The 68,870-nt window shown below is 37.2% G+C and overlaps 11 protein-coding genes and 1 non-coding gene across 21 annotated transcripts in view; 5 read left to right on the plus strand and 7 right to left on the minus strand.

Annotated features, from left to right (window-relative positions):
• Nucleotides 1-3,268: 3,268 nt before the first annotated feature.
• Nucleotides 3,269-5,737, minus strand: LOC121745654. The gene is made up of 2 exons (XM_042139637.1): nt 4,225-5,737; nt 3,269-4,101 (listed from the first exon to the last, which is right to left on the minus strand). The coding sequence occupies exons 1-2, from the start codon at nt 5,735-5,737 to the stop codon at nt 3,269-3,271; spliced, it is 2,346 nt and encodes a 781-aa protein (XP_041995571.1).
• LOC121746304 lies at nt 5,079-5,185 on the plus strand. The gene has a single exon (XR_006039003.1). It is a non-coding gene; the product is annotated as a small nucleolar RNA R71 (small nucleolar RNA).
• Nucleotides 5,738-13,408: 7,671 nt separating the features above from the next.
• On the plus strand, nt 13,409-17,104 carry LOC121744677. Of its 2 annotated transcripts, none has more exons than XM_042138265.1 (2): nt 13,409-13,563; nt 15,019-17,104. In XM_042138265.1, exon 2 carries the CDS (start codon nt 15,043-15,045, stop codon nt 16,966-16,968), a length of 1,926 nt encoding a protein of 641 aa, XP_041994199.1. In that variant the 5' UTR covers nt 13,409-13,563; nt 15,019-15,042; the 3' UTR covers nt 16,969-17,104. The 2 variants fall into 2 exon arrangements, with proteins under 2 accessions (XP_041994199.1, XP_041994196.1); XM_042138262.1 differs by having other exon boundaries at nt 13,410-13,563; nt 15,011-17,104.
• Nucleotides 17,105-17,381: 277 nt separating this feature from the next.
• On the minus strand, nt 17,382-19,253 carry LOC121744678 (probable E3 ubiquitin-protein ligase RHC1A). Of its 2 annotated transcripts, none has more exons than XM_042138267.1 (2): nt 19,187-19,253; nt 17,382-18,680 (listed from the first exon to the last, which is right to left on the minus strand). In XM_042138267.1, the coding sequence occupies exon 2, from the start codon at nt 18,609-18,611 to the stop codon at nt 17,661-17,663; it is 951 nt and encodes a 316-aa protein (XP_041994201.1). In that variant the 5' UTR covers nt 18,612-18,680; nt 19,187-19,253; the 3' UTR covers nt 17,382-17,660. The 2 variants fall into 2 exon arrangements, with proteins under 2 accessions (XP_041994201.1, XP_041994200.1); XM_042138266.1 differs by having other exon boundaries at nt 19,180-19,252.
• A 1,501-nt stretch (nt 19,254-20,754) lies between these two features.
• On the plus strand, nt 20,755-22,863 carry LOC121743699 (elongation factor 1-beta 2-like). The gene is made up of 6 exons (XM_042137033.1): nt 20,755-20,943; nt 21,052-21,171; nt 21,348-21,414; nt 21,934-22,048; nt 22,285-22,398; nt 22,532-22,863. The coding sequence occupies exons 1-6, from the start codon at nt 20,858-20,860 to the stop codon at nt 22,693-22,695; spliced, it is 666 nt and encodes a 221-aa protein (XP_041992967.1). The 5' UTR covers nt 20,755-20,857; the 3' UTR covers nt 22,696-22,863.
• A 162-nt stretch (nt 22,864-23,025) lies between these two features.
• LOC121743697 (ABSCISIC ACID-INSENSITIVE 5-like protein 6) lies at nt 23,026-27,735 on the minus strand. 6 transcript variants are annotated; one of them, XM_042137031.1, is made up of 5 exons: nt 27,539-27,733; nt 27,340-27,449; nt 26,444-27,251; nt 26,273-26,344; nt 23,026-23,317 (listed from the first exon to the last, which is right to left on the minus strand). In XM_042137031.1, exons 3-5 carry the CDS (start codon nt 27,116-27,118, stop codon nt 23,246-23,248), a joined length of 819 nt encoding a protein of 272 aa, XP_041992965.1. In that variant the 5' UTR covers nt 27,119-27,251; nt 27,340-27,449; nt 27,539-27,733; the 3' UTR covers nt 23,026-23,245. The 6 variants fall into 6 exon arrangements, with proteins under 6 accessions (XP_041992965.1, XP_041992966.1, XP_041992963.1 ...); XM_042137032.1 differs by adding an exon at nt 24,144-24,252 and having other exon boundaries at nt 26,444-27,735; XM_042137029.1 differs by lacking the exon at nt 27,340-27,449.
• A 3,005-nt stretch (nt 27,736-30,740) lies between these two features.
• On the plus strand, nt 30,741-32,051 carry LOC121744109 (zinc finger protein ZAT1-like). Its single transcript, XM_042137548.1, has one exon. It carries the CDS (start codon nt 30,910-30,912, stop codon nt 31,825-31,827), a length of 918 nt encoding a protein of 305 aa, XP_041993482.1. The 5' UTR covers nt 30,741-30,909; the 3' UTR covers nt 31,828-32,051.
• A 3,175-nt stretch (nt 32,052-35,226) lies between these two features.
• Nucleotides 35,227-41,186, minus strand: LOC121746156 (la-related protein 1A-like). Its single transcript, XM_042140064.1, has 12 exons — nt 40,890-41,186; nt 39,663-40,200; nt 39,337-39,505; nt 38,911-39,004; nt 38,589-38,660; nt 37,940-38,490; nt 36,762-37,030; nt 36,490-36,631; nt 36,309-36,372; nt 35,945-36,090; nt 35,751-35,855; nt 35,227-35,676 (listed from the first exon to the last, which is right to left on the minus strand). The coding sequence occupies exons 1-7, from the start codon at nt 41,142-41,144 to the stop codon at nt 37,024-37,026; spliced, it is 1,686 nt and encodes a 561-aa protein (XP_041995998.1). The 5' UTR covers nt 41,145-41,186; the 3' UTR covers nt 35,227-35,676; nt 35,751-35,855; nt 35,945-36,090; nt 36,309-36,372; nt 36,490-36,631; nt 36,762-37,023.
• Nucleotides 41,187-54,093: 12,907 nt separating this feature from the next.
• LOC121744036 lies at nt 54,094-55,379 on the minus strand. The gene is made up of 2 exons (XM_042137478.1): nt 55,009-55,379; nt 54,094-54,793 (listed from the first exon to the last, which is right to left on the minus strand). The coding sequence occupies exons 1-2, from the start codon at nt 55,210-55,212 to the stop codon at nt 54,260-54,262; spliced, it is 738 nt and encodes a 245-aa protein (XP_041993412.1). The 5' UTR covers nt 55,213-55,379; the 3' UTR covers nt 54,094-54,259.
• A 2,544-nt stretch (nt 55,380-57,923) lies between these two features.
• Nucleotides 57,924-59,058, minus strand: LOC121743835 (GATA transcription factor 15-like). The gene is made up of 3 exons (XM_042137205.1): nt 58,772-59,058; nt 58,571-58,678; nt 57,924-58,487 (listed from the first exon to the last, which is right to left on the minus strand). Exons 1-3 carry the CDS (start codon nt 58,790-58,792, stop codon nt 58,230-58,232), a joined length of 387 nt encoding a protein of 128 aa, XP_041993139.1. The 5' UTR covers nt 58,793-59,058; the 3' UTR covers nt 57,924-58,229.
• A 2,110-nt stretch (nt 59,059-61,168) lies between these two features.
• Nucleotides 61,169-65,065, minus strand: LOC121744317 (importin subunit alpha-like). Its single transcript, XM_042137816.1, has 11 exons — nt 64,634-65,065; nt 64,228-64,324; nt 64,040-64,131; nt 63,816-63,947; nt 63,498-63,683; nt 63,247-63,410; nt 63,042-63,120; nt 62,608-62,736; nt 62,264-62,391; nt 61,801-62,178; nt 61,169-61,599 (listed from the first exon to the last, which is right to left on the minus strand). Exons 1-10 carry the CDS (start codon nt 64,841-64,843, stop codon nt 61,803-61,805), a joined length of 1,593 nt encoding a protein of 530 aa, XP_041993750.1. The 5' UTR covers nt 64,844-65,065; the 3' UTR covers nt 61,169-61,599; nt 61,801-61,802.
• Nucleotides 65,066-68,318: 3,253 nt separating this feature from the next.
• The window catches only part of LOC121744318 (heparan-alpha-glucosaminide N-acetyltransferase-like), a 3,885-nt gene continuing 3,333 nt past the window's right edge, over nt 68,319-68,870 (plus strand). The window contains exons 1-2 of one of the 3 annotated variants that reach the window (XM_042137820.1): nt 68,319-68,639; nt 68,752-68,870. The exon at nt 68,752-68,870 is cut by the window's right edge and continues 19 nt beyond it. In XM_042137820.1, coding sequence (XP_041993754.1) covers nt 68,457-68,639; nt 68,752-68,870 — 302 coding nt within the window. In that variant the 5' untranslated portion in view covers nt 68,319-68,456. The remainder of the gene's footprint in view (nt 68,640-68,751) is intronic. The other 2 variants (XM_042137818.1, XM_042137819.1) reach the window with 2 other exon arrangements.

The following is a 68,870-nucleotide window of genomic DNA, read 5'->3' on the forward strand; positions in this document are numbered from 1 at the left end:
CTTGTATGGCGAAGTTCCAATCGGGGTCTTATAAGCCGTTCGATATGCCCACAAAGCATCATTTAACTTTTGAGCCCAATCCTTTCGAGACGGCTTCACCACTTTCTCAAGCACCCGTTTTATCTCACGATTGGAGACTTCAACTTGACCACTAGTTTGGGGATGATAGGGGGTAGCAACCTTGTGTTGGACACCATATTTTCCTAGGAGGTTTTCAAACAACTTGTTGCAAAAATGAGTTCCTCCATCACTGATAATAGCTCGAGGTGTCCCAAAGCGGTTAAAGATGTGATTCTTGATAAACTTCAACACTACTTTGGCATCATTGGTTGCCGAGGCCACTGCCTCTACCCATTTGGACACATAATCAACAACTACGAGAATGTACTGTTGCCCATTAGACTTGAGAAACGGTCCCATGAAGTCTATTCCCCAAACATCAAAGAGTTCTACCTCGTGAATGTTATTCATCGGCATTTCATTTCTCCACGAGATATTGCCGGTTCTTTGGCAACTGTCACATCTCTCTACATAGGCTTTTGCATCCTTGAAGATCGATGGCCAATAGAATCCGGACTGAAGCACCTTAAATGCGGTTCGACGTGCTCCAAAGTGACCGCCATATACAGAATCATGACAAGCAGACAAAATCTGAAGGTGCTCATGCTCTCCAACACACCTTCAAATCACTCCATCACTACAAATACGGAAGAGAAATGGATCTTCCCAAACATATGTGCGGGTGTCACTCAAAAACTTCTTCTTTTGGTTAGAAGACAACCCTTCTGGTATAATACCCGTGACAAGGTAGTTCGCCAGATTAGCAAACCACGGCACATATGTTTCCCGAGCTTCCACTTGCAACACTTGCTCGTCGAGAAATTTTTCGTTGATCATTTTCTTTCTCTCATCTTCCGTCTCTTCCAATCTCTCTAGTCTAGAGAGGTGATCAGCTACCAAATTCTCGGTCCCCTTTTTGTCTTTAATCTCCACATCAAACTCCTGTAATAAGAGGATCCATCTCACCAATCGAGGCTTTGCATCTTTCTTATTCATCAAATACTTGATAGCTGAATGGTCCGTGAACACTACCACCTTCGTGCCAAGTAAGTATGCACGAAACTTCTCAAAGGCATACACTACTGCTAGCATTTCCTTCTCCGTCGTGGTGTAATTCAATTGAGCTTCATTGAGTACTTTACTAGCATAGTAGACGGCATGTAGGACCTTATCTCTCCTTTGGCCTAAAACGGCCCCCACAGCATAGTCCGAAGCATCACACATCAATTCAAACGGCTTTGACCAATCGGGTGTGATAATAATAGGAGCTTCGACTAGCTTCTTCTTCAACAATTCAAATGCCTCAAGGCATTTCCCATCAAAGACGAACTTGGCATCCTTTTCAAGCAAGTTACAAAGTGGCTTTGCAATCTTTGAAAAGTCTTTTATAAAACGTCGGTAGAATCCCGCATGTCCCAGGAAACTACGGATGCCCTTCACATTCGTTAGGGGAGGTAACTTCGAGATCGCATCAATCTTAGCCTTATCCATCTCCAATCCCAACTCCGACACCTTGTGTCCCAACACTATGCCTTCTTTGACCATGAATTGACACTTTTCCCAATTTAGCACGAGATTAGATTCTTCACATCTTTGTAGGACCCGTCTCAAGTTTTCTAAGCAAAGGTCAAATGAAGATCCAAAGACGGAGAAATCATCCATGAAGATCTCCATGATGTCTTCATTCATATCGGAAAAGATTGCCATCATGCAACGTTGGAATGTAGCCGGTGCATTACACAAACCAAAAGGCATCCGGCGGAAGGCATACGTACCAATAGGACATGTGAATGTCGTCTTTTCCTGATCTTCTGGGGCAATTGCAATCTGATTGTACCCCGAATATCCATCTAGAAAACAGTAATGGGAATAACCCGCAATCCTATCGAGCAACTGATCTAGAAATGGCAACGGAAAATGGTCTTTTCTTGTCGCCGTGTTCAACTTCCTATAGTCCATGCAAACTCTCCATGAGTTCACCAATCGAGTTGCCAAAACTTCATTCTTCTCATTAACGGTCACAGTTATTCCCCCTTTCTTCGGTACACACTGCACCGGACTAACCCACTCACTATCGGATATGGGATAGATCATCCCATATTTCAACAACTTCTTCACCTCTTTTTCAACCACTTCTTGCATGAGTGGGTTCAATCTTCTTTGTCTTTCTCTTACCGGTTTAGCTCCATCTTCCATCAAAATTTTATGCATACAAATTGCGGGGCTAATCCCTTTGATGTCAGCAATGGACCATCCTAGAGCTTTCTTGTGTGACTTCAGTAGCTCTATCAACTTCAATTCTTCTTCATCATTCAACATCGCCGATATCACAACCGGTAAAGATTCACCCTCACCAAGGAATGCGTATTTCAGATTTGTCAGGAGTGGCTTCAATTCTAGCTTTGGTGGTACTTCGATTGAAGGTTTCACATCTGCCGTGAAAGTATCCACCACACATTCATTCTCGAGACTTGGTTGATCAACTTGAGAATCTTCTATTTCATCAAAATCTACTTTAAGTGTCGAACCATAGTCTCTCTCCAAACTTCCTTTATCATACACGCTTCCTTCTATTCTTGCCGAGCAACACATCTTGTCAAAAATGCACTTATCGAGGACGTCGACTCTAAAGCACGCTTTTGCATCATTATTAGGGCTGGCAAATCGTGCGGATTGGGTCGTTATCGGGTCAACCTGATAATGACCCAACCCAATAAGGCATAACCTGAACCCGACCTTTTAAGGAAACTGTAAATCCGAACACGAACCCGACCTGCTACCTTCAAATCCGAACACGACCCGCACCCGACACGAACCTGTTATCGACACGATATAATATGGGTTGACACGATACGATAACAACCCGAACCTGATATTACACGATTAAAACCTAATATTACACGATTAAACCTTAATTTTAACCTAATTTACACAATTAAAATTCGTTTTATACTATTTAAACCTAATTTATAAGAAAATAAAAAATTAAAGTAATATATATTTTTTAAAATAATAATAAAAATAATAATATTATTTCTTAATGGGTTACACGTATCCGACCCGCATCCGACCCGAACCCAACCCGAAATTATCGGGTTCTTAATGGGTCAACCCGATAAGGACATGGATCCAATAAGACTTGACCACAACCCAATAATTTCGTGCGGATTCGTGTCAGATTATCGTGTCGTGTCGAAAATTGTCAGCCCTAATCATTATGGTGTTTCATTGCTTTCTCCACATTAATGGTCACTTGCTCACCATTAATTCTAAACGTGACAGAGTTGTCTTTAGCTCCTAACAACACATCTCCCGTGGCAAGAAACGGTCTACCAAACAGAATAGGTACCTCTTTGTCCTCGGGCATGTCCAAGACTATGAAGTCGACGGGGATGATGAACTTGTCTACCTTGACCAAGACATCCTCTACTATTCCAGTGGGCTTCACAATGGAGTGATCAGCCAATTGTAGAGCAATGTCGATGGGTTCCATCCTCTTCTCTAATCCAATGGCACGTGCCGTTTTCAACGCCATCAGTGAGATCCCCGATCCCTGATCCAACAGACATTTGGTGAAGATTGTGTTACCGATCTCACAAGGAATCACACAACTTCCCGGATCCCTCTTCTTCATTGGCATCATTCCCGAAATCAGTTGTGAGCAATTCATGCTCAAAGCCACTATCCCCTCATCTTGCAATTTCTCCTTGTTTGCCATCATATCCTTGAAAAACTTGGAGAACTTGGGGAAATTAGTGAAGAGGTCCACCAATGATACATCCACATTCACTTTCCGGATCACGTTCATCATCCACTCAAAGCTTTTCTCTTTGGGGACCCTCTTCTTCCTCTTGGTTGGATATGGTGGAGGAGGAATATGATCGGGGAAGTTGAACTTGCTTTTCGGATCTAGTGCTGGACTTGTCAACATCTTTTTCTTTGACTCCATTTCCACTATCTTCTTACCCCTCTCTTCTGCTGAACACTTTCCACTTGCATCGGATTCTTCACCATGTTCCTTGCTGCCGGATGCAGCCTGTTCTTGACCATGTTGGGCCCCCTGCACCAACGCGGGACTTCCCTTACATGCCTCGTCCGCCCCTGCGTGCGAGGAATGCAAGCCTAACATCTCATCCGCCCCTGCGTGTGAGATGCCGGAAGTACCTTGGTCGTCCATTAATGGTGTTGAATCCAACTCTCTACCACTTCTCAAAGTCACAACTTTGCACTGTTCATTACCTCTCGGATTGGGTACAGTATTACTTGGGATGGTGTTAGGAATCCTCGTGTGTGATGCCGTGGCAAGCTGTCCAATCTGAGTCTCGAGATTCCTCATTGTAGCCTCCATCTGTCCAAACTTTTCCACTGTTTTTTCCTTGAAATTCTCATTCTCCTTTTGACTCTTATTCATAAAAGAGAGAATCTGTCCCAACTGATCTTCGACTGATGGCTTCTTCTCATAACCCGGGGGTTGAGTATTGTTCCTCCATTGATTACCCGAGTTGTTGCTAGGGCCAGCTTGATTCCATCCTGTTTGTTGAGGCCTCCAATTTTGCTGATTGTTGTATTGGTTGCCTTGATTGAACCCTTGGCGATTGTTGCCAATATAGTTCACATCCTCCACGGGTGGTCCTTGAAGACTTGGGCATTGATCAGTATGATGCCCGCCTTGGCACAATCCACATCTCATCACAGTCACAGCTTGGGGTTGAGGAGTCAATTGAAGAGACTTAACTGCCTTTGTCATTGACGACATTTGAGTGCTAATGTCTGCCAGTTGAGCCTCAATTGCGGTCACTCTTTCCGCATCCTTTGTAGCACCAAACGTATCTCCTGCTCTATCAGCTCCTCGCCTTGGATTGTGCCAATTCCTTTGATTGTTGGCCAACCTTTGAAACAAGGCCCTCACCTCATCGTGAGTTAGATCATCTAGGTTCCCATTCGAACCTGCAGTCACCAATCCCGTGCCTTCACTGTTGAGTCCCTTGTAGAATTTCAAAAGGTCATGCCCCGGAGCTAGTCCATGACTTGGGCATTTCCTTATCAAATCTGTGAATCTCTTCCATGCCTCCGCGAAGGACTCATCATACTTCTGTCGGAATGAGGTGATCTCCTCTCTCAACTTCTCAATCTTCATTGGAGAGTTGTATTCCACAAGAAACAACGACTTCAACTCTTGGAATGTTGCTATGTTGTAGCCCGGTAATGAATCATACCACGCTCTTGCCTTCTCCCTCAATGAGAATGGAAATAAGGCCCTCTTAATCCGATGATGCTCCACATTTGGAGGTCTATGAGAATTTGTCAGCTCGTAGAAGGCATTCAAATGGCTCACCGGATCTTCATCATCCCGTCCATGAAAAAGATTTCCTCCATTCACCAAACTGATGTAGTGAGGTGGAATGTTGACGTTGTCATTTGCGTAGGCACACTCCCCTGGGTACTCAATTCCCGATCTCAGAGTGTCGCCAAACCTCACCACAGGTGGTGGAATATCATTGTTCTCAGCCATTGATTCACCATCTGAATCCTGATCCCTTTCTTCACCAAAGAGTCGATTACTCCTAAATGGACTTGAATAGTCCGGGAAGATCTCAAACTCTGACCCTCTAACCTTACTTCTTCTTTGATAACAGAGTAGTCCAAACGGTGGTGTACCCTGTGACCGTGTGTGCATTCACTTTTTTTTTTTTTTTTTTTATTTTTTAAACCTGCGCAACAGAAAATACACCAAGCACAAACACACTATATTTCCTATTACCGAAAGCTAGACCTCTCGACAACTTCGGGGTAAGTACTATAAAACGTGTGTGCTTTAGTGAAAAACTAAACTACCTAAACTAAAAGATAGAAAGAAGTAACCTAGAAAATATACTCCTTCGTCTTCAAGTCCAGACGTGGTAGATGGCTAACACCTCCAGGAACACGAAATGAGTACCTACAAAAATAAAAGAAAGATCAAACAAAAATAAAACAAAACACAAACTAGAAGTTAAACAATCTATTGCCTTCCCCGGCAACGGCGCCAAAACTTGATGTGTAATTTTAGGTTTATTACAATAAGATAATATAGCACTCAAGTTCAATTAATTAACCCAAATATTACCACTTCGCTGCAAGATTACAGCTTCGTTTGTAGTAATTTAAGGTGTCGATCCACAGGGAAGGAAAGATTACTTAACTCTAAAACAAAGAAAACACATACTAAAGAGGATTTTAATTTGAAGATTTTAATTTCTAGATTATGCAAAAACAAATAGACAAACTAAAACAAGTAAGACGAATGAAGAGAAGAACATGTTACTCCAAACACTCATGGATAAAACGGTGATTTATTCTAATATCAAACTCTATCTTATGAATCACGGGACTATGAAATCAATTCTCGATGCTAGCACTGAACATGCTTGACAAACAATAGTTTAAGAATAGTTGAACACATATTCTATAAACTAATTTTCATTAATCTAAGGATCCTACGGAAGCGCGAGACTCAAAGATCAACTACTATAAGCTCAAGAAATCCATTATCAAATTATCATTTGAACAAATCTAATCGATAATTCATTACCACAATGATCCATTTTATTCAAAGTTAAAGAGACATTTGAATAAGAATAAGTACCTACTACAAATGATGCACCAAAAATAATAGATTTAAACAATAAAATTGTGATAACGACGATCATAAGATAAGGAAGAACATAGAATAAATCACACCAACAATTTATCCGTTTACATGTTTGGAGTAACACAAGATTTTTAGCCAAGCATAATTAAGCTAGGAAGTATGAATAAGAGATTTGAAACCATATAGAATATGATGATGAATTGCTTGAATAATCTCCCAAGCATCAATCGTCACTTATTTTTTTCCAATTGATTTCTTCCCAAGTCAAACTTCTCTCTCAATCTTTCTCTCTCCAATTTTCAATTTTTTTCAATCACCTCCAGTGTCCCATCAGTCTCCCCCTTTTTGCAGCCTTCTCCTTGGGAAAAGAAAACCGCCGCACAAAACTGCAATATTGCAGTTAAAAGAAACAAACGCCCGACCGGGCGAAATTAGAGACAAGAATCGCCCGACCGGGCGAACTTTCTGGACTCTCCTCATGCTTTCTGATCTCTGCATGCTTTACCAAGTTCACCCGGCGAACTTCCAGCTTCCAAACCTCCTAAACTTCAATACAAATACCACTTGATGAGTTATAATTAACATAAAAGTGTGTAGTTTAGGGAGAAAATTATAAGAAATATGCTACGCATCATATAGTATAATGCAGAGTGTAGTTTCTGTAATGCATTATATGTGATATGCAATGAACATTTATCTTGACCCGTTTAATTTAACTTATGCCGTGTTTTGATGTTTGGCGCACGTGTCTTGTTTTCTCTAGGGGTTTAACAAGCCTAGGGGCTAGGGTGTAGTATGTTCTAAGTCTAATTAACGTTGTCCAAATACACGAGCTGCAGTAATTCATCTGGGATTGCACATTCATAGCGCGTAGCTTTATATTGAAACATGATTGCCAGTTTTTGAATGTAGGGTTTATGGTTCATTCATTCCCCTATGGTTGCCCAATTATGGGGGCTAGGTGTGTAGTATACTGTGAGAAACACAACCTCTACGAAGGACCGCGAGTATGAGGCATTCCTTTACGATTTAATTTTCGGTATGGCTAGGTTAGTAGTTTAAACCGCTACAAGTAATGCGTCAAATGTTATTAGATAGTGGATGGTATTGATTATATAATGCATGATATGCGAACGGCAATGTATAGGTTTTATGAGCGGGTTTGTTTGTATATGTTATAGAATTTCATGAATAGGTCAGTCGTTAAGAGTTTAGGGTTCATTCACTCCCCTAGGGTTGCCCAATTCCGGGGGCTAGGGTGTAGTATAGTGTAAGCAACACAACCTCTACGAAAGGCCGCGAGTATTAGTCTGTCAGATTTTGGCGTGGCTAAGGTAGTAGTTTAAGCCGACACACATAATGCACCAATTATTTATAGATAATGCATGTTATTGAATATATAATGCATGATATGTTAACTGCAATGTATTGCTCTTTTAGTCGTTTAGTCTGGTTTTGATTATTTGGGGTTTAGGGTTCATTCATTCCCCTAGGGTTGCACAATTTCGGGGGCTAGGGTGTAGTATATTGTAAGCAACACAACCTCTACGAAAGACCTCGAGTATTAGTCCGTCCTTAAGGGTTTACATATTGTAAGCAACACATAATGCACCAACTGTTTATAGATAATGCATGGTATTGAATATATAATGCATGATAAGTTAACTGCCATGTATTGATCTTCTTAGCCGTTTTGTCTGGTTTTGATTATATGGCGTCGCTGTTGTTTTTTATATAAGCAAACAAAGGATGCGGAAGGTGGACAATGTTACAACATGGTATTATGTTGTATGTAATAGCGATACAACATAATGTCTAAAAACTAATACATGATGTACTAATAAATAATGCATAGAAAAAGCCAAATAATGTACAGATTCAATCAAGTAATGAACATACAAATAATGCATTTACTCTTTGCACCATGTAGAACAACAGTCACATAATGGCTACACCATGATAAATAATGCATCGAAATATCAACATTATGTACAGATTCAATCTAATAATGAACATACAATTATTGTATTGACCCATTGACCCATGTAAAACAACAGGTTTATAATGCCTAACACATGATAAATAATGCATAAAAAGGTAAATAATTTACAAAAAGGTAAATCCTGCCCCGTTTCATTTAAGTTGTGCCGTGTTTCGATGTTTGGCGCACGTTTCTTGTTTTCCCTAAGGGTTTAACAAGCACAGGGGCTAGGGTGTAGTATGTTTTAAGTCTTAAAAACGTTGTCCAAATACATGAGCTGCGGTAATTCATCTTGGGTTGCACATGCATAGCGCGTAGGTATTTTTTAAAACAGACATATATAAAGAACATTTTAGTGTAGTATAATGCGTAGTTTAGTTTCTGACATACATTATTTGTAATATGAAATGAATATTTATCCTGACCCGTTTAATTTAAGTTGTGTCGTGTTTTGATGTTTGGCGCACATTTCTTGTTTTCCCTAAGGGTTTAACAAGCCTAGGGGCTAGGGTCTAGTATGTACGACAGCAACCACGTGATGCATAAAATATGATAAATAATGCATTCAAATAGTCAAATAATGTACAGAATCACTCAAGTAATGAACATACAAATATTGCATTCATTCTTAGAATCATGTACAACAGCAGTCTAATGATGCATAAATCAAGATAAATAATGCATAGAAATAGCTAAATAGTGTACAACGGTCAGAAATTTCAATCCCTAGAGATGGACGACGTTACAACCTCGTATTATGTTGTATGCAATAGGGAAGGCAAGAAGAAGTCGAACGAGGATGACCAATTGAATGCACGAGTTTCACTTATTCATCTAGGGTTCAGATATCATCTCGGCTAGGAAGTAGTTTTTACCTATACACATAATGTACATATAATGCACCATTCACACATGTACACAAGCAGTCAATTAATGCATAATACTTGGTAAATAATGTATAATACTTGATAAATAGTGTACAGAAGCAATCAAATAATGCACAAAGGAAAAAGACTTTCACCCATTCACATATGTACGCAAGCAGTCAAATAATGCATAATATTTGATACATAATTTATACTATTAGTTAAATAATGTACAAATTCAATCAGATATGCACAAAGGAATATTATGCAAGCAGATTTGGGAATTCTGGTTTTCACTCATGCACCTATGTACACAAGCAGTCACATAATGCCTATTACTTGATAAATAATGTAACGTACTAGATATATTATGTACAACTTCAATCAAATAATGCACATAGGAATATTGCATTCACTCATTCACTCACGTCCCTCAGCAAGCAGTCAAATAATACCTAATAACTGATAAATAATGTATACTACTACATAAACAATGGACAGATTCAATCCAATAATGCGCACAGGAATATTGCATTCATCCAATCACCCATGTACACAAGCAGTCAAATAATGCCTAATACATGATGAATAATGTATACTACTAGATAAATAATGCACATATTCAATCAAATAATGCGCACATGAATATTGCATTCACCCAATCACTCATATACACAAGCAGTCAAATAATGGACAATACATGATAAATAATGTGTAATCATTAATTAATAATGTACCCAAACAATCAAATAATGCACACAAGAATTTTACATTCACCCTTCCACCCATTTAAAAAATTTGTCGACGAATGCGCCAACGAAGACTACTTGATGTAGATCCTAGCCAATGCCATAAGCGAAGGCTCAATGATACCTCCCCTAAGCCTCAATACCAAATGCAGAGTCGGCTCTACAGAATTATTCATCACTCCGCTAATCAGAATACAGAGCGTAACAACATAACTAAATCTAGAAATGGAGAGAGAGAATTACCTTTCTGTATGTTGTAATCAGCAATTGTTAGGCCATCTTCAAGCTGCTTTTCGGCGAAAATCAATTGCTTCTGATCCGGTGGGATTCCTATACATAATTTCAAAAGGAAATCGCATCAATTTACCATCAACAATTCATCACACCCCATTTTCTTCAAATTAACATCGAACACCATAGAAACCTTTTGCAACCCTACCTTGTCGACGCCTTCAACAATTTGTTCGCGCGCTACCGGAGTGAGAGTTGGAGAGTGAAACCGACGAAAACGATCACTTTCTGGAGATACCCGACGAAAAACAGTGGCGGCTAGGGTTTGAAGAGTGGTGGAAAATGGGAAGACGAATTGCAGAGACGTAGAGAGAGGGATAGACGTTTGGAGTGAGAGAGAGAGTGAGTAGATGGAAGGTTGTATCAAAATCTCGCTGAAAATTCGCTCATTCCGTTTTGGGCTGTTTTCAATTTGGTTGTTTTACTAGTTTACCCTTATAATGCACACAATCCACCATATAATGCACAAAATCAACCATATAATGCAACACGGGATTAAAAAATGGGATTTCATCCTGTCCCTCCATCCACCAAATCCAACGACCCACGTTAAGAAGGAACTTAAATCTAAGGGAGGAAAAGAAGATTAACACTACCCTATATATATATATATATATATATGACTTATTCAATATTAAGTAGGAGTAAAAATGAACAGCATGAGTGACATTAGATTTTATGATCGGAATCAATCTAAAGAACTTTGCCTTAGAAAATTGTAAAATTCAGTACATAACCATTGTATATTTAAGAATATGAAAACTGAATAACATATTGGATTCACCATTATAAGAGTGAAGTACATAAAATGTCCCTGACGTTTTCAATTGTTTCACTCCATACCCCTGACTTTTAAAAATATCGCCATAAGTCTATGACCTTTAACATAGTCACATATCAAATATTTGTAGCCATTTTTCGGACTAAAAGACCCTTTTGCCTTGAAGGGCATTTCAGTCATCTTGGCCTCTGTTGCAGGCCTACTCTGCAGGGAGGCTGCACTTTTGCAGAAATTAGGCCTGCACTTTTGTCGACTCAAATTTGATGTTTCTCAGTGTTGTGCCTGTGCATCTATATTGTAAGTGTTTGAAATTGATTTCTCTTTCTCCTTTTCTCACTTTAATTCAACAATGGACTGGAAGCTTAAATAGGCGGCAGCGGTAGAATTGGCGGTGCATCGTGATGGATTTGTCCTTGAATTTCCCCGGCGTGCTATTATTTTGATTATGCTAATTGGGAACAACTTGACGAATACAACTTGGGAACAATTGTTAGGGAGTGCTATTATTTAATGTACATTCAAATACAGCTTATTATTTTGATTTATGTGCAACAACTTATGATACTTTGGTCACAGATTATGCCAACTTATGCTCGATTATGTGTTCCACCAGCACCCGTCACTTATCCTCTACAGTTATACGGTTTAACTCTTGCCGGATTAACTGGATATCGAACCGGCCTTGAGATGCCAAAACCACAACAACCATGAAGATCTTGACCTGAATTCATGTCTTCCCAAATGAAGTTACTCTAGCAATAGATTTATCAGTCCTTTGCTTGTTAGTTTGTGTTGACTTAAAATCTCATGTGTTTTAGAAATGATTATCTTCACTCAAGAAGAGTAAAAAAATTCTAACTTCATACGCTATTATGAGTGACAAACTACCAAAGTGAAACTACTGTTAGTCTTCCTCGGCTCTGAGAACAACAATGTCAAGGTTTCTTGTAATTTCCGAACTCATACGTGTTGCATCTCTAGCATAAAAAGTTAGTTATTGAAATTAATTTTTAAAAATACATAAGAATTAAATTTCAATTTGCAATTTTATTTAGTCAAAGTTATATAGAGAAAATAAATAAATGATCTTTAATTTTATTTATTACATGGTTATGAATTAATTGAAGTGATTAATGCCTTGTATTTTGTGGCCCACACTATGAGGTTAAGCACAAAGGAGATCTCATATTGAAAAAATAGGTGAGATGTATGTAAGGTTCCAGATGAATCAAATAATTTTGCTTAATTCTATTTGAACTTTATGATGCGAATTAAATACAAAATACTGTACTGATTTAGTATATATTCCATTTGACATTTCTAAATATTTGATTGGAAATTCACACGTAATAGATATATGTTTAATAAAAACTAAGAATAATTTACAATCCTTAAATCATGAAGAATTTATGGTATTGGATTCAATATTTTCATTTTGAAAAGAGGTTTGTAGACAATTGTAGTCTAATTTTTTTGTTACCTACGTTTCGACTTGTTAAGTGATGAAAAACGAAAAAACAAAACTATATATATGGGAAGAATACAAAGCACTTAGTAAAATCACAAATGGAGTATGGTATGTATTTGTTAAATCACAAATGGAGGCCGCTTACGCACAGCTATCAAATCAGGTCAGCTGTCAAATCGCGTCAGCCATCAAATCGCGTCAGCAGCATGCAGGCCGGCACTGCAGAAGTCCGTGTGATATGCCCATAATGCCCTTTTAGGCTGAAGGACCTTTTAGTCCGAAAAAACATGATATGTGATTATGTTAAACACCAGAGACTTATGACGATATTTTTAAACGTCAATGGCCTATAGTGAAACAAATGGAAACGTCAGGGATGATTTATGTAGTTAACTCCTATTATAAATACGCTGTGCAAATTTTTTTCCTATTTAATGCCCAATTAATGACAAAAATGCATCACTGCTAATTTGTCAAATAAAACTAATTTCCCTTTGACTTGATAGAAATGTGACTAATCACATATCACTGTCGATTCAGTTTGTTTCCAGCCTCGCATTATCCCCCATCCGCCTCTCTCCACGTATATATATAGGTATGTGACGCTATTCAATTCACATTTTTTCTCTCTCTACAACGTTGCGATTTCTCCGACACTAAAATCCAATCCTCCTTCCTCACCAACTGACGCCGCGGCGCTCGATATCTCCATCGATCGCATCGATCCGTTATTAAGGTGAGGCTTTGCCGCGTTGCGTGTTTTTTTTTTCGATTTTGATTAGGGTTGCGGCGTGATTTTGATTTTTTTATTTAGATTTTGGAATGTATTCGCATTGGCGTTCGATTAGATGAATTTGATGGCGGCGCGTTTGGTCTTCTCTCATTGCTTGTGTATGTGGGGGCTTGTTTTGTGAATTCTGGCTTCTTTATTGGTTTTTGATAGATTGATCTACGGACTGCATTTGTCATTTCGAATGGTTGTATGAATCTGGTTTTGTAAATTCGTGATTGAATTTCTTTTTCTCAGTGATTTTTCGGAGTTCTATTTTGTTTATAGGATTGTTGAGGGTAGATGTGTCGTTTCCCTAATTTTATTTGGGAAATGGAACTTGGTTTTTAAAGGTGGTTTTTCCTTGAGGAAACCTGGTGTTATTTGGATGTGTGTCTGTAGGGTTGTGTTTCCTTCATTAGCCATTCTACGATTAGCCTTGCGAATGTTTGGAATTTTAACATCAATTAGGCATTATTTTGTATTGATTGCACGAAGATGATTGATTGTCTATGCATTGCTTTTGTTGGATCTGGGAGAATATGTAGTTATTTTCTCTAGATTTGAAACATGAATGTGGGGAGTTTTGCTGTATGTCCACCAAATTTTCGATATTGTTATGAATTATGATGAATGAGGAAAATAAGCATAAATGCTTGGGGCTCAGACTCAAGAGTGGTTGATGTGAGGATAGTTATTGAGGCTGGGAAATAATAACTGTCGATGACTTAATATGTTGAAAATAATGTTGAGTTGTCGACCCAATGGCTTACATGGATTATTTAATTACTAGTATATGACAATCAGTAAGGAAATTACTGCAGGGTTCTAACTATTAGACTTGTGTATGTCTTGCAAATATAATACAAAAAGACATCAGAGTGGTTGATGTTGAGGGTAGTTATTGATGTTGGGAAATAATAACTGTGGAGATGACTATATACGTTTAAAATAATGTTGACACAATGGCTTTCATGAATTATTGAGTTAATATATCACAATCACTAAGGAAGTTACTGCAGGGATCTGACTATTGGACTAGTATATCTTGCAAATATATACTAAAAAAAGACATAGAACTGAATAAGGGAACAATAATTTTTTCCTTCTTATAACCAGTGTTCAGAATCGGAAATATGAATACTTGCAGGATAATCTCAATATCAGATGCATTGGCTTTTTCGCCAATTGATTGGCATCTCGGTCAAAGCTGTTCATTTGTGTAGAAGGTTGCTAGCGTTTGGTCCATTGCACCTTGGATTGGATATATTATGTGACAATAGGAAAACATCAATTATTTTCTCATATTCTAACCAAGTCACTTGCCAAGAAGACAATGAATGGCAGTATTCATGCACATGTTTGGCTTAGCCTGTGACTTTTCGCTGCTGGCTAATGCTTCTTTATTCTTTAGTTTTGCAGAAATTAGAGCTTAAAGTTGCAGACATGTCTCCAGCATCCAAGGCTAAGTCTAAAGATAAGAAGACTGGCAAAGAAGCTCCAAAGAATTCTCTAAAGCCTTTGAGTCATGTTAATGCCAGTAGTGGGACCACAGCAAGTGGATACAATCCTGTTTCAAGAACATTTCATACATTTGAATCTGCACCAGTGCCTACGGCCAGTCCACTTCATGTTAATGGTCGTTTCCGGAATATAGATGATACGGATGATCATAATGGATGTTCATCAGGGACGGGCATTGAGTATGACTCTATTTCCAATAATGGTAGTTGGTCTGGCGACTCTGAAGACCATAAAGAAAAGTCATCACAGCCGCTTACTCGTCAGGATATAATACCTGGTGCTGACAATGACAAAAGAGAGAAAATACGTCAGAAGAATGAGAGGAAACATCAGCGTCAAAAGGAGAGGCGAGCGCAGGAGTTGCATGAACGGTGCTGCAGCTATCTCATGTCGAGGAAGCTGGAAGCTCTGGCGCAGAAGCTTGTTGCTATGGGTTTCTCCCAAGAGCGAGCGGCAATGGCTCTTATTATGAATGAAGGCAGGTTAGAGGAATCAGTATCCTGGCTTTTTGAAGGAGGTGAAGAAGACAAGAACTCGGAAAACAATCTTGATGGTGGTGGTAATTTGAAAATTGACATATCAGAGGAGCTTGCTCGCATTACATATTTGGAAATTACATATAAGGCTTCCAAACAAGAGGTGGAAAGAGCTGTAGTATCCTGTCAGGGTGATCTTGAAAGGTCTGAAGAGACATTAAAGGCACAAAAGGAAGAGACTCCTGCTGTCTTGTCTAAGCCTGATGAAAATGGCGATCCTCTTACTGTTACAAATAGCAAGCTGGCAGCAATTAGTCAGAATCCATTAAGAATACAACCAAAGTCTACTTCAGTAACCACTGTACAGCAGAGAAGGGATGACAAAGATTTCAACTACATCAAACTTCCAGCAACAGTAGAGTCTGTAGTGGATCCTGTGACCAAAAGCATGCAGGTGGTAAAGAAAATACCACCTAAAACTGACTGGGTTAAACAACAGCAGACTGTGCCTGTAGAGAAAAGGTGGGTAAGTGCAGGATCAGATTCTTCTGCATCATTTTCTTTAGCATCACGGTCTCTGCCATCACCAACTCCAGCCAAGACGGATGTTCGCTATGTTGGTGTTGGAAATGAATTGAAGAAGTTGCAGCTAGGATCAGTCAAAGAACCGGTCATCGTCATGCAGCGACCTCAATCCATTAATGCAAAGCAGGTTCCTAGCACAAGTATTAGCTCGTCTCCTCCTGGAGAGAGGGCTATGAGTTGGCATCCTAGTTCTGTTGAAACAGTGAAGCCACATGGGTTTACGCCATCTGTTGCTGTGTCTAATGGTTTTAGCTCAGATCAGTCGTACAGCCCACCTCAATATCAGTCGTCACAGCAGCAATTTATGTCCAGTAGTGGCCCAATTGATTCATCAGGAACTAAAAAATCAAACAGTTACTGGGGTCAAGGCGGATCACCAGCACTTGCTGCACCTTCCTCCCTTGGTCTCTTCTCCTGCATTGGTGCCAGTGGCTCATCTGGGACTTCATCTCAGGTGGACTGGAGCACCGGCAGCTCAATGTTGCAATTTGATTACACCAACGTTGACTGGAGTTTGGATCGTGGGTCACTGTTCCCAAGACCAAACCGCCCGTGGACTGGGGCTAACTACATTCCAACTAACTCTAGCCTGTATGATTCATTTACATATGGTGCGGGTTTGAAGTCTACTATGAGGCCTGGTCTGTCCAATGGGAATGCTGCAGCGATAGATGGACTAAATCCCAACGACCTAATGGCTGGTGGTTCACGGGAATGGACTTCACCATTAGAAGAGAAAGACCTTTTCAGTCTACCCAGACAAGTTGTTTCCTCTCCTACACTGTAAGAGAATGGTGGTGGGTTTTACGAATAAAGAAAAGGGTGTTGATGTTGGTGTTTGTTCTTTTATGCTTTTGGATTTGTATTTCATATGAATTGACATCATATCTTAATGGGAAAAGCATTACAGTTTCTTTGATTCACTTATTTTGCCAAAATATGTTGAAATCCACCATCCAGCCAAAACTCACTACAGATATCAATCTTATATTTCCGGATAATACAATTCTTGAATTTATCTTGTTAAAATCCGTCTTATTTGCTGCAAATGTATAACGAATTATGTAGAGAGAAATGATTGTAGGTGCGACAGCAGAGGATGGCAACGATGATTCAGTGAGGTCGGAGGTTGCTGATGACCCACCAAACGGTAGCTATGCACAAGAACTTGTCATACATCATCAAGTGGAAGCACACAACTAACACGGAACGACAAACTGTAACATCGAACTCAAAAAAATCAAGAGAGATACTAAAATGTATGGAGGCACAAGTTTGTAAGGACATGTGGGGTTGATCTTTTCATATGTGGGGTAATTTTAGCATACATGTAGGGAAATCGTTTTAACTCCAAAAGGGATTTACTAACAACCAGAAACTGTAACACAGACTTTTTTGAGGCAGACAACAACAAACACGACTGAGACACGAATAAAAAGAGGGAACATTGGAGAAGAATACGCAGCTGCAGAAGTAAAATCAATAGTCAAAAGGCCAGCGCGTTCTGCTATGCTCCTCATTTGGAGCTGCTGCACTGTTTCCTTCAGTTCCTGAATGGCGTCGAGTGTTCTGATTCGATGAGTTTGAAGGCCACAGAAATGAAAATGGATTCCACCTCCCTTGACTCTGAGAGTTACTACTGTCCCTTCTGCTGCTGTTGCCACTTGCATTCACTGCTCTCTGATTCAAGTTAGAACAAGAATTTGCAGAATCTAGTGAAGGCAGCTCAACACGACAGACAGGGCACGAATTATGTTCAACTAGCCAAGGCACAATACAATCTGAATGGTAAATATGATCACATGGCATCTGCCTAGCTCTTGTGCCCAATTCAAACTTATCTTGACACACAGGGCAGTGAGCATCTGTGTTGAGATGCCTTTGCAAAATCTTGATGGTTGGCATAGCATCAATCGCGGAACGTGGTGCTGGAGGAGGACCCCGCCTGTCATTCACACTCAGCTGCTCTATCAATTCCTGCAGCCCATGCCCCATAAAGAAATCACCAGAATCGGCTCGTCTTTGCCCCATAAAGATATCACCAGAGTCGGCTCTTCTTTGCCCCACTCCATGTCCATCACTAAAAAAGAAATCAAATGGATCAACGGCAACTGGAGTTTGGCCATGGTATATCAATAATTGGCCAGGAGGCCTGGGGCCAACGCCCACACTCGTTCGTCCTCTGACATCAAAGTTCGGGTCCCTTCCTATCATCCTGCGCCTCATTAGGGCAGCAAAAGCATCCATAATACCGAATCTTGGATCTTGCATAAACCCGAGTCCAGAACCATCACCGGAGTGAGTGCTCATAACTTCGGCCAGCTCTTGTATAAAGCCTCCATCACAGTACGGGCAGACCAAGTTATGGCCTGGAGGTCGTACAGGCTGAGTGCACTGGTGGCACCAATGAGTGTTTCCACCACTTGACATTCTATCTTGGCTATTATTAAGATCTTAAACAAGAAGCATAAGCCACAATCTCCAACCTCAGAACGTTTCCTGCATCCAGACATCTATCTATGATTAACCATAACTCAACTATGATTAGCAAATTCAAAATTTGAACAAATAACAAATATGAGATCTGCCAATGAAGCCTGGACCATATTCCAATCAATTATGCAGGGTTCAAGTCGATTAGCTTATCATAAAAATTTACATGGTTTAGATTTGCTCCACAGAATTCAATCCTCTAAAGATAGAGAATAGAAAGGGGAACCCAGAGTATACGTATAACAGTAAAACTACTAACAAAAAAATTGGAAAAATCTAGGCAACGAAAAATCATGTTGATCATAAAACAATAAGTTCCTGAGAAAGTATACACAATCGCTTAACTGAACAATTTGTTTGGGGCGGAAAAATCCAACAAGCAAGCAAGCAAGCCAAGACAAAGTTGTATAAACTGAAAGCGATCAATCAAGTTTAAAATAGAAGAAATCTGGGGGTGGTTGAAATTAGGAAGCCAAACTATTGGAGCATGAGTAGTTAAACTTACCACTTACCAGGGTCCAGGGGAGAGAGAGAGAGAGAGAGTGTTTGCGACAATTTCGCCCAATTAAGGATTTGGCGATGGAATCACAAAAGACTTGTTGTGTTGGAGTTGTATATATAAAGAATGGATCTATTCTGACCCGACCCGAACCACCCGCGCTTCTTCGGGCTAAGTTTGAAAATGCAAATTGATTTCTAGAATTGCGGCTTATTCTCATAGCATCTCCAATGGCGGACGTCCGGTCGGACATCCGCGACGGGCGACCGGGACGTCCACCATTGTGGCGTGGCAACTCGGATACGGACGTCCCGTAAGGACGTCGGATGTCCTCGGACGTGCGGGCGACGGGCGGGCGGACGTCCGCCATTGTGTCGTGGGTCGGACGTCCGGGTCGGACGTCCGGTATTTATTATTTTTTTTAATAAAGTTGTTAATTTTTCTCGTTCGTATGCGTGTTGAAATTTTATTTTCGTAAACGTAGATTGCTTTATTTGTGAATTTGTGATTTTTTTTATTGCGGGAAGTCCTAGTGGGAAGGGCGGATTGTGCAGGGGAAGTCCTAGTGACGTGGCAGTGCGATGGGAAGTCCTAGTAACGTGGCAGGAGGTGTTTTTGCGAAGTCCTAGTGGATGTCCGAGTGGGACATCCGTGCATTGGAAATGCTCTCAATTTCTCATCTTCATTATCCTACAATATAATGAGTTTTATAGTTATTCTACTACAGTTAGAAGGGAGTAAAAATTTATAAGCAACTCCTATAACAAAATCACATTCATGGTTTAGATTCAATAACCTATTGTGAATAATCCCTGACATTACACTCCAAGTCTCTGACATAAAACTCATCTATGAAAGAAAACAACTTGAGAACACAACTTGATAAACTATCAAATACTTGCACAATTTATCAAATAACAATTTAAATAAACTAGTACAAGCTTATATAAAGATGTGATAAGATGCAAGGTATAAAATGAAAACAACTTGACAAATTAAATTTTTTTTTGTTCTTTTTACTTATACACTGTTGTCAGTTAAATTATTTGAGGAAGAAGCTTGAAGGGCTGGATAAATAAAACAAAGGCAAATAAATACTACTACCCCATAAAAGGACTTAAGAAAATAGTTTGTACAAACATGACCTAACATATGTACTAAGTGTGTGTACATGTGTGTGTGGTGGAGAGAGCGAAGGTGATGCTACATGCATATATACATTGAACTAAACGATCTAAAATGAACTCTGTATTATCTATCAATGTTCTAAAATAAACTAAAAATGAAGAGTTCGACAGTTCATCGCTTGACATCAGTTAGACATTGATTATAATCCTATCTATACATACATATTTAATGATTATATTATGAAGATGCTAAACTATAGAGGTGTCCTATTGATATATTTCTTCTTCTTATATACATGCATGAGTATAAATGATACGAGAATTAATGAATGATTGATAAAGTAGGATAAAAGAAAAGAAGTGTAGTTAAAGTAGGGTTTTTATAAATGAAAATGCGTTTTTATTTATGGAAATGAGGGACTATATAAAATGATCCATATCTATCTAGGGTTTTTATAACCGCTTATAAAATCTCGCCCCTCCAATCTCTGTCCCTCTCTTCACTCTCTTTCTACTTGCGCCTAGGTTATCTTTGCATCTCTCTCTTCCTCTCTCCAATGGCTGTTACCTTCGCAGATCTGCACACAGAAGCCGGCCTAAAGGCCCTCGACGCCTTCCTCTCTGGAAAATCATACATCTCTGGGTAACTAACACGCTTCTTCACTTTCTCTTTTTTTTGTACAATTTAACACTGTTCAATTTAATCCCAGTGATTCTAACGATTTGTGAATTGTTTGATTGGCGATTTCAGGAGTCAATTGACTAAGGACGATGTGAAAGTTTATGCTTCCGTTTCGGGGAAGCCTAGTGCTGATCTCTACCCTAATGCTTCCAAGTGGTACGAAGCTGTTTCCGCAAAGCTAGCATCGAGGTATTTTTTTTGTGACTTCACAAATTAATCAAATTTGCTTTCGTGCCTGTGTTTGCTTATTGATTGAATTTCGTGATGCCGATAGTTTACTTTTTATATCCTGTATTTGTGTATATTAATTATGTTTATGATTATTGTTGTACTTGATTGCTGACTTGCAATTTGTTATGGTGTAGCTTTCCTGGAAAAGCTGTTGGAGTAAGTATCGGAGGTCTAGCTGCAGTGTCAGCTGTTGAAGCGAAGGTAGCTGATTTACCTTTGTGTTTCGTATACCGACCTGCATGAAAAATGTGCTAATTGTTTTCATGGCATTTAATGTACGGGGTCAATTGATGAGGCAAAACATGGTAACAACACACATTTTAGGCTGATAGAGGATTTATCTCCTAACAAACGGTTGGGCAAAGTATGCTCATTTTGCAATCCTGAAATCAATGCAGTGAGAAGTTGTTTGTATTATAGGATGTTTTGGGATTGTTACTTACGGCCATGGATGAACTATAGTTCTATATTGATATTTTTCCTATTCCCAAGACATTGTAGGTAGTCCTGATAATTGGAATTGGTATTGTGAACAGAACATGGTTTACCATTTTAGGGCCTGCTTATGTTTTATAAATTATAAATAGCCCTGGCTCAATATACTAGAGGCTTTTAATTGATTGGATGATTCATTCTTAGGCCTAATGGCTTTGTACTGTTTATTTTTGTGGTGTGTATTGGAGTAGATAATAACTGATATGTAAAATCCATTTCATGTAGGAGGATGCTGCCGATGATGATGATGATCTTGATTTATTTGGTGATGAGACTGAGGAGGAAAAGAAGGCTGCCGAAGCAAGAGAAGCAGCCAAGGCGCCTGCTAAGAAGAAAGAAAGTGAGTCTATGGCATCTTAATCTCAGAGTGTTTGGTTTTTAAGTCATTATCTACGTATATGCCTGCCATTATCATTTAAAAAATTGATGCAGCCTTTTACAACATACGACTAAAAGTTATCTCAAGATCATAATGTATAGATTAATTGATTACATATGATTGTATCCATATGTTAGAATATTTCTACACTATCTTCATTGTGATTCTAAGTTGTCCTGGTTGTCTTCATCTTGCAGGTGGCAAGTCATCTGTTCTCATGGATATTAAGCCATGGGATGATGAGACCGACATGAAGAAGCTTGAAGAGAGTGTTCGAAGCGTTGAGTTGCCAGGACTCTTATGGGGAGCATGTATGATTTCTCTTCTGTTTTCGGCATCCTTCTCTTCTTACATACTACTTTTATGTATTATTATTACATTGCACTAGCTATCATTTATGCATTTGGTGCTTTACTTAACTCAGTCTATAACTTCTCCATGCAGCCAAATTGGTTGCAGTTGGTTATGGGATTAAGAAGCTCCAAATCATGCTTACTATTGTTGATGATCTTGTCTCCGTTGACACTATGATAGAGGAGGTACTCACCGTGGAACCTCACAACGAATACATCCAAAGTTGCGACATTGTTGCCTTCAACAAGATTTAAAGTTGCGATGTCTGAGCCTTGTCAGGCTATAATTTTGTTATTCACTAGAACTTTTGCATGTTTTGGTTTATACCACCTTTATTGTTACTAAGGTAAGAGGAATGGATGTTTAAGACACCGTTTGCGGAATTGATTTGGTGGTGTTTGATGAAATTTGCTGTTTTATAACCTTTGGCGGCGTTTGATGAAAGTTACTGTTTTTACTAGTACTTAACTTGAACACTACTGATGTTAAATACAGTAGTTTTTTCTGTTACTAAAATTTTCAATAAGAATGGTGGTTATGAGTTAACAAATGTTGATAGGTTTTAGGTAAAGCATTAAACTGCATTTTTGACTTTTAACCACTTTCATTGGCAGAATATAAATCAACTAAACATTTAACTATTTAAGTGTTGCTTCATTTCTTTCTAATAACAAGCATCTAGGTCTTCACCTCCTACAAGGGTAACACTTTTACACACTGGAGTAACAAAGTAGGGATGAAATGCAGGCGAATTCTACCCTATATTGTATGGGCTCCACTCAAAAACTTCGTTCCCATAGAGTATTAGAACGAAGAAGTTCTTCGCAGCTGAAACCTTAGTGTGCAGGGCTCACATGTGGTTATCTGTTCGAATTCCTGCAACGCAACATCAACAAAACAAAACTAAGTGCGCCAATGTAGGCATCGATCTATAAGATAAACAATGAAAGAGAAAGGCCAAAGTAACATCAAGTAGACATAGTGTTTAAATTTAGTCACTGCGGTAAAGGAATATGGAACAAAAGCACCAAGCAAGTTTTTAACATAAAGATATGTTTGAGGTTGCTTTATTGGCAAATCTAGTGCAAGACTTCAAATTTCATAGCAAATACACATCAAGTAGCATGAGAAATTTACACAAATAAAGTGCAAGGAATTCGAAATCTTGAAATAGTTTTTCAATTATTCATAGTGGAAGCGTATCGATAAAGAACAAAAATAAAGATATTCAAGCTGCAGAATATAGCCAAATAGCTGCTAGTGTGGTGTTAAAAGCATGAATCGTGATGGCTTAACTTGAAAGAACATAGCTGATGAGTTATGCACGGAGGAGGAACAGAGATATTGGAGCATCCACGAAAAAGTTAGAGTTGAAGAACAAGAAGCTTTTAGCTCATTTTGCATGATTTAAAACAAGCTGCTGGCAGAGAACAATACAGAACAGGCACATTGTTCATGTAAGAAAAAAGCTGCGAACTCCTTGATGTGCTTTCCACCCGAGAAGTGAAGGAATCACAAACTAATAGGACTAGTTCTACGAGAGACACCAAGTGCATATCAGCCAATCAGCCAGCTAACTTTTTTGTCTAAGCCACAAAATACAGAAAAAGAACTTTGTTCATATAAGAAAGAGACTATGCTGCTCTCCACTACGAAGTTGTTAATTTGTTGCGGATCAATGTCACATGAAAAGTATCCTTACGGGATATCACAGTTGACAGTATAGCTGTCGAACGAACCCCATTATTGTGTTTTCACACCAAGACAATCTGAAGGTAGAATAAGCTAACACGGCTAGTTCCATGAGAAATCTGAACAATTAAACATCAGAGAACAGGCCAAAAATTTGCAGGTTTATACAAAAAAGGACAAATAACAGCTCACAATCAATGAATCAACATGTGGAAGAAAATGTACTCCGTATTACTTTATCCCAATTTCACAGTCAAGCCAAAGGTACAGTTAGATCATATTAGATGTTATTCAGTAGCTTCTGCAAATTTGTATAACAAAATTCACTTTCGAAGTCTATATAGTTGTCTAAAATCCATTGTACTTACAAGTGTGAAATGTTAAAGTAGTTGTAAGTGGCACTTTGAACTGTATGGATAGACGCCATAGTGCATCATACTTGACATTTCCTAGTAAGTTAGGCACCAATCTTTGATACTCGCTAAGAGTAGGGTTCTTTTCAATCCTAATTCCAGCAAAATTGTAGATTCAGTACCAGTCCATAATTTCAGACAGAATTCGATAGTTACACGACCCATGCTTCGTTTTAGCTACTAAAGGAGGTTGATACTTTAAATTACCCCAACTCCTCCTAACAACCAAATCACCAACTTTGGTTCACTCTCAACATATTTCTTCTTGAGACAATTCTCTTCAAGTGCCAACTCTTCTTTCATCTCATATGTGTTGCTGCACCTAGACAGTACCACATGCAAAGTTCCAGATAATTATTCTTCTTTAAGTTTATTGTGAATATTTGCTGTTTTTCCTAGATCCTTTGCTTTTCTTTCATATCTTAGCGTTAAGATGTTTGGTGTTTGTAGTTATATTCACTTTCCAGTTTCCACCACACACACATGGTTCTAGTGTATTAGATTCCAAGCCACTACCACAAAAATTTGGATTGTATATATGATCCATAGGTCTTGAAATTTAAAATTTGTTTGAAATATTCAATGGATCAAAGTGATGCCAACCTGAACCATATTCCCTACAGATTTCAAGATGTGAGGAACAAAATACATATTGCTGCTAGATTGCTCACTTAACTCCAATTAAAGAGAGGATACCTGAGTGTGGTACTGTGGTTTATAATGTACTAATACTCAACTCAAAGCTAGATTCTGAGAATGTATGATTAACGTTGCTAAATTTTCTTGTTTTAATGTTTGACTGTTTTCAGCTTTATAATGTACTACTACTTCCTGCGTCCTAAGCTACTTGAGGTGTTTCTTTTGGGTACGAGATTTAAGAAAGTTGTATTTAGGGGGTTAAATGGAAACAAAATAAAGTAGGAGAGAAAATAAAGGAGGAGAGACAAGAGAGAGTTTTGTTTTTAATCATAAAAAGAAATGACTCAAGTAACTTGGGAAAACCCGAAATGGAATTGACTCAAGTATCTTGGGACGGAGGGAGTATTACTTTAATTATAATTCAAGCCTATCCACTTGAAAAGTTTCCAAATTATTTTTCTAGTTATTAAGGTTCATCAAATATACTAGGGGAAAAAAACAAATGTCTAAATGTACTTTGCGAAATTCAAGGAATCAAGATTGTACCCCTCAAGATCAAATAGACTCTGTTCATCAAAGGTAACTGAACCTTCCAGCATGTGCAAGCTGGTGAGAACGGCATTAAACAGTAAACGAAAGAAAATGCTCATATTTAGCAACCACTCATAGATATCACAAAAAACTAAAAGTTGAAGAATTTATGTTCAGGAAAAAAAAGGTTGTGTTCAACTGCAATTCCAGAAAACTGTGAAACTTCAATCACATATATGAATCCACTAACTTTTATCATGTGAAGGTGTAGTAGTCTCTGATGCATGCACTTTCGGATAACATTTTAGTCAAAACTTGATTTGTGGCTGGTTCAAGTCCATTACCTTAAACGGAAAACTTCATCACCCAAAACAAATATATAAAGAGGGAAAGACACTGAGTTGTTGGCCAGTTAAGGTTGAATCACTCAATTGTACGCGAAAATTAGATCGTTAACATTTCACATTAGCAAAAGTCTTGCTGTCACATATATTACCAACATGCACCATGAAAATGCATACTATATTAAAGAAGGATACAAATAGGTATTACTTGCCTTTTCCTTCTTAAGCTTTGAATTTTCCTCTTCAAGTCGTGAGACCTTGGTCACCAACTGGTTGTGGTATGCCTGTGAATGCTACATGAGTAAATATCCCGATGCCAATATATTCAAAATGCACCAGCAGCATACAAATATAACATAGCTATGCGAAATTTCTAGTCTTGCCTGTTTCCTTGCACGTGATCGTGCAGCAGACTCTCTGTTCTTAATTTTTCGCCTTAGCCTCCTCTCAACGGTCTTCTCAAGATCCCCAGACATCCTCTTCCGGCCAGGCAATGGTGTATCTGACAAATCATCAATTGAAGGCGAAGGAGACAACGACCTCATTTGAGATGAGAATTTGTGGGACTTGAGTGCGCTATCCAAGGACATCATGGGTTCAATAGAAACGGTGGAAGCATTGGACACGTACATCCCCGCTTTCACCAAAAAATCCTCCAAAGTCATCTCACCAAGGGTCGGGGTTCGTTCCTGGATACCGAAGCCATCCACATTGCTCATCTTATACCCTCGCTGGATATCCCTCCACACCTCATTCACCGTCTTCCCTGTGAAAGCCCTAGCAAGCGACCAACTCGCCTGGCGCTGCAGTGACACTGCAGGGGATGTTTCGATGCTCTCCATCCCAGAGGAGTGGCTAGTGTCAGTGGTCCACACTTTCTTGAGCAACTCATCAAGGTTCATGCTTCCTAATGGCTTTGCCAAATTACCTAGCAAGTGCCTCTCAACTTCATCTAGCGTTAGGCCTAACCACGAGTTGCAACGTTGCAGTGGATGATGCTGTACATGAGATTGCTGCCCTCCACTGCTCACATGAGAATTCATTGTCTGAATCCCCATTCAAACTTCACCTCCACTTTTCTAAAACTACTACCAATTGAAACCCTCAAAAACCTAATCTCAACTATGCTTCTAGAATTTTACCGAAGCCAACCCGATCTCTAAAAAGATACAACTCCTTACACCTTAAAACCTGACCATGGATTTAAAAAAAGCATGATTGAAGCAAATCCATCCAATAAGGTCAGAAACATCCAATCAAAACACAACAAACTCCATACAAGCAAATTCACAACAGATGAACCGAAACGTTGAGAAGAAACGAAACTATTCGCAGAGAGCAGAACGGAGCTAGGGACAGACGATTGTATGCAACAAACAGGCAATTTCGCTTGGACACACAAAACAACAACCAGCGAAAAATTAGAGAAGCAGATAAAAATAGTAATTGCAAATAAAAAGGATCAGATGATCTGTTACCGGAAAACGAGATTCATTTTGTATTGTAGGAGGGATCCACGTGTTGCAATTGGAAATTTCTTTATAGATAGTAGAAACAAGTATGTAATCGGGTTGAGGTGTTGGATTTGTGTTGATTGCTTTTTCCGGTTTTGTATTTTTTTTTCATGCGAAAATGAGAAGAAAAAAAAACGATGATTATTGCGTAAAGAGATGCCGTTGTGGAAACGACAACATGTCCTCGTACACATATGCATAAAAAAATATCCAAACCAACCCCACTCCACTCCCTCAAAATAAAGAAAACACATTTAATTAAATTTAAACTAAAATTTATTTATTTTAATCTATACTAAAAATCCAATCGAGAAGTTTGATGGATCATATTTGTTGGATTTTTTAGTGTAATTGGATTAACTTGATTGATCAATATGATCATAATGGGACATCAAATAAGTTGGAAGTGCAGAGTGCACACTTGTTTGAATTCGTTATGATTGGACGGGGTTCAGGGGCAGCGCCCCCGAGAGCGGGGTCCAAGAGGCGGCAGCCCCTGGCTGGGGTCGATAATTTCCGATAATTGAAGGACTAATTTGCAATTTTAGAAACCCGCCAAAATAAGTTAAAATCGGTTAACTGATGAAGAGACGCAATGTTCCGTGAAGAGACGCGATGCTTCATTTCTGCATCTTCTTATTGATCATTTTCGGTTCTAAGATCTGATCAAGAAATCAACATACGAATTTTCTACAAACCTGAATTGTATCCGATCAAATATTAATAGAACCATCAAATTGATTTGATCTGAAAGTATTTCATGTCTTTCAGGATATCCAGATGGTTCACGTTTAGTTTAAACTCCCTAACAATATTTTGGTTTATGGAAAATGCATATTGAGAATTATTTATTCAGTAAAGACCTATACAACTCCTAAAAGAAAAACTAGAATAAATGAATTCAAGTGAGTGTGAGTATTAGACAGAGAGACCAAGTGTGTTATACATTTATCATTTTGTTCAAGAACGTGGCATATTATTACATGACTATAAACACGTCGATTAGGTGGCAACATAAACGAGTTTAACATGATCATTGGGCACAAGATTGATGACGAGCTACATGTCTTAATTATGTTATCTTACAGTTATATGCATGAAACTTAGGTCGGGATAGTGGCAATAGTTAGCGCCTCATCCACGAAGACTAAGCTTACTTTGTTGAAGTCTGATATTTAATGATTAGATGAGAACGATAGGTTATGGAGTCTAATAGGATTTAATTTCATCAGGATAAAATCATATTGATAGGATTTTTTTCATTTCTTATAAATAACATACTCATTGTAATATATATAGAGGTTGTCAATGTCATGTCATTCTTAAAAAATATTATTGTAGTTTCAAATCTTTGGGTCAGTTGTCTCATCTATTGAAGTGTCTATAAATCAACATAAGTAATAGTCACTTGGCTCGCCGGTGGATATCCTTGTTAACTACCAAAATTTTTTTATTATTGATTTAGAATTAGTATTCTTTATCATAATTATATAAATTAATTTATTACTTAGATTAATATAATTGATTTATTATTATTTCTAACATAAAAAAGCATTTTATACTCCACGAACATGTTTCAAGAAACAAAATTCAACCGAGAAACAACCACACTGCCTCGGCAGTTCTTCGTCATGAAATGACAATTTTATCACAATTGGCAAATAATCAAAAAAATCAATTATAATAAGGGTTTGAAGGGGGAGAAGAGTTAAATTGTAAAACTAAAATAAAATCAAAAGCAACGAATATATAAAAACTGAAACTTAAGCTTTATATTCACAAAATATTAATATACCTACGCATTTTTGGTTTTTTAATTGGTAAAAAATTCCAATAACATCACTGGTATGTATCTCAATTTATTATTAGTCAAAAGTATGATTTGCTCACAATGCGCGCTTGCAAATTACGAATTTAATAACTAAAATAATAATTTATAAGATATTAAAAATTGAATTATATCTTACAATTATTGATATATAACAATAGTTATTACTACTAATTAGTGGAACTCGTCGAGATCCTCGCAAATAGCAAATAACATATCCATTCTCTATGAAAGTGAAATTAAACAATCCCAAAGCTACAAACCCCATTTCTAAATACAACCCCCATCTATTAAATAAAGCCTAGAAATTTTAGAGTATAATTATTGTATTAATTAATTAAAAAAATTCGGGTGGGGGAGGAAATATTGGTGAAGTTATCACTCCAAAAAATTTGAAGATACGATACAAAATTAGATGCTTAACATAATTAATACTATAATTGTGCAGGTTCGTAAAATATTACTGTGACTATAGCGAACGTAATTTGCACTACACACTATAACCGACTTATTGGCAAAAACAATGAAAAGGGATGTCTCCTAATCTTAGATGGAAATATATATTAAATAAATTTTATATGGAAATATTGCCAAAATCCACAAAAAAGATTTTCCGTATCTTGAGAGGTATAGAGATTAACTTACCATGTGGGAGGAAAAATAAAGTTTGACCTTAGAAAAATATTAGTACTCCTAGTTTTTTTTTACTCAATGGTATATCAATAGAAAATAGTCTATTTTTATTTTATATAATTATTTTAGGTAAAATTCTTTTTTTTACTCAACTATAGGTTTCTTGGTAATTTCGCATTTTCGTCAAAAGGCAATAACTCATCAACACTAGGGAAAAAAACACGCATGTTGATTCCAAAAAAATCCTATAAAATCAATCATAATAGCACGCAAAAATATTTTGGAAAAAGTAATTAAATATATTTATGAATGAATAATTGCGTTATAGAACTTTCCATATCCCAAGCAAAGAGAATTCACACACAATTAGTTAAGAAAATAAAAGAATTCACATATAGATATTTGAATTATACTACATATTAATGTAATTGGAGCACACAATATTATTTTGGAAAAAGTAATTAAATATCTTTATGAATGAATAATTAAACACCAATTCGAAATTGAAGTTGCTAAGCTAAAGGATCCTTAATTAAGATATTAATTATTATAAAATAGAGTTTGAGCATATCTAATAGCGACAATAGTGGTAGGTTGTTGCTCTCCCTCCATTATCTCCCCTCTTTGGCGTTTGATTTCCTAAAGGAAACACCCCTTTTCTGCGATTCAAATCGCAAATGATCTCTCAATTACTTCAAGATTTACCATATTTACTCCTCTTCTCCCTCGATTTGCCCTTCTGTCTTCTTATAGGGTTTTCATTATTTCTCTCTTTTCATATCAAACCAAACCAAATCCAATCTCCTCTCCTCCCAACTCATACTAACAAACCCTCTCTTCAATATTAATTAATATTCGAATTTCCAGCGCTTCGATGGAGGAGGGAGACAGCGGCAGAATTCCGGTGATCAAGATCAAAATCCCGAAGGAAACGGGGGAGGAAGAGGATGTTCCGAGCCATTACTGCAAAGAATGCGACCGGAGCTTCAGCTCGGGGAAGGCGCTGGGAGGGCACATGAGCTCTGCGCATGTTCAAGCTAACAAGGAGTACTCGATGAGGAAGGCGATGAGCTTCAATTCCAACTCCAAATCCAAATCATCGCCTGGATCTCCTACTTGCTCGTGCAATATCTGCGGTAGGGTTTTCCAGTCGCAGAAATCCCTCTTCGGCCACATGCGGTGCCACCCCGAGCGGGAGTGGCGCGGGATGGAGCCTCCGCGAGACGCCAAATCGGAATCCTCGGAAGAGCTAGGGTTTTTCAAGGCGAAGGCTTGGCCAACTTGCAAGAGGGGGCGGCCCTCGTTGGCGGCGGCGATGGAAGAGGAGAAGGAGAAGGAGAAGGTGGATGAGATGGTCAAGGTGGCGGTGCAGGTGCTGGCCAGCGGGAAGATGGAGAGGAAGTATCGCTGCGATACATGTGGTAGGGTTTTCAAGAGCCACGAGGCGCTGGGAGGCCACCGGGCCAGCCACAACAAGTTCATGATGACCATTATCAACACCAGCACCCGCCATCTCGAGCCCAAGAATATGCCAAAGGCCAAGAAGAAGAAGATGATGTTGATTAAGCCTGATTCTGTCACTAGTGATCATGTTGATGGTGATGGTGATTCGGCCTCGGTCTTGGCCTCTACCATCACCCCCACCTCAGCCTCCACCATCACTCCTACCTTAGCCTCGGGCTTTGGCTTTGATATCGATCTCAACATGTCTCCACCCGGGGAGGAGGAGGAGGAGGAGGTCGAGGACAAGGGCATGGAGGAGTCTTCGAATGATACCTCGTCTAGGCAGTAGCAGTCTGGTTAACTACTTCTATTATGTGTTTCTGTTTCTAGGTTTTGTTTTTGGTGTTAGTGAGAAGAGACATAGCAATTCAAGTTGCATAGTTCCAGTTGAGGGTTAATCCCCTTTCTTTCTTCTAACTCTACTCACTAATAATGCTACCAATTTCAACTTTGTTGTTCCAGTGTATTGCTTTCTCTTGAGATATAGGTACATGCGTGATCATTTTGAGATTAGCTTCAAGTGCATTCAGCCAGGTTCATAGTGGGAATTCAATCACATTGAGATTTTATATGCAAAATATCTGAGCTAATTTTAAGTAACAAATACATATTCATGCCTGAGTTGTTTGATGTTTTCTCCTAGATCCTATGGGTATGAATGTTGAAGAACATAAAATATTGTACCAATGTGAAGCCCTCAGTTTCAGTATTATCCTTCATAGGGCTATTCTTAGTGTAAAAATACTTTTTTTTATTTAAGATGTATATAAAAAAATAGTGTATCTCATGCTATACATCAATTATTTTGATATTAAAAGCATTATAAATACATATGACTTACTTTTTGTTTTTATATATTGATTAGATGGCACCCAACTGATTAACAGTTAGCTTTGTTACCAAAAATTTGCTGATAAAGCAGTTAGCTTTGTTTGCTCCTAAAATTACTCACTATTATCAGGGATCAAGGTTTTAGGGTCCAACAATCAGCAGCTGATGCTGTCGTCTTTTTTTTTTATTTGAAGTTTGAAACAGTTACTCTATATCTGACATGAATTGGTTGAACTCATACCCGAAAACTAGTTACGTATTTTAGTCAATAAGAACTTATAATGATCAATTTGTATTTATAAATACATTATCTATATTTTAAAAACGACTTTAATCTTGGTATCTCAACCAAGGGACGACATATAAAAAAGCGTCCCAAAAAAGCAAAAGTGGTATAATGGACAATTGTGACCTCAGCTTAAAGCCATTTTTTTGCGCCACCGGCTACTTTTTTTAACGTAGTTACACAAATAATGTGTCCTTAATTTGGAATTGGTTGACTTCGTATATATTTCCTACGTCTCGCAATAGGAGTCCTATTTAATTATGATACGTGTTTTAAGAAATGCAAAGAAAAGTTCGTTGAATAAATTAGTAGAATATGAGTCTCACTTATATATATTAGTTTTTTAATAAAATGTGAGTGGAATAAGTTGGCGGAATGTGAGTCTACTTACAATTTATGGTAAAAGGAAAATATAACTGTTATGGTGAGACAGAAAAAAAAATTACAAAATAGAACTCTTAATGTGGGACAAGGGGTATATATTAGCATACCAAAGTAGACTTGATAATAGTAGTAGAATAAAACGATAAATGTACATTCATCTTTATTCTAAATAAAATTTGGCCGAATAAAATTTATACGCTATAAATTTCAAAAATATCGACAAATTTCTTTCTTTAGCGTGATCGAAGAGCTCAGATTTAATAATAGTAAACCATAAGTTTTCTATAAATATTAAAACTACGTAATATATGCTAATTAATGAACTTACGCATTTATAGTCGCACGAGATATTTCAGCATCTCAATTATAATTGTCGATTTTCTCTTGGTTTTGAATCTTTTGATATACTATCTAAAATTAAATTATGAGATGCAGTTTTTCTTATTTTTCTCTGTTATATATTGCATATGTCTGCAAAAAGGATTTTTATTTTATTTTATTGAAATCAATATTCTTTTTATGATTCCAATCTTCGACTATCCTAGATTGAAGCTCCTAGGATGGGCCGCAAATATCTTGTACTAGTATTTAATAGAAAAATGATTTCCATGCTAAAATTTCCTATACGGTGTATGATTTTGATAGCATTATTTTTCCTACATAATCCAAGTAAGTCGTTTATGGTGATTGGTGACCTATTTGGTTTTGAACATGCTGAGCATTACTTTTGATTATTTGGAACTATCATTTGCTAACTATATAAGTTGCTAACTCTGCTAACCCATCAACGCAGTGTATTAAAATGTCAATACGATGACATTAAAATATCAACACATAATTTTGTTGAATTTCAATATATTGTGTCGATATTACGTGTTGACATTTTAATGTTACCACTGTATTGATGAGTTAGCAACTTATATAGTTAGCCATATAACACACCCCTTGGAACCTATTTATTTAATTATTCGGTTTATATCTCCTCTATAATCGACAGGTTACAAAAATGCTCTTTTCAAAATATTTGTAAAACTAGCCGTTTATAATTAAAAGAAAAAATTGGAGGTTTCATAAGATAAAGCAAAACTCTCCTCGTTTTTCGTCAATCTGTGATCGTCATATATGTTCTTCAATTTTTAATTATAAATATTATTTTAGATTAATTGTATAATAGTAATAATTTATAAATATTACTATATCTCAGTCATAGTATCTACTAAACTGGTAGATTGCAGCTTTAGCGAATGCTACAAATTGTAATTAATACTGCTGCTGTTTATAAATTAATATACGAGATATTTAAAATATTGAGGATATCTTAATTACCAATATCTTATGAGATATATATTGAAAACCCTAATACATTGGATAAATAGTATTTGACTTTCATAATTTGATTTCTCTATATCCGAAATAAATATAGATTATATTAGTCAAAATAAAATAAGTAAAAAAAAGTATAAAAGTATTATAATCGGTTTAATAAATTTATGAACTCATACTAAATTAGAAATATATAGACTCATGCTAATTTTTATAATCTTGTTAATAAATAGATTGATGGTGTATACTTAAAATTAATTTCAGAATTACTTTCAGATTCATGTGCATGTGGAACTTTCACCGAAAATGAAAAGTAAGCTTATATATATGCAATAAAACAACTTAAGAATATGTCTGTGAGTTGGTCAAATAGTAGAATGATAATGTCTAAAAATCAAAGGTGTAAGATTTGAGTTAACACCACACATTCTTTAAATATTTTGAATCTACATGAATATCAGCATTCATAGTGCATTGCTTCCAAGAGGATTCATCTATAGTGGGCTTCGCAAACAAACAGGGTACCATTTCCTTGCATAACATGACTATTATAGGATTCCAATTATATACTTTTGATATGAAATTCAAATTATAGAATTTGTGAGAAACTAAAAATGGTAATTCAATTCTAAATCCAATTTTTTTTTTCGATACCAAACATTGAATCTGGAATAAAAAGACTCATATTCCAATCCGGCATAGACCCAATTCCATATGCCCAATGGAGCTTTTACAGATTTTGTTTGATTTCTTTGTAATTTCAATTCTACAATAGTGTTTGCATATATTCCTTCTACAATTGAGTAGCATGGAGTACCTAACAAGTTATTGTATCAGTTGCAACAATTATTCTCTAAGCATATATTTATCAATCAATTTTTTCTATAAATCTTGCGAAACTAAAGCAGGAAAAAAATACAATTCCAATTTGTACAAAGTCATGTCATGTCTTTATTAGCTATTTTTTCCATAATTTTTTTTCTATACATTTTAGAAAACCAAAATAGGAAAAAAAGAAGAAAAAAACCTTCCGAAACTAAAATGTCGCCAACATTCTATGTACAAAAATGTATAAATACACCTCTATAGACGTTAGAGTTATCCCCCAAAATTTGCGACGTTGTCAGTTGCAGTAAGCTGTGAATTCACTGCAACTGCCATGTCAAGCCATATCGGCTAATGGCTGCCTTCTTAGCTCTAGTCCGCTTGAAATCTTCCATGCCACGGTATTCCTCTCTCAGCAGCCTATCCAATTCAGGATGCTTCTTCACTGCATCTCTCTCGTCCCGTGCCTACAGGAAATGATGAAATGCCCTGCCAAGTCGAACTGAAATTGTGAACACATAGAGATTGTGAACAAAGTGAGATTGTGAAGATGTAGCAATTACCAATACTTCTCCAGGCCATAGAGGTTCCCTTTTTCGTAGAATTGGAGTGTCAGCTGCTCAAAGTCATCATACAGATCCCCTTTGAATTCCTTCTCCAATCCATAACTGAGAGACAGAAAATTGTGGGTTGGAGAATCCCATCTAGGAAAGACAGCTATTTGTAAGAGAGAAAATGAATAACACAACTCATGTACCTATAGAACCGGAATAGGCATTCTGTTCCATAATTGTAACCAGCAGCAGCATCTTCTAGAGCCAGCTTACGGAACTCGTTGTACATGGAAGGGACACACATGTTCCTTAAGAATAAACACCAAAACCTGTACAATGTGTTCATCTCCTGCAAGTAAACAGTGGTGAAATGCATCAGCCTCAGCAAATTAAGGTTACCACATTCAAAGACCCCATGCAGTTTAGTCCGATTAGTTGTTATTTAATGGCAAGTGTATGAAATAAAATCACAAGGGGAAAACATCCATTATATCCAAGACCTAAAATCCAATGGAAGTATATCTTGAAGGAGTTCAAAGAGAATTTCATCTATAGTTTCCAAGATACCTCACTGCGACCAGTGCCCATTTTCGTTCGTTCACTGAGGCAGCGTTTTTTATACTTGTTGTACCTGAAGAAAGAAAAGCATGCCAGATATATGATAGGGGGCCACAATCAATGAGTCTTTTGGCTAAACATGCATGCTAGCAACTATAGCATAAAATTCTTTAAAATTGTATCTTCTTACAACTGCTGTTGAAACCATTTTCCTCCAGAAGTTTATGGCTTGCATGCTGAAATGGTGGAAATGACTTTGGTACTGAACCAACTGGAGGACTACTTCCTGAGAGGCTGCTGCTTTGTGGTGACTCAATTTTGAATGGCTGAACCTGAAAATTAATGGGTTTCATCAAACCAGAGAAAAACTTACAATAAATCTAAATGAAATTTAGATGCTTCACATCTGGGCAGATTATTCATTATTTCTTGTGTTAAAGAGTATAATTGTGTGATACTCACCCATAACTATCTGGGGGCATAGAACCAAAGAAAAAACCAACTGCATCACTAGGTGGACTTCCAGATACCGCTCCCAAAGAGTTCCGGCCACTTACATGGCCTTTAAGATTTCCGTAATACAATCGCTGGTGTTGCTTCAAGTTACTTTTATTTTGCTTTTCATGTGAGTTGGATGTGGTAGCACTGTGAGCAGAATTTCTGGAGCTGTCATCCCTTTCTTCACTAATTGGCTTATTATGTCTACGATGTGACCTTTTTAAGTTCAGTTCCTGCAATATTACATCAATTGGATCGGTAATTGAGAAAACTTTTCCAGTGATCACCCAATTATTGCACATGAAGCAATACTACGTGCATGGTTTGTAGCCTCTCAGTTGCTGATATTGTCCATAATATCCCAGATCAACTGCCTGCACACTATACCTGTTTATAATATATAGTTGCACAAGCTCTATTACTAAGTCATGTAGAAACAGAGAAACTCTGTAACTACTAGAAAGGAGGCTTATTTTAAAATATCAGACCATGCCTGCATGATTAGAAAATCGTGACCTTAACTACTGGTGCATGGACAGAATTGACACAAACAACTTGAAATTCATGTATAACACCTCTACTTGGGAGTTGAGAAAGGACATAGCCAAAACGTATTAAGTGGATCCAAGGGAGACAAGAAACTATAGTAACCTGTATATCATTAAAAGGAATCAACACAACCCATAGATCTTCAATGCCAAGAATAATTAAATCATTTATGGAAGAAGGCACAGAAATATGTCTGTGAATATCAGTCATCAGAAATCAACATGTTGATATAGTGAAAGAACACATGTCATGAGAAATTTGGTATGGAACAATATATGTTTGCATAACCAAAATTGCTGACTATCATCCATGTTTATTACAACGATGAGGCTACATACTAGATTCATTGTACATGCTACATACTAGATCCTTTCTACATTTCTGCAGCAAATATAATCCACCAATACTTTCCTGTCCATCACAAACACATGCATTTTCTGTTTGAACAACTTTATATGTAACAAAGAAATGAAAATGCACCCACTTTAATGCATTTTCCATTTAAAAAATTTTATATGTAACAAAGAAACGGATAGGCGCATCCAACAATTTTAAGATACATATAAATCAACTAGGAAGAAATCCTACACTACCTTCCAGCAGTAGACGGATGGTCACATCCTGTCATTTTCTGCTCCAATTCCAGTTCTTCATCAAGCATAAATGTGCTTGAAAATTCATCAGATGACTCACCAAAGTTCTTCACTTTCGCTTTCGAAAGATCATGCATGTTATTGTTTTTGCCATTTTCTAGTAAGACCGACTCCACAGAATCAGCTCCTATAGAATTTTCTTGGGAATTTGATCCATCGTTAAGTACTCTGGTATTGTTTATAGAGCTGGGTCGAGAGCCCTGCTCTAATCTTATATTACTTTTTCCTGAAGCAACTCTTTGTTCTTCACCATCCTTGCCATGTTCTGTAGAACTTTTAATGGAGCTTCCCAAAGTATCAGAAGCCAATGGCAAAGATCCCAATGAGCATTCAGCCGGAGGAAGCAACCCAGATGTTCCATCAGGACTGTCTCTTTTATTCTCATTCTGATCATTAATGTTCACGGAATTTCCAACTAGGGATGTAGAGTTAGCGTTCACAGATTTCGGAATCCACTTAGACCAATCATTGCGTCTCCTCACCTTCTCACCCTGCAGAGATTGAGATCAAACATGCAAGAAAGGGTTCAGAAGAAAGGAAGTGAAAGACATTTAAGTGAAAATGGCCAAGGAGAGGAAATTTATTGAACCTGCACTTCAATGGTCTCTGAAGTTTTCAATGCATCGATAATAAATGGGATATCTTCACTCATTCGTTTAACCTGAAACTCGAAGACTCAGACAGAAACAACTCATCTAGGAGAAGCATATCAAGTGTAAGAGACAATGGATTTGCAGAGAAAAGAGCAAAAGCTTTTTCTCCCTCAGTTCTTTTGCGGGTTGGGGGGATGGGAGGATTTCTCCAAAGATAATGAATTCAAATATTCTCAGATACCTTAAGAAAAAACTGTCATAACATTATGTAGTATTACCATGCTCAGAGACTGAATAACAAAAAAATCATCACTTTACCCTGTTAAATTTTGTGATGCTCGATACCGGCACCCAGCCGTGGTTGTCCATCAAGGAGATCAAGTAGACTTCATCACTCCCCAGATTCTCATCACTGCCAAAGTATATTAAAGTTAAGTGCAGAGTTATCAGGATAAGTTCTCTGTTATTTTCTTGCTAGTTTTACCAATCTCAAAGCATGGCCAAATAAAGTTAGTAGCATGTTTCTTGAAATACAATTCAAAACTAAAGAACACCCTATGAAGTTTTTCCCAAAGTTAAGCATATGAAAGAGTATATCAAAGTGCATGGACATCAACTTTAATAAATGCAGCTGATACAAAAGAATAGGCTTGAAGACGTGTTTTGGTTCTTATGGGACTAGTTCCAACCCTCCTGCAGTGTAGGCTGAATTTCAGAGGCATGAGATCTGTTTAAATAACCCACCTGAAATAATATTCAATTTGCTTAACAATGCTGGTCCTCAGTGCTTCCAGTGGCGTGGGTGATATGGGAACTCCAGGGCTCAATGGATATGGAACAAAAGATGGGGGATATGGAACCCTAACAGAGCCAGGGGGCACAGCAGGATAGAAACAGAAAGGTGCTGATGGACCTGTTGATAGAAAACTCTGTTAGATAACTGTTCTCATATAAGAACAGAAGAACAAAGCGGGGAGAAGGATAGAAAGAATAAAACTGAAATGGAGAATATAAGATGACAATTTAATAAAACAATAAGTCAAAAATAATACACAATGTAGAAAATATACCTGGATAGTTTGGCCGGTCACCAATGCCTGCAGGCCCAAAAAATGGAGGCCTAATCAAAGGTCTTGGCCCCACATTTTGTTGCATATAGAAGTTGTGAGAGGCAGGCCATTGATTGTTGTAGGACGGATACCTTGGTCCATGTTGCTCGTTTGTAATACGCCTTCTTCCACCAGAACCAGAATCATGGCCACTCGAATCAGCATGCAGTGAAGGCTGAAAATTTCCATTCTTTGGTGGAACATAGGCTTTTGCTGGATCAGTACCGGACATCAGCATTTGAGCATCGGCCCTCGGAAAAGGTCTGGTTGGAAACTGATAATTGGATCCAGGGACAGAAGTCTGTGAAATTGGAACCATACCATGAAAGTGTGGGGTCATTGGCGGCGGAGGGTAAGGACCGTAAGGTGAGGGACCAGAAAATGGAGGTATATTATTTGGGCCATGCTTTGGGCCATTTTTATTGTGATGTGCTGCGTACGGCCTTCGGAGAGATTTAAAGTTACCACGACCATGAAACTTCTGCGGCTCAACAGTAACCTGGATGTCACCAAGAACTGGCAGATAAGCTACCAATTTAAACAAAAGTATACTTGTTCAAAGAGATATGTAGGTTCTCAAACTGAACAGAAGCAAGATGAATTAAGTGATATTGTATCCCGCATTCCATGTCGATATAAGCTGACCAAAAGGGAAAACTAAAACATGCCAATAAGGCGTTTTCTATTCTGTTATGTGTTGCATTAAGTCAGTGATGAACAATGGGTAAATCGTATAAACCATCAACTAACTAAAACTTCAGACCAATTTTTCGTAACAGAAAATTAGGCACAATTCCCATTCTAAAAATCTCAGATGTCTTTAGGGTGAGTGTTCCATAACCTGAGGTGTCCCATCATTCCATCTAAAATCTACTTGTATAACCTGACACACTAGTGATCTTATTCTTACTGTCTTCGACAATCAAACTCTTACTCACATCAAACTTATATCTAATCTCTGGCAACAGATAAAATAAGAACCTTCACATGAAAATTTGACCAAGCATTACACGACCTGATTTTCTATCTATTATTTAGATTATTAAAACAAAAAAAACGAACTCGCGCGAGTATAAACAAAATTAAACCAATAAATTCAGCCTCAACGGACAGAATGCAAATAGCTAGAGCATTAATTAATACGATAAAACAACAAATTCAGTAAATTAGAAGAGGATCATCACCCACCGGCGGCGCAGAAGACGTCGGAGGATCAGCACGGCCATCGCTCCCGGCCTCAGTCGGCGGGGGAGGCGAGTTGGAGGGGTTCAAAGCGCTAGACCTCGATCGCTGCGGCGCGTCGGATAGCGGCGGCCAATCAGCGCCGGCCACCAGAGACGCGGCGGTCGAAGTCTTCCACGGCGACCTTGGAGGAGCGCCGGAGACGGCGTCAGTTTGATTCTCAGGCCGATCGCCGGCATCACCACCCCCGTTGTCGCCCATGCCCACGGCTGCTTGCTTTCCTCAATGAAAGTAATAAACAGGATTTTGATTGTTGAATGGTGAAAAGGGAGAATAGTCACGTATTTATACAAAATATTTTACCTTTGTTTCAATTTAGTACAAAAAGTATTAAGTTATATATTTCATATAAAAGTAATATTAGTGTTTTAAATTAATACATTCTGTTAGAGCATCCGCAACGGTGGCGACGGTCGCCACCGCCATCCGCGCCGCTGGCAAGGCGAAGCACCGCCGCCGCTGCGCTCTCTCGTCGCGCCAGCGAGCAGCTGACGTGGCGGCACGGGATTGAACAAGCCTTCAAAAAATTTTTTATTTAAAATCGGTTTTTAATTAAAAAAACCGATAAAAAATAAAAAAAATTCACTTCCCAAAAAAATTATAACCATTTATTACCGTTTTTTACACTTTTTTATTTTTTTTATTTTTTCTCCCCAAAAATACACACTTTCATCTATAAATACCCCCACTTTCACACCCAAAAATTCACATCAAACTACACAATTCTCATCTTCATTCTTCAATATCCATTCTCATCTTCATTCTCCCATATCCATTTTCATCTTCATTCTCTCATACCCTAACAATGTCCGGCCAAGGCGATGACAACCCGCCATCTCACGGTTAGAACCCCCAATGGTTCGGGGGACAACTGTTTCCTAGTCTGGAAACGGAATATTCGGCCCCTCCTCTCACCCAAGATTCGGCCGTTCCAGGTGGCTACCGGCCATACCCAATCGACGACCAAGGTGCCTCCGAAGGGCGATACGGGTGGACACCGGAGCCTAGGTCGACTGCCCCTTCCCAAACTCCGACTCCTACTACTCGCGCCGGTGTCCGCACACCGTACACTCCGGCGGAGATGGATAAATTGTTCAAGGCGTACTTCGAAATCTCCGAAGATGCGGCGGTTGGCACGAACCAATCCGGCGATCACTTTTGGTGGCGCGTCTCTCGCCGGTACAATGCAAACCGGCCGCCGGGAACGATCGAGCGCAACGAGAGTATGGTGCGCAACTGCATCGGCCAAGCCAACGAAGAAATTGGCAAGTTCAATGGCTATTTCCTCCAGGAGTCGCCGAATGCCGGGAGCGGCCGGAGCGAGGTCGACATCATCACTGCCGCGCTGAGCACCTACCAATCCTTGAACGGTAAGTCGTTCAAGTACCTCAACGTTTGGTAGAAAACGCGGTTCCACCCGAGGTATATGGGAAGCGTAACATCCTCCTCTAGCGGCTCCTCCAAACGGTCAAGGTCGGTATCCCTATCCGACTCCGGCTCCGAAGAAGTGGCTAGCCAACTCGCCGGAGCTAACTTGGGTAGCCCCGACGCCGGACCAAGCGGTTCCCAACGCCGACAGCAAGGAAGGAAGAAGGCGGCGGCCGACCGCCGGCGCTCCGCGACTCCATCGGCCCCCGCCCCCGAACCCGCACCCTATGTTCCACCTCCACCCTCGAACAACTCGTTGTGTGCCCTTTTGGCCCAACTCAATATGGCCGATAGGTCAACTATGACCCCCACGCAACTTCAAACGCACGAGGACATGATATTGGGTCTCAAAAAACAATTGGGGTTGGTGCCGCCGGATGCGTAGTCTTCCTCGGGTAATATTAGCCAATAATCATGTAATTTGTTTATTTTTAGGAGTTTAATTATGTAATTTTTAATTTTTAGGATTTTAATTATGTAATTTTTAATTTTTAGGATTTTAATTATGTCTTTTTTATTTTATTTGTAATTTGTAATATTTATTGTGGTTTTTTAATGAATTTTAGTATTATGGAAATGTTTTTGTGTAATTAAATTTTAAATTAATTGTGCTCGTCCTTGCGGAAGAGCACAGTTGTGGGTGTTGTGCTCTTGCCAGAGAGCAGGCAGAAAAAGTGGGGTCGGGCCCACAACCGTGCCGCTGGCAAGAGCACGGTTGTGGATGCTCTTAAGTCTTTGCTAATACCGTTACTTCCAATTATATTATACATACAAAAAGTTTTATCAATGTTTCAAATTTATACAAAAAGTTTTATATTAAAAGTTTCCATTAATTATTTCAAATACAGTTATTTTTATTACTCACAAAAATGAAAAACGCATAGAAAAAAATCACCACTCTTCACCATCAAATTAGCAAATTGCATTTTATTGTCGAAGCTTTCTCATGTAACAATAGAGAATACAACTAAAAAGATATTGAATCTTTTTTGTAAAAATTAAATAATGACTTATTGACTGTTTGAAGCTCAAATTAGCCATTTTGTAAAGATGAAATATGGACTTATTTTATATTGTGTTCTATAAAGAATACAATAAAAAAATAGAGTATATTGAGGGACAAGATTTTTTTAAACCACGATCAATTGCTGGAAGAATTAATATTGACTATTATTTTTTAGAGTGATTAATTGTATTAAATCTGTAATTATTCTTTTATTATGATGATAAGTTGGACAAATTATAAACTAACTAACGGTGTTTAAAATATTTAACGGAATGTATTAATTTAAAACACTAATGTAACTTTTTGTATGAAATATGTAAACTTAATACTTTTTGTACTAAATTGAAACAAAGGTAAAATATTTTGTATGAAACATGTAATTACCCCTGAAAAGGGAGTAAGAGCATCCCCATCCGTGCTCTTGCCAACGAGCACGGATGTGGGCTCGGATCCACTTTTACTCCCTGCTCTTAGGCAATAGCACAACACCCACATCGTACTCTTCCGCAATGACAAGCTGTCCTACCATTCTATTATTCAATTTAAATAAAAACATTTCCACAAAATTAAAATGCATTAAAAATATCCGGAATACTATTACAAATTATAAAAAAATTAAAAATTACATAATTAAAAACCTAAAAATTAAAAAGTACATAATTAAAATTCTAAAAATTAAAAATTACATAATTAAATTCGTAAAATTAAAAAAGTCCACTACTCGTGACCGAATTTCGCCCAAATATGTTTGATTAGGTCTTCTTGTAGCTCAATGTGGACTCGGGTATCGCGCATTGTGTTCCTTGTTTCGATCCTCTCGCCCACCGTCGTATGCACACCTCGGCGTGGGGGAGACCTCGCGGTTGAGCTTCCGGCTTCATCTTCATCGTAAAAGCTAGCCGCCATCGGTCCTTCGTCAGCTATAATCATGTTGTGCAAGATAATACATGTGTACATGATGTCGGCGATATTTTTCACGTACCACAGCCGAGACGGGGCCTTCACAATGTTGAATCGGGCTTGAAGGACCCCAAAAGCTCTTTCGACTTCTTTCCGAGCGGACTCTTGACGCTGCGCAAAAAAGCACCTGTCTCGGGTCTTGCGGGTTGCTGAGCGTCTTCCCGAAAGTCGACCACCTTGGGTAGATACCATCGGCGAGATAGTAGCTCATGTGGTATGCATTTCCGTTGACGGTGAAGTCTATCGCCGGTGCTACACCATTCAAAACATCATTGAAGAGTGGTGAAGAATAGAGCACGTTCAAGTCGTTGTTGAATCCGGCAATACCAAAATATGCATGTCAAATCCATAGGCGGTTTTCGGCGACCGCTTCAATGGTGTGGGCTTTAACCTATACGGTGCTTACTATAAGCCATATCTCAATACTTTAATGATTTCGATAATGAAATCTAATTCTAGATTTGAATTAATTCAACCACAACATTTATACTATAAAGTGGAGATAAAAGCACCAACCTTCATCCATGCTTTCTTCATTTGATGTAGAGGTTGAAATCCACCTTTTGATGTTTATCTTCTTTAACTGGATTCTCCAATTGATTTTATCTCCTTTTGACCTCAAGTCTTTATTGATTCTTTTGATGGATAAAGAATCAAGATCTTCTATAATATAATATATGTATATACCGTAAGTATGCCTTTTATGTGCATATGTTTTCGGTAATTGTCTATCTCTTTATATGACTGAAAACATTCTTATATAGGCATTATACACCGTTTCTGTAAGATTGCGTCGTTTCGCACAAAACTGCTGCCATGCAGTTTATTCACTACAACCGACTCCCACAAAGAGATGCATCGGTTGATAGTTTATGAATTAGTTTACTAATAAACTGTCTTCATAATTTCATGCTTACCATACATACACATTAATATATATAATATTATATATATGTATAACAATCTCACATGCTAACATACTTACACATATGTATACACGTAATCAATACTTTTCATATACAAGTATTATAATACTCTCGTATTATAATTGTAATGAAACCTTATGCATACATACATACATTGATACTATTATATTAAATAATTAGAGGTAAGAGAAGAGGGTTATCAATACACCCGAATTCTAATTCTTTAATTGACACCGATCCATCACTGTATCATCTTTTATATTGGAATTCTTAACTTTTAATATGAACTTAATCCATAATATTAAACCAATAGATACATAGGTCACTTAAGAATAAAAATATTCTTACACTTACAAGATTGAATGTAGCAACAACTAGTGGGACTTAAGTTGTGAAGGTGAAGTGTTGACCCCAAAATTAGTTTTGATTCACTGTTATTTCAAGAATTCATTAGGGGCCTATTTTGCATTCGGTTACAAAGCATAGCATGTAGTGATCATATCCTGATTGTATTTTTTCACAAACTAGCATAATACTAATGGATGTTTTATGCGGGATAAGTGATATGGAGAGAAATACTAGAAAGGATCAAGCTAACAAGTCTGAATATTGAAGACGACACGGTCCATATGGATGATATTAATGGTTAGATATACAAAAAACACTCTCTCCATAACATTGAAACCCTTCGTATATCTCATGTTACATCTCATATGTCAGTATCCTTATTCCTTTAAGTGGTACCTCGCCTTTTGTATGGGATTGGAAAGCCCTCATTATTGATATAACTAAATGACTCCTATTGGAGGTCAAACAAACTAATCATGTCTAAACGCCTCTATGTACTATGACATCTTACAAAAACAAAACCAATCATGGCTACCTACTTAGACTAGTTAAATACTATATCCATCCACGTTGAGTGTCACATTTAATGTGACTATAAATTTTAAGAAACGTAAAGAAAAATATATTAAATAAATTAGTGATCCATGCATACCACTTTCATATATTAATTTTAGTCTCACTTATATATATATATATATATATATAGGAGCGTTATTCTCCTATTCATCCCTTAGATCCTTTATTCTTCTTAATATGGGCCGTTAGATCTCATTCATCAACGATCCAGATGATCTGCATTATTACACTATAATGGTGCATTATTAATCGGTGTGCATTATTCAACTGAAAATCTACATTATTACACTATAATGGTGCATTATTAGTCGGTGTGCATTATTCAACTGAAAATCTGCATTATTAAATGACACGTGGCACCAATCTAGGGCTGAGATTAAAAAGAACAAAGAACAAAAGATACAAAAAAGAAACGAATATATCCCCCTATATATATATATATATATAGGGTCCTGTTAGGTTGAGATTATTTACCTAAATTGAGAAATGAGATGCAATATCAGCCACTAATCCACAAGATTAACTAAATGTCAATAACTATCACATTATGTCAACACAGGGGTATAAGTGTCATTTCGTGTTTTAATGGGGAAGAAGAACTGCAGCCCCAAAATCAGTTTCCAAAACCACGACTGATCCTTGGAACTTGTGGAGCGGGTCGTCGGGGAAGAATATCTCGGAGAGGCGGAGGCGGAGCTTCTGAGAGGTGGTTTTGGGTGGCGGCGGGCATACTCTGTGAACCTCCAGCGGCGGAAATGGCGGCATTGTTTCCCCTCCTAGCAGGCTGAGTCTCCGGTTGCCCGCTCCCCGCCGCTTCGCTTCTTTCACTCTTTTCTTCGTCGAGAATGCCACATTCAATTTCTCAGTCTCACCGTCCGCGCCGTACTCTCTATCTCTTTCTCTCTACCTGAATTTGATATAATTGGGGAAGATCTACTCAGCTTATGATTAATTCATTTCATATTGATTGGAGATTGCTCGCTGCGTTGTTCAACTAAACTAATTGAACTGAGTGATGAATATCTCCACATTTTGAAAAATTAGGGTTCTTAGCTTCAGTTGTTTAATGTGTATTTTCGTCGGTTTTACAAATTTAGGGATCTTAGCACTAATTTGGTGTTGATTTGCTGACAACAGTTTCTGCAACCTGGCTTTTCTGCGCTGCAATTCCAGCCCTACTAGTTAGTGGTTTTTCAGTTCCTGTAGCTATTCTGGGGAAACTCTAATTCAAGTCAATGTTAATGAAGAACTCAATTTCAAGGATAATGCAATTATGAAATTATATTGATTTTTAGGCAATGGTTGTAAAATGCAATGATTTTGTTCCTTTGATTGGATGTGGTGACATGCTATACTATCCACTGTTTTTCTGCATTGAATGCCTTCAAGAGAGTTGCGGAATCACTGGAGAAGCTAATGGATGCCACGAGAGAAGAGCTGCCGGACACCATGGCTGTCTTTCGATTATCTGGGATGGAGATTAGAGACTTGATAATGGAGCTCAGTGACAATGGTTCCAGTTGAAGCACCGATTGTAGCTGAATCGGTTGAAGCGCCGATCGAAGAGAATCGGCGTTCCACATCAGCGGTGGTTCCGACTTCTTCAGGTTCAACAATTGATTCAAATTTTAAGTATATTGCTTCGATTTTAGTGTATTAAAACAAATATGGATTTGTTTTCTTATGAATTCAATTTCTACTGAATTTTTTTGTTGATTAGCCATGGTAGAATCGCAATTGGAAGCATCACCTTCCAGTTAAGAATTTGTTTAAATTTTTAAGATTATTAACATTTCATACAATAGCTATTGACATAGCTATAATAACAGTATATGCTTGTTTGAATAGTTGTTAGGATGACTGTAGGTTGAACCAGAAAGAGTTATTGATATAGATTTATTGTGTTTCATTCATACAATAGCTATTGACATAGCTATAAAACAGAGTATATGATTTGTTTGACATGGCTATTGACATAGCTATAATTGGGATGCTTCGACAGCAAAGAAGAATTTCATTTCTCAAATAATGAGATTCAAAGAAGACCAGATTTCAACTGGAGAAAAATTGATTTGGTAATAAGATCTCACAATGACATTTACGTAAGAATATGAACAGGTGTTCTTTGGATATAATTTTATCTTTAATGTCATTTTATCTTTCATGTCAAACAGGTCTTCTTCCCAGTTTGTGCAAATTTCCATTACTATCTTGTAGTATATTGGATGAAGAAAAACACCATTGAGATAATAGATAACAACAAGCCACATAAAAATATGGATCCGTTCGAGAAGTATGACATTGATATTGGTTTAATGGTATGATTTTATCTATGTTATTGACATATTCTCTACATTTGGTTGACATAATTTCTACATCATGTTAAAATGCTTTGTTTGTGTAGTTTGATTTAGTTATTTATATATTTTGCAGAAAGATATGTTTGAAGCATACTTCATAGAGATGAAAATGTTAGATATTTCAGAAAATATAAACAAGTCTTCAATCAACTTTCTGCCTTTAGAGTGAGCCACAAGCACGAACAAAGAAGGACTGTGGTGTCTATTTGATGAGGCACATAGAGACCTATGTTGGCAAAAAGGGCAGTGAATGGGATATTGGCTTCTCTGCGCGTGGTGTAAAGATTCCCCACATACTCAGGGGAAGGTATTGCTACACGATGATTTCATCAATTTACAATAACCAAAGGCCGTCGTTGTTACAACTGGCTCATGATTGGATAGAAGCAAACATGGACAAATTGCTTGAGCTAAACAACAAGTACACGGAGTTGTTTAGTAAAAAAGAAGTAAACAAAAAGTGATATTAATGTTTGATGTTAACTTATTTTTTGGATGAGTTTTAAAACTGTTATTGTGGATTCAAACTTTTGAACTTAGCAGTTATATCAAATGTTAATCAGTTCAACAACTTGATTGAAATGTCAACAACTTATACACAAATGTCAACAGCTTGAATAAAGTGTGTACAACTCAGAAAACAAATCTTAAAATTAAAAAAACAAAATCATACAATAGAATGTCAATAGAGAGCAAAATCAAATATCAACAACTAATAAGAAAATGTCAATAACTTGTAGTATATGTTAACCACTAAAAAACAACTCTGATAGTTGTTGACATGGCTTGTATGTCTAATTGACATGACTTATAATTGTTGACATGGTTTCTATGTGCAGTTGACATGGTTGTGCGTGTAGTTGACACGATATGTACCGTAGTTAACATGACATGTATGTGCCGTTGACACGATATGCACCATAGTTGACATAGTTATATTAGTTGCTGACATGGCTAGTACATATAATTGTCATAATTTTTAATTGTAATTAACCTTAAAAACATGAATTGTAATTACCCCTCTAGGCAGGACTGGGGTAGCCTGGACGCCCTTATCAGCGAGGAGCACAGAGGCAAGCCTGACCCCAACTTGTATTGAAATGTCAACAACTTATACACAAATGTCAACAGCTTGAATAAAGTGTGTACAACTCAAAAAATAAATCTTAAAATTAAAAAAACAAAATCATACAAAAGAATGTCAATAGAGAGCAAAATTAAATATCAACAACTAATAAGAAAATGTCAATAACTTGTAGCATATGTTAACAACTAAAAAACAACTCTGATTGTTGCTGACATGGCTTGTACGTGTAGATGACATGTCTTGTAACACAGTTGACATGGCTTATACGTGTAGTTGACACGATATGTACCGTAGTTGACATGACATTTATGTGCCGTTGACACGATATGCATCATAGTAGACATAGTTATATTAGTTGTTGACATGGCTAGTATATATAGTTGACATAATTTTTAATTGTAATTAACCTTAAAAATATGAATTGTAATTGTAATTACCCCTCCAGGCAGGACTGGGGTAGCCTGGATGCCCTTATCAGCGAGGAGCACAGAGGCAAGCCTGACTCCAACTTGTATTGAAATGTCAACAACTTATAACCAAATGTCGACAGCTTGCATAAAGTGTGTACAACTCAAAAAACAAATCTAAAAATTAAAAAAACAAAATCATACAAAAGAATGTCAATAGAGAGCAAAATTAAATATCAACAACTAATAAGAAAATGTCAATAACTTGTAGCATATGTTAACAACTAAAAAACAACTCTGATTGTTGTTGACATGGCTTGTACGTGTAGATGACATGTCTTGTAACACAGTTGACATGGCTTGTACGTGTAGTTGACACGATATGTACCGTAGTTGACATGACATGTATGTGCCGTTGACACGATATGCACCATAGTTGACATAGTTATATTAGTTGTTGACATGGCTAGTATATATAGTTGACATAATTTTTAATTGTAATTAACCTTAAAAACATGAATTGTAATTGTAATTACCCCTCCAGGCAGGACTGGGGCAGCCTGGACGCCCTCATCAGCGAGGAGCACAGAGGCAAGCCTGACTCCAACTTGTATTGAAATGTCAACAACTTATACACAAATGTCAACAGCTTAAATAAAGTGTGTACAACTCAGAAAACAAATCTTAAAATTAAAAAACAAAATCATACAATAGAATGTCAATAGAGAGCAAAATCAAATATCAACAACTAATAAGAAAATGTCAATAACTTGTAGCATATGTTAAAACTAAAAAACAACTCTTTTATTTAAAAAAGAACAATTATGTCTACTTTCTGCCACAACTCCTGGCATTATGATCAGTCACTTTATAACACTTTCCACAACGCCTATAAAGGTTACTTGCCTTTTCAATTGCTTTCTCTATGCTTGACTTAATCCTGCTTTTCTTGTCACTTGCACCTCCCTTTGTACTAACCACATCTGGAGCATGTGCAGTTATTTCTTCAGGTACAACAATACTATATATGTTCTTGATGGAATCATTTTCATCAACCGATGAAGATCCAGTAGTGTCATCAGTAAAAATTTGAGGACCAATACCCGCAAGCAAATTATCCAATGCAATCAGATGATTTTTATTCTTAAAAGCGCGTTGATATAGACCAAAGTAACGTCCATGACACCTGTTACCAATCTGTAGCTTGCCATCTTCGTTAGAACCTGCAAACATATAACATGTCAATATCCTATATAAATTATATGAACACTAAATCTGTAACATGTCAACAGCCTATGTAGTTTATGTAAACACAAAATTGAAATATACTAAACATGAGTATTTTTGTTAGATACAGAGAATGTCGTCGTTCTGTTTGATCAACATATGACAAATAAACTGAAATATCTATAGGAAACAGTTCACATACCTTTGATATTTGTGAAAAAAGCCTTCACAAATTTTCTTCTTTTCTTGCATCTGATTTAGGATCATTTGAACATCCACTTCTTTCAGTTTCTCTTTAATATCACGAGAACAATTCCTAACATCATTCAACGTACACCCAACAACATCATAACCACCAAAAAACTCCTTTAATAAGTTGAAAGTTGAAGTAGGACCGATGTTAGCTTTGGTGCAATCTTCAACAAACTTGTGATGAACATCATTCATACTGCGACTTCCTTTCATAAATCGGTTATGATCTTTGTCAACCATAGCATGATTGTGTTCCTCAATGAATTGATGCACAAGATAATATTTAACACCACAATCAGAAAAAAAAACTTGAAACTGATCCATGCTCCACATGCACACCTTTTTGTGCCACGTCTGCGTTTCTTCTTTGAAGTTACTTCATCATCATCTGACACGTTCACATCCTCAGATATACTTACATCAACATCCAACGGATCAACTGTATGAAAACCTTGTCTGTTGCAAACAACATACTGAAAAAGTAATAACACCACCACTAGACCTATTTCCAAATCTTCGACAATCAAAACAAGCCTCTTGAGCATACTTTTCATAAAAGGAAATTCCCTCCTCAAGTGAAGAAAATTTTTGACCTTCAAAGGGCCTCAACTCAGCGTTGCAAATTGGAATAACATATCCTACAACATAATAGGAAAATATGTCAACAACCTAAAACAGATAATGTCAACTAGCATATCTTAACTGACCCACACCAGAATCCAGAATCAAAATCTCAAAATAAACAGCACCAACATATCAGACATCCTATCATGGACTCTCAACCCTACCCATAACCCCTTACTCCACCAACAAACACCACAACAGGGGTTCTTCAGCCAGGGGAGGGTGCATTTTGCATACAACTATTTTGTATGTCAACAAAATGTTAGTATAGCTACATAGAATATTTAACAGGTAACATACATCATGTCAACATATTTGCATTTATGTCAACAGAACATCAATTCAAACCAGAACATAATGTCAACTAGCATATCTTAACTGACCCACACCAGAATCAAAATCTCAAAATACGCAACACCAACACACCAACACCAACATCTTAGACATCCTATCATGGACTGTCAACCCTACCCATAACACCTTCCTCCACCAACAAACACCACAGCAGGGGCTCTTCAGCCAGGGGAGAGTGCATTTTGCATACAACTATTTTGTATGTCAACAAAATGTCAACAAAGAGTATAACTATATAGAATATTTAACAGGTAACATACATCATGTCAACAGATTTGCATTTATGTCAACAGAACATCAATTCAAATATCAACAACTGTGCATTTATGTCAACGTAGTATAATTCACCAACAAAGTACAAAAAAGTCATGTTAATGAAAACCAATCCAAATTACCTTCACCATTCGTCAACGTCGACTCAGAATAAGATGAAGAATCCATCAGATAACACCTTAGGTATTGATTACGAATTGAACTCGAAGCTAAAGCTGAAAAGGCAAAAAAAACTGATTAGGAACAAATTCGACTGGGCATCAACAAATAAAGCATAAAAACAGAATCAAAGTCGATAAAATCAGCCTAAAAACTTCAGATTCAACCAAACTCCGTCGAATTAGTCATTTTTTCAAAAATTGATATGATGAGGAATCGTCGAATCCGAGATCGTTGAAATCATCTGTGTTCTAATTTTCGAATCAATTGAATCAGAAAGCGTTGGAATCGCTCCGCGCTCACCACGAATCGCTCCATCTCGTCCCTGACATACACCGGCAGGTGCCCCTCCGAAACGCCGCAGGAGGAGGAGCGCTTCCGCAGCGACTCCGATCTGAGCAGCCACTACTGCGACGAGTCGCCTACTTTGGATAATCTTCTCATGAGCTTCCTCGGTAGACGGTGGCGGAAACGCCTTCCATTGGCTATTTGGTTGAAGATCTGGTACAGGCGTTGCTTTAATGGAGGAAATTTGGGAATGGAATTGGAGGAAAATTGGGAATGGAATTGGAGTGCTGGAAACCACACGTGTTTCATTTGTTTCTAACTTAAATTACCATTATACCCTTTCAGAATAAATTAATTTAAAAATATTTTTTGTGTGGCAAAATCTGGACCACTCATTTAATAAAAATGCGTGGCTGAGATTGCATCTCATTTCTCAATTAGCTTAAAAAATCTCAATTGATCATGGACCTATATATATATATATATATATATATAAGTTTTATAATAAAATGTGAGTAAAATTGGTTAGTAGAATATAGAGTCTGCTTACCATTGAAATGTGACTCTTATAGTGGGACGGACCGAAATAACAAAATGTGACATTAAATGTGGGACGGAGGTATAACAAACCGAACTAACAAAATGTGATATTTAATGTGGGACGGAGGTATAACAAAATGTGACATTTAACATAGACGGAATTAGTATATGAAAACGTGAGCCAATGATTTGCATTTCCAAGATCATTCCATCTATTAGGAAATAGTATCCCCAATTCTTGTATCTCCGGAAAATTAATTCAACTTCCAATTCCAAACAACTAAATTGATCATAATAAAACGCGAGCCACTCGAGAAAAACACACTGCAAATAAATGTATATATAGTAAACTTTAATAATTCGAAGCACACATCCCAGATCGAATTAGTACTAACATTTTACTACTCATTTTGTCATAATTTCAATTTCTCAAAAAGACTATTATTGTTAACATGTTTCACATTTTATTTCACAAAAGTGGCAAACGACATCGATCCCAAGTCACCAATCTTCGCCGCGAAGCTGCCGGAGAACTCTGCCGTGCGGAGAGTCAGGATCCCCTCTCATCGCATTCATCCGAAATATCTCCGCCGCTCTCCGTAGCGCCTCCTCCGCCGTGTCCAGCTGCTCCGGCCGCCACACCCTCTCCCCCAAATTCCCATCGTAGCCAACGCTCTCGCTCTGCGCCGTCCCATCCGTGGCCTGAGTCACGGGCTTCCTCGTATCGCAAACCTCAATCTCCGACAGCGGAGATGCCTTGTGGTGCCCGTAATACTCCTTGTTGTCCCTCTCCTGCTCCTCCCGCTGCGCTTTCCGGTCCACTCCATCCTCCTCCGGCCACGGGCTGCCGTCGATCCCCGCGCACCAGCTCTGCCGCTTCTGCTGCCCGAACGGGTCGGGCATGGGCCCCACGCCGCCGGACTCCAGCTTCGGCGCCGTCTCTGTCGGAGACTTCGGAGGAGTGTATGTTTCGTTGTCGTGCTTCGGCGGCCGCCGCCGCTTCTCGTCTTGCATCGCATCCGTAGGATACACATCCTTAGAAACAAGAATAATCAATTTCACTATTGTCGGATTCAAACCATCCCACATTGAGAATTATTAAAAATTATGCAAATAATATACAAGTATACAACTCATAAGGACAAATTAAGTCGTAAAAACTTTGTTGAAGCAGACAATATGATACCAATATGGAGTTCGGATGTGCATAAATCACTAAAATTTTCAGTTAATCAAAATTAATACAGTACTTCTTCCTCGACGGCGTGGATAGCTGGATCAGCCGTTCTGCCGGAGGTGGTGGCGCAGCCGCGTACGCTCTGCTGCGGGAACAGAGTGCGATTGAATTTGGCGACAGCGAGAGCTAATCTGGATTGCATTTTTCCTCTTTGTGACAGTAAACCATGCGATGGTAGAGCTTCTTCGAAAATGTTGTCACAATATCCACGTAGCATCTAACTTTTTATAGGAGGTTGGAATACAGTATTGACTGCTTAACTGCTTTGCTTTGGACATAGGACACGTGTCTAGTTAATGACACGTGGCATTATTCGTTGGCGTCTAGTTTCTTCGTGTCAATAATGGGGTTTTAACTCTCTATAATCAACTTAATTATGACTAGAAGATACAAGAACTTTCTCCATTTTTCTTCTACAGAAATCTTCTCTCTAGCTCATTCGATTTTGTTGTGCAGATAATGTTTTAGAAACATTGACTTTGATAAAATAATATGCTAGAACTTTCTTAAATAACACTAGTAGAAGTCTTTAGAACATGTACTTTTGTTGAGGCAATCTTCATAATTTGCTTAAACAGATAGGTCATAGGGTGGTGTTTAGTGACCATTTTATTTGTTATCACTTTTAAGAATAATTTATAACATTTGTTTTTGACAACTAACTTAAATATTCCATCTCTCTCACAATAACCGTCACATCTTTTCATTTTGATCTGTTTCGCAATAAAAATCACATTTCTTGATTACTATATTTGAACATGAATAATAACCCTGATGTTGGCAAATTTTACAACGAAAATGCCATTATTTACATTAAAAAAAAGAAAAGAAAATAGGAAATGGGAAAATGGACTCCGACCAATGCACTCTCTCATTCCCAATCGAGAGTTCATTCATTGTGAATGACCCCTAATTGTTGCCGCCTCTTATTTGCTTTCCCCCGATCCTTTCTCTTGCACCGCCTCTAGCTTAATTAATGAAATTTATTTAAGCTACACACCAAGTTCAATGAATCAAATGTAATCAATGAAATTTATTTAAGCACAACACCATTCGAGCTTCCTTTCAAAATTTAATTGCACATTGCATTTATCTCACAAATTTAAAGAAGCATTTTTACATGCAAAAAGTCAAAGGTGTCTCATATAACACTACCTAACTCCATTTATTACATACTCAAACACTTCCTTAAAACTCGTGCCCGTAATAAAAGTGACACTTATTGCGAGACGGTGGGAGTAATAACATTTCAATATCCTAATTACTAGTAATTAAATGTTTTAAAATGTTTAACTATTTGCTTTATTACATACTTTATATTCTATCTAATTAAAAAATATTATCTGATATACAATTCATTATGCCACAAGAACATTTGTCTTTTCATTAGAGGATGGTGGCAATTGCTCGATTGCGATAATGTTTGCTCTATCCACCTCTAAACCATCCACAGAAACCTTGTACCCAAACACGATAAGCACGATTCCATCTTTTAACAAGAAATGACATCTTTCTCAATTTAACATAATAAAAATTAGTGTCAAATCATATTTCTCTCAATCTGGCGATGACGTCATCGAATACATCTCATCGTCACTCTCCCTAACACCCGCTTCACGTGTGAAATGAGTGTGTGTGTGTGTGTGTGTGTGTGTGAAATGTGTATAGCGTGTGAAGAGCGTGAAATGTGTGTAGCGTGTATATAGTGAAGCTAACTAATTTTATGACTATTTGGAATTCCAATTTTCTACTTTTGATATGGAATTCAAATCATGAAATTGAAAAACTTGAAATTATAATTAAATTCCAATTCTATACATTTTTTTATACCAAACAATGGAATTGAAATTAGAGGCTCCAATTCCAATTCCAATTCCAATTCCAATTCCAATTCCAATTTCGTAACTCCAATTCCATGTTTCCAAACACACCCTTATATAAATTCATTTTTTGGCGTTCATAGACCACCGTATTTTAATGCGCCACCATTGTCTATTGTTACTCTTATTTAGTACAGTCACAATAATAATGCTAATCATAAATTTAGGTCTGCCTTTTCGTGACCCAATAAAATATACTACTAATATAATTAAATTATTAAATATATGTGAGTACAATTTATTTGGTGGTGATCCATCAAATTCCATGAAGTGGAAATTTGGGCACCGGTACTATTTCCTTCTATCCATTCATTTCCATAAACTGAGATTCAATACCATATTTATAATTTAATTCCATATTACTATTAACTAAATAGGGTTTGACCCTGGTATTAATAAAAACGATCCGACTTTTTCGTTTTTTTCTAATATATAATCTCTACCTTATTTTCCTTATGTTTGATTCTTTCAAGATGCATATATATTAATTTCCAATTATGTGATGTTTCATTTATTTTATTCGCATGACAATAATGTATCTGTATCATATATTATCACATATATCAATAATGTTTTTTAGCCATATCTACATTTGTGACATGCACATCATACATTATTAGTAGTGTAATACAGTAATAGTATACTGCATAAAGTAAAAATATGATTTGAAATTAGGGGGCTCTTGCTCTTCGTTTTGTTCTTCTTGATTTTCACTTTATTAACAAAAGTATACATCAAATGTGGATTATGAGCTTGTTTTGCACACATTATTAAACCAAAGCATGCATCCATTTTAGTTACACAATTTCCAAATTAAACTTGAAAAATCAATTCCATCATTACTTCATTAATAATTTAATGAAAGATAAAGAGCAAAATCCAAAACCAGACCTGGTCAAACTGTAAACACCTTGTATTCCCCAAAAGTTCAAAATGCCCGCGTCAATTGGGAAATTTAATTTTTGAAACCCAAAATGTTGGAAGTTGTAACGAATTTATAACAAAGAATTTATCATGTTAGATAACATTACCACTTTTTCACAAGACATCCAAAAAGCTACTTGTACCATCAATAACAAAACTAAATAGAAAGAAGAAAATTATAAATCAAAACAGCTTATATACACAAGTCAAAAATCAAAATCTAAGGATTTAATCATACTATTACTAGGAAAAACATGACTAAATCAATCATTGTTAGTCATTACATCAGCGAATCATCCTAAAAAAAATACTAAAACCTAAATTTCTCCCTCAAATTAACATCACATTAAGTTAGAACTCTCCAATTTTTTTTCCTTTTTCCAGATTTCAAATTCAGGGTACAACCGGAGAGGCCGGAGGTACCAAACCACTAAGCGTAGACAGATGATCCACACGAAAGCGCCATCAGCAGTATGGCCGCTCTCTCTTCCTCTCTCAACTTGTTCATCAACTTTCCTGATCTCTGCAACACAATCTCCCTTTTGAATCGCATTTTCAAAATCTCCCGAACCTCGTTGCTCCGCACAACGCTCGTTCGCTTTTTCTTCTTGTTTGGCTTCCCCGAATCCAACCCTAGGAGCTGCCTCCTCTTTTTGTTGTATTTTATCCCGCAGGCATTGCATAGAGACTGCAAACCAAACAGAAAATTTCAAATCAATTAAACCGTACAATTAATTTATTTTTTTTAAATACAACGTTTCATTTTTATACCTTCGGTCCAGCTGGACCGCCTCGCCAAAGCGGAGTTCTCGAAGTGTGACAGTCGCTGCAGGTCTTCAATGGAGAAATACTGCCATTTTTCTCCTCAAAATCTGCTTTCTGAAACAGCAAAAGCGAGATGTAAACAGTTGCTGCTGATTGATGAACCGAGAAAAAAAAAGTGGATAATGATGCGATCGCTTGATTTCTCACCTTATCTACTTTCAGATCCATGTGATCGGAGTGTGGATTGAAGAAATTAGGGCAATGCTTTGAGAATGTTTATCCAGAAAATGGCGTGATCATCGCATGGAGGAAAAAGAGAAAAACTTAAAAAGAAATAATTTGTGAAAATAAATCAAAATAGGAAAGGATGAGATTTTTGGCGAAGGGTTTCGAGTGTGAATGGGCCGAGTGTGTGTAGTATGTGTGTTTTTGTGGGCTCGGCTAATCTTTTTATATGTCTGTTGACAGAAAATAATGGAAAGCCAGCGATACGCCAAACCCTAGCTGACCTTGTTTTGTGGTAACTGACTATAATGCCCCTTGATGTTTCAAAATTTGAATTACAGTGAAACAATCTCGGCCGTTGGTTTCGTGATTCTGTTGTGATGGAATCCGTGCAGGACTTTTCATTTTTCGATTTTTGGGGTTTGATGATTTATTTGTCGTTTTATTTACTGGTCATTAGTGATTAATTGAGTACTTAATTGGCATCTTGATGATTTAATCAGTTTATTTTTATTCAGTAACTATATTTTGTAATTGTAACAACAAAGGTAAGAAAATTGCATATGATCAAATAGAATTAATCAGTTTTAAGTCTATTAAAACCTTATTTGCATTCCTATTATTTGGATATTTTATGAAATAAACTTATAATATAAAAAGTAGATGTATACTACTAGTAGTAGTATTCAATATCAACTGTATTATTCCCAACTTATAAAACAAGAACGAGGGCCAATTTATTTAGAAGATTCTTTAGCTAGTTTGCAACACAACAAAGTAGACTGAACTTATTTTACTGATTCATATAACACAGGAGAAGACTAGAATTAATTATATACTTCTACTAATGTTTAAAAAAGCTTCAAGAATCAAAAGGGGAACAGATGATATAAAGGTACAACTAATAATAACGATTCTGATCATGTTATGAAGCAGAAGAAGCTAATTAAGAATCTGCTGCAGTTGCTTGCTTGTACTTTAGAATCAAATATTAGTATAGTAGGAGTATGTTACTATGTTTCCATATGCCACAATCAAGTGTTTGACTTTTGAAATATCATTCACATTCAGAAATCAAAAATAATTCTTGAAAACAAAAGTTTTGGAGCGAATACTCAAATTGAAGTTAGGAGTATTCACAATAGCGGACGGACGAGAGGTTGCCCAGGGTGGGGAGGCGTTAGCCGGTCGCTCATCCGTCCGCTATTGTGGTCGGGTGACGGACGAGCGGACGAACGAGAGCATTTTTCGATTTTTTTTTCAACTATATATATACGGCTCGTTGCACTTCATTTCATTTGCACCACTTGTATTAACGATGTCATGTATGCATGTGTTATCATGCACAAAACGATCGTCGAAAATAAAAGTCCAGAACTGACTAATTGGACCAATGAAGATGCTGCCGGTCCAAGCCATGGCGTGTCCACCGCCAATGTACGAATGAGGATACCTCATGGGGACGCCGAACGGATCCGTGCATTTGTCGATCTTCTACAACAAGAAGCTCATATTCGACTCCAGAAAGATATAATTGAAGAGTTATGAGCGCGGAGGAGTGCACGTTGATATTTATAATGTAATTTGTTTAAATCATTGTTTTTTTTGGTTGAATTGTACTATTATTTTTTTTATTTAATGAAATTATTATTGCACTTTCTCCGTCCGTATTCGTGTCGAATTTTTTTTAATTCCATATTTGTGAATTTGTTATTATTGTGTTAGGCTATTGGTTAGTCCTACTGCTAAGCTTTTATTGTGCAGTGGGATGTCCTAATGATGCGGCAGTGCAGTGGGATGTACTAGTGATGCGGCAGTGCAGTGAGATGTACTAGTGACGTGACAGGAGGTATTTTTGGGATGCCCTAGCACTAGGCTATTGGGATGTTTGTCCTATTGTGGATTCTCTAAACTTTAATAAGTAAGAATGTGTCTAAACTTTAATAAGTAAGAATGTGTCGCTGTTACATGAAGCAGTAAGTAGCAAAAGCTTCATCTAACAAAAAATAGTGAGCATATCCGTACAATAAAAATAGCACATTTTTTAATAACAAGAATATTACCAAAAAGGCAAAAACAAGTTGATTGTAAATTCATAGAAGAAATTATGCTAGCCTGCAAACATTTATTAGTTATGTGATTTTACTGAAAATGATGCTAACACTGGTAGAAAATACTCTGCCAAAACAGAATATTACTCCAACACTTGAATTGTAACGTCATAAATACAAGGCCAAATTCCCAATTTCATTTGAGCAAAGCCAATAACGCTGATATTATCCAATATAAGTAATCATATATAACTCGAGAAGAAATCAGCAAAACTCAAGAATAAATAAAAACAAACTGCTTAGGCTACTGATTGCTGAAGCAAACGAATGTGCACAAGATTTCATTGTATTTACCAAAATCCAAAAAGAAAAAAGCAACTACAGGACAATCACATAAAAACGACTCAACTTCAACTTTATATACTCTGGCGAGCATGGAAGATGTTTTCCATATAATATAGTACTACATGATATTCATGCTACCATTGCAGAAAAAGGTATGATAAGAAAAAAGATTTTGCAAATATGGTTCACTGCAAACAAAAACATGTGAGATAGCCGTCTTGGCGCCACCAGACAATCCCTCTTTCTAGTATCCAACCACCTTCAGGGAATACTACACCTTGGACGCCATCTCTCATATCCACAACTGGCATTACGATAAGTTAAAAACATAAGAGACCGACAGCCGACCAGACTCCAGACAAAACTCAACCAGCCAGATCCATTGGACATCCATTCAAGTTCCTCATGAGCTTCCTGTAAATTTCAACTATTTTCATGCTACGGTTGGTCACATTCATATATACATCATAAGGGAAAGGATCCAAAACTATATGATCAGGATTAACCATAAATAAAGCTAGACACAATATTGACAAGTAGATGCACAGACCACTACACAGAGTGGTTACTAGACAGGCCAAGATAAAAGACTCAAAATGAAAACATTTACTTCACCTTCAACTGAACTGAAAGCCCCCTGTTGGAACAGGTAGGTCACCGCCTCCAAAGTTAAAGCCAGATTGTTGTGTAGCATCTCCAGACATGACCTGTTCATCATCGTCTTCCAACCAATATGTTTCAAGAATCTTCACAGACTTCTCATAGATTTCATTGTTGTCATGACTTTGGAGATTTTCAATCATCTCTAGACCTTCTGCGTCATCAATCATTTGAGCATAGACATTCACATCTCCGGTGTTACCTTGGCTCTTCTCAGCTTCTCCAACCTTAAGAATGTTCTCAAGGCCTTCCAAGCAGACTGTGACAATGCGTGGATCGGGACAAATAAGAAGGTCGCACATCGGCTTTATACATCCCTCACCAACCAAAAACCTGTAGATGTTGGATTAACTTTCAAGCCACACATTCCACAACATGAAATAACTAGGAAAGACCGAAAGAGGTTGAAATTTTTTACTTGATCTGGTCTGGAGTTCCACCAGAAGTGGCATTTGAAATAGCCCAGGCAGCCTCTTTCTTTATCTCAAATTCAGCACTTTGAAGCAGAGCAAGGAGAGGAGAGAAAATACCAGCAGCAATCACAGCCTGAACATTAAATTAACAAGCCTTTTAAATTACAGCATTATAGCATAAAACAGAAAAACCACTATTTTTGAGGAGGAGAATAAGCAGCTAGTCCATAGAAGCAATTGGCGTAACAGAATACATTTTTACTGTCTGTATCTACATTTTCCGTGCAGCAATGGTAATTAGTTACAGTGAAATTGTAGATAACTAGTTCACTTGTCCAAGTTTGGGTACCTGGATCTGGTCCTTATTTCCTGCTGTTATGTTTGAGATGGTCCAACAAGCTTCTTTCTTGATACTTTTCTTATAATTTTGTGTCAACAAGTTAAGCAGGCAAGGAAGAGCCCCCTTTTCAATGATGACCTGAAAATGATTGCAAAGATCCTGAGTGTCTAGTTCAAAGCAAAGCCACTGCGGACTAACAACAAAATTATTGCGCCTTCCCAAAATAAAGTGCAGGTAAACAATAAACATCAATTTTTATATCACTAAAAGGTCGCTTTTGTTATCACATGTCAATGTATCCTTATAGGACAAAAACCAGTGTCTTCCACACAGAGTGCCGGAAAAGACATGCAAACAATCATTGAAGGTAATCCTAGGATGAACTCTATGTTGGGAAATAAACAGTTTTATTACTGACCGGAGAAAGATGTCCGTCTAAATACCTGAGTCTGGACATCATCACCAGTCACAATATTTCCTACAGTGCGCAGGGCAGGTATCAAAACAGATGGTGATGGGTGTCTGAAAAACCCAGAAAAGAACAAATAGAAAACAAAATATAATCGTCAAAAGTGTACCAAACTAATAAATGTACGGATATAACCAAACAAGAAATTTGGGAAGAGTATTACACATTCTGCCACTTACAGTAAAAGCTCAATAAGACGAGGACAAACATCAGCGTCAATCACAGCTTGGATTTTCTCATTAACACCATCAGATAGATATGAAAGCGCCCAGCATGCATCTGTTAGGACCTCTTCATCATTCATATGAATAAGAAGAGTAAGAGCAAGGAGGGCGGGCTTCACCTGGTCAAGGATTTAATCATGACATGTAAATGGAATTGGCAGTGAAAAGATGCACAAAAAACTGAAACAAACTACTGAAAGACAAACCTGTTCAAACGGAGGCTGTGGCTTTCCCCTACAAAAGTTTGACAGAGTCCATGTTGCATTTCTCAACATGGATAGTTTCAATTGGTCACTAAATTGTGACAACAACGGCATTAAAGCCCCATAACCAAGAACCAGATCACGACATTTTGGTGAGTCACCTGCAACGTTTCCTAAAGCCCAGACTGCCTGCACAAGTAGTCAAAGAAAATCAAATTATCTAAAAGTAACAAGTTCAACATATATCATTTGTGCGTGCCACTGGCAAAGTGGCAATACAAGCATAAAGATAACAGTATATATACATCCATGTATGCATACCTGTTCGCGAACATCATCACTTGGAGAAGTAAGAAGTTTCACAAATATTGGGACAGCGCCATGATCAATCACAACCTTGGTGTTATCAGATGTTCCAGAGGCAATGTTTGTGAGGGCCCATGCTGCCTCAAACTAAATAAAGGAATAAGTCATGCATCATTGCATAATCAAAAGTCATAACAACTATTCATCAAAAGAACACAAAAACATCCACCACAACATACCTGAAGTTGCGGATAATCGTCCCTTGCAAGAAACTCTACAAACCTAGGAACAACTCCGGACTGTATTACTTCCTCAATCGGCGGATTTCGCTCTATTATAACAAACCATAATAAAATAATCCAGGTTGAGCTCGAAAGTGAAAACAATAAACCCAAATTGTATCACTAAGTAGAGCTTAACCAATTACCAATTGAAAGAAGTTTCCGGAACTGAGTTGTGGACTCCAGTTGCCGCGGACCATCGTCAGACCAAACACCATCAATCAATGCTGGAAGACTTTCAAGCTGAAAAGGACACGGCATGCACGATGCAACCCACAACTCAAAATTAAAATGTAAAAGCATCTCACAAATCGCGACATGAAGTTTCTATAAACCCTATTGATCCAACTAAAACATGCTAGGCAGACCCAATTATATTACTTAGACATTTAATCACCAGATCATATATGACAATTACAAATTTCAAAATACTAGACAGTAAATTCAATAGAAACAAGACGAGCAGATTCATGAATCAATAATCAATCCAATTCGATCAGATCCAAGCCTAACTTTAATTATAGCAAAAAAAAATCGTTGAACAACTAATACCTTCTTATCAAGCTGCGGAACGTTGACTGCAGAGGGTAGCTGCTGAGGTTGAAGCCCTTCCCGCCGCTTTTTGAGCAAATTCTCCTCTCTTCTATTCTTCCGGATCTCCACCATGTTGTCCTCCCGCCTCCTGCGTCCCTCCTCCGCGTCGACCGCCACCTTATAGCGGCTCCGGCGGACCTCCGTCCTGGCGTTCGGCCTTAACGACATCGATCAAAAAGGGAGGGGCGAAATTTCAAATCCTAGAAATGGCCGATATTGCTCAATAATTGCGTTGCCTTTGTTTGGTGTTAGAGGAGAACGGTAGTGTGGAAGAATATTTATGGATACGGACGAAAAGCTTCAGAATTTGAAGAATTTCTTTTTCAAATGGAGAGAGAAAATGAGTTTGAGTTGAGTAGAGAGAGAAAGCTGGGATTTTTTTTCATGCGAATTGAGAATGGGGCTGCAATCTCCTGCACCGCGATGATTGTAGCGGTTCCAACGACCCTCCCCAACATAACTGCCCTCTTTCTTTAATTATTTAACGATATTGCCACTCAATTTGAATTTGTGGGCTTCAATCTCCTGCACCGCGAGATTAGGGTAAGATTAGAGGGTAATTACATTTTTCGTACGCAATGTTTCACCTTGTTTTAATTTAGTACAAAAAGTATTAAGTTTACATATTTCATACAAACAGTTTACATAGTATTTTAAAATTATACATCTATCAAATTCCTACTAACACCGTTAATTCCAATTACATCACACATACAAAAAATTTCACCAATAGTTCACATTTGTACAAAAAGTTTTAAACTATAACATTCCATTAATTATTTCAAATACTATTACTTATTCAAAAAAATAAAAAATACATAGGAAAAAAACCAAGGTCAAAGTTTTCTAACGTAACAATGGAGAATAAAACCAAAGAATATTTACTCTTTTTCGTAACAATGGAGAATAAAACCAAAAGAATATTGACTCTTTTTCGTAAAAATTAAATATTTACTTATTAACTGGTCCAAACTCAAATTAGTCATTTTGTGAAGATGGAATATGGACTTATTTTATATATGTGCTATAAAGAATACAATAAAAAAGTGGAATATTGAGAGACAAATTTTTTTAAACCACGAGCAAATGCTGGAAGAATTGATATTGACTATTATTTTTTTGGAGTGATTAATTGTATTAAATCTCTAATTATAATCCCTATTATGTTGATAAGTTGGACATATTACAAAACTAACTAACCATGTTTAAAATATTTAACGAAATGTATTAACTTAAAACACTAATAATATGATTCATGTAAACTTAAAACATTTTGTACTAATTTGAAACATTTGTGAAACATTTTGTATGTATGATGTAATTAGAATTAACGGTGTTAGTCGGACTTGACGGAATGTATTATTTTAAAATAATAGGTTAACTTTTTGTATGAAATACGTAAACTTAATATTTTTTGTAATAAATGTGAAACATTTTGTATAAAACATGTAATTATCCGAAGATTAGAAGTTAGCGTTTGACGGCAATACATTATTAAACTAATCAACACATAATTCATTTTGTATTTTGGATTAAAAAATGCGAGTATCTGGTAAAATTATGAGGTAGTATATAACGAGGAAATGCAAGAAGCACTAAACATTGTAACTAGTAGCTTATTAAAATGAGCATCATTAAAATACCATCTACGATTTAACGCACATTCCAACGCTATTTAATTATAGTATATTAAAAAATATTATTGATATTTTAATTTTATAACCATCATTTTATCTATTTTCTCTATTATTTCAAATAAATAAATTAATTAAAGGATTATTTATCTGTAAATACACAAACTTTCAGCATATTTGAATTTTTTTCCATAACTTTTAAATTTAAATGTTAATACACGAATTTTGATTGTTTCTAATTTTTCCCCAATAAAAAAAGTTGGTCAAATTAAAGTTCATATGGAGTACACTTATTATATTACCATCTGCGTAGCGAAAGGTGGTAAATCAGTAGAATGATTACCATTTTATTATTCATAAATAGTAATACTTTAGTTTCACGATTTAAGTGATTATGTAAAAATTTGTATATATTAATATTTTATTTTTATTATACTATACTTTTTTTAAATGATGTAATGTTAAAAATGTTAATGAAATATTATTATAAAATCACTCTCCATAGTTATAAATATAAAATACTTCATCCGTCCCTAAAAGTTTGTCGCACTTATTTTCTGCATTCGTTTTGTAAAAATAATAATAAATAGTTAGAGTATAAAGTAAGAGAGTCTTAATTTAGCTAAGACTTTTATTTACATTATTTGATATCTTATTTTACTCTCCATTCACTTTAATTATTTATTACTCCCCCGCTCTCCATTCACTTTAATTATTTATCACTTCCCGTCCTACAAGAATATGCATTTTTTTTAGGTCATCCACAATAGGAATAGCCCAGCAATAGCCTAGCCATAGCCTAGCCACAAACTCCTCCTGCCACATCATCAACACTAAAAATCCTCCTGCCACATCATAAATAGCCCAGTCATAGCCTAGTCACATCATAAATAGCTCAGCCACATCAATAGCCACATCACTCAAAATTATATAAAACAAATAATTAACAATCACACAAAATACGCAATTTAATTTACGATACATATAAGAGAAAATTCAATAATATTATTAAAATTTAAAAAGTACATTAATTAAAAAAAATTACATAATTAACAAAAAAAACTACTGTCGTGCAGTCATCCGCGCCCATAACTCTTCAATTAAATCGCGTATATATAGTGTTTCGCGTATATATAGTGTTTCGCGTATATACAAGTGGTGCGAATGAAAATGACGGGCAAGTCGCGTATATATAGTGTTTCGAAAACAAAAAAAAAAATTAAAAATTCGCGCTAGGCGGTGCGCTAGGCGATCCGGATGCTGCAATAGCGCCTAGCGGATCGCCTAGCGCACAGCCTAGCGCCACGGAACCGCCGAGCGCTAGGCGGTTTTTTTTCGCGAAAATCGCTGGGCGGCTGCAATAGACCGCCTAGCGCCGGCGCTCGGCTAGGCGGTGCGCTAGGCGCTATTGTGGATGCTCTTAGTCCGTCCCACAAGAATATACACTTTTTAATTTGGGAAAGTCTTTTATCTCTAATGAGGTGGGACCCATTATCCACTAACAATACTTTAATTATTTTTTCTCTCTACCTCTCTCTTACTTTACGAATTTTACATTAAAACTTGTGCCGACCAAAAAATGCATATTATTTGGGGACGGAGAGAATATTAATGAAAAACTCATAAAATTCCAAAGTTTGGAGAAATTCTAGAAAAATCTCGAAAGTTCGAATACTTTTCAGCTTTAATACTTGTCGCTTTTTGCCACATTGGCACTTCCAACATATACGATAGCTTTAATTTTAAAAATGGGTTTTTTTAGGAAAAAACTGAAAGTTCATAAATTTAGATTAAGAAAGAAAAAAACGGAAAGTTCATACATTCAAATTCAAAAATAAAATTTCAAGAAGAAAATATAAAAATATTGAAAGTCGATATATTTACGTACAAATAACCTAAGTAACAACTAATCGAACGATTGATTTTTGATAAAACTTAGTACTCCTACCCCGTATAAAATATTAATAACAATTTCAAATATATTAAAATTAAATTAAATGTAAAAACAAGCAAATTCCGTTAGTAGCTAAACCATCAGTTGAATTACTGAATATAGTTCTGAAAAAAAAGTAGCCAACGCCAGGTGAAGACTCCGATAAAATTTGGATAGTACAATTCGTTCCAGAGGCGGCGTAGAACAGCTGCGAATGGCTTCAATCATGGCGGTATCTGCTGACGCCGGCGGAGACCGTACGCCGCTTCTCCACGACTCTAACTTGGAATATTCTGGCGGAGAGGCGGAGCCGGATATACCGCCACCCCCTATGATTTCAACTAATCCTAAACAACGCCTCGTATCGCTCGACGTTTTCCGAGGACTCACTGTTGCGGTTCGCCTCCCCTAGAATCATAGAATTACTCATTTAATGCCGTGATTTCAACTTCCCTTTCATATTTTATTTTAGTTTTTGATTTTTGTAAATTTGAACAATTTTTTTACAGTTGATGATATTGGTTGATGATGCTGGAGGGGCATTTCCGTCAATAAACCATGCGCCGTGGTTCGGATTGACTCTCGCAGACTTTGTTATGCCGTTTTTTCTCTTTGGAGTTGGTGTTTC

The sequence above is a fragment of the Salvia splendens genome, chromosome 8 (assembly GCF_004379255.2).
Source record: "Salvia splendens isolate huo1 chromosome 8, SspV2, whole genome shotgun sequence".
NCBI classification, from domain to species: domain Eukaryota; kingdom Viridiplantae; phylum Streptophyta; class Magnoliopsida; order Lamiales; family Lamiaceae; genus Salvia; species Salvia splendens.

What these genes read in the sequence shown, in the direction of transcription:
- LOC121745654 (XM_042139637.1), bottom strand. Translation starts at nt 5,737, where the DNA reads ATGCACACACGGTCACAGGGTACACCACCGTTTGGACTACTCTGTTAT. An exon ending in ACCATTAATGGACGACCAAG is followed by an intron (nt 4,102 to 4,224) that starts GTACTTCCGGCA and finishes AACATGGTCAAG; the next exon opens with AACAGGCTGCATCCGGCAGC.
- LOC121744677 (XM_042138265.1), top strand. Translation starts at nt 15,043, where the DNA reads ATGTCTCCAGCATCCAAGGCTAAGTCTAAAGATAAGAAGACTGGCAAA.
- LOC121744678 (XM_042138267.1), bottom strand. Translation starts at nt 18,611, where the DNA reads ATGTCAAGTGGTGGAAACACTCATTGGTGCCACCAGTGCACTCAGCCT.
- LOC121743699 (XM_042137033.1), top strand. Translation starts at nt 20,858, where the DNA reads ATGGCTGTTACCTTCGCAGATCTGCACACAGAAGCCGGCCTAAAGGCC. An exon ending in TCCGCAAAGCTAGCATCGAG is followed by an intron (nt 21,172 to 21,347) that starts GTATTTTTTTTG and finishes GTTATGGTGTAG; the next exon opens with CTTTCCTGGAAAAGCTGTTG. An exon ending in GCCTGCTAAGAAGAAAGAAA is followed by an intron (nt 22,049 to 22,284) that starts GTGAGTCTATGG and finishes TTCATCTTGCAG; the next exon opens with GTGGCAAGTCATCTGTTCTC.
- LOC121743697 (XM_042137029.1), bottom strand. Translation starts at nt 27,118, where the DNA reads ATGGGGATTCAGACAATGAATTCTCATGTGAGCAGTGGAGGGCAGCAA. An exon ending in GATCACGTGCAAGGAAACAG is followed by an intron (nt 26,345 to 26,443) that starts GCAAGACTAGAA and finishes TAGCATTCACAG; the next exon opens with GCATACCACAACCAGTTGGT. An exon ending in CAAAGCTTAAGAAGGAAAAG is followed by an intron (nt 23,318 to 26,272) that starts GCAAGTAATACC and finishes GTTGCGTTGCAG; the next exon opens with GAATTCGAACAGATAACCAC.
- LOC121744109 (XM_042137548.1), top strand. Translation starts at nt 30,910, where the DNA reads ATGGAGGAGGGAGACAGCGGCAGAATTCCGGTGATCAAGATCAAAATC.
- LOC121746156 (XM_042140064.1), bottom strand. Translation starts at nt 41,144, where the DNA reads ATGGGCGACAACGGGGGTGGTGATGCCGGCGATCGGCCTGAGAATCAA. An exon ending in CAAATTGAATATTATTTCAG is followed by an intron (nt 39,005 to 39,336) that starts GTGGGTTATTTA and finishes ATACTTTGGCAG; the next exon opens with TGATGAGAATCTGGGGAGTG. An exon ending in GCATCACAAAATTTAACAGG is followed by an intron (nt 38,661 to 38,910) that starts GTAAAGTGATGA and finishes TTCGAGTTTCAG; the next exon opens with GTTAAACGAATGAGTGAAGA.
- LOC121744036 (XM_042137478.1), bottom strand. Translation starts at nt 55,212, where the DNA reads ATGCTACGTGGATATTGTGACAACATTTTCGAAGAAGCTCTACCATCG. An exon ending in TCCACGCCGTCGAGGAAGAA is followed by an intron (nt 54,794 to 55,008) that starts GTACTGTATTAA and finishes CTTGTTTCTAAG; the next exon opens with GATGTGTATCCTACGGATGC.
- LOC121743835 (XM_042137205.1), bottom strand. Translation starts at nt 58,792, where the DNA reads ATGGATCTGAAAGTAGATAAG. An exon ending in TGGATCTGAAAGTAGATAAG is followed by an intron (nt 58,679 to 58,771) that starts GTGAGAAATCAA and finishes TTGCTGTTTCAG; the next exon opens with AAAGCAGATTTTGAGGAGAA. An exon ending in GCGGTCCAGCTGGACCGAAG is followed by an intron (nt 58,488 to 58,570) that starts GTATAAAAATGA and finishes TTTGGTTTGCAG; the next exon opens with TCTCTATGCAATGCCTGCGG.
- LOC121744317 (XM_042137816.1), bottom strand. Translation starts at nt 64,843, where the DNA reads ATGTCGTTAAGGCCGAACGCCAGGACGGAGGTCCGCCGGAGCCGCTAT. An exon ending in GTGATGATGTTCGCGAACAG is followed by an intron (nt 63,684 to 63,815) that starts GTATGCATACAT and finishes CTACTTGTGCAG; the next exon opens with GCAGTCTGGGCTTTAGGAAA. An exon ending in GTGATGATGTCCAGACTCAG is followed by an intron (nt 62,737 to 63,041) that starts GTATTTAGACGG and finishes AATCATTTTCAG; the next exon opens with GTCATCATTGAAAAGGGGGC.